At 40.4% G+C, this 70,210-nt stretch overlaps 1 protein-coding gene across 2 annotated transcripts; it reads right to left on the bottom strand.

The window, feature by feature from the left end:
- Positions 1-9,860: 9,860 nt before the first annotated feature.
- Positions 9,861-53,729, bottom strand: PALS2 (protein associated with LIN7 2, MAGUK p55 family member). 2 transcript variants are annotated; one of them, XM_088519697.1, is made up of 12 exons: positions 53,636-53,729; positions 26,463-26,584; positions 22,667-22,819; positions 18,716-18,868; positions 17,979-18,206; positions 16,821-16,952; positions 14,736-14,835; positions 14,141-14,209; positions 13,481-13,642; positions 12,059-12,261; positions 11,517-11,645; positions 9,861-10,042 (listed from the first exon to the last, which is right to left on the bottom strand). In XM_088519697.1, exons 2-12 carry the CDS (start codon positions 26,577-26,579, stop codon positions 9,866-9,868), a joined length of 1,623 nt encoding a protein of 540 aa, XP_088375823.1. In that variant the 5' UTR covers positions 26,580-26,584; positions 53,636-53,729; the 3' UTR covers positions 9,861-9,865. The 2 variants fall into 2 exon arrangements, with proteins under 2 accessions (XP_088375823.1, XP_088375824.1); XM_088519698.1 differs by lacking the exon at positions 53,636-53,729 and having other exon boundaries at positions 26,481-26,609.
- Positions 53,730-70,210: the final 16,481 nt, after the last annotated feature.

Below are 70,210 nucleotides of genomic sequence, written 5' to 3'. Positions count from 1 at the left end.
TCAGAGAGGCGCTTGATTAGGTTTTCTTCTATGAAGTACAGTTTGCGTTTATGGATATGAACTCTGCACTACAGAAAATACTAAGTTCTTTTTCAAAAACTGGAACTACCTTAGAGATTATACCTTTGCACAGCATTTCTCGATTTTCTAATAACTTCGGCACAGCAAGTTTCAGCTATTTAAATTGCATTTTGAACTTCCTCTTCGAGATGTGATGATTGTTTCTGGTGTGTGCATATGAAATGTCCCTGTTGCACTCCACAAAAGCAATCATTTTACCTGCGTGACACTTTCAGTGCAGCTGTTTTGCTTGTCTCATTGACTAATAGCAAAGTGCTAGTAAAGCACTTTGTGCTTTAAACTATGCCTTTTTTTTTTTTTTTTCCTTTTTTAATCATAATTTTCTGTGATCATGCGGATGGGAAGAAAATGCAGTAGATAAGAGCTTGGGAAGATGCTGTCCTGGGTAAGTAGAATATCAGAGCTTTCGAGCAAGACTGTGAGGTGGCTGGCAGGCCAACAGGCAAGGCCTGTGGGGAGGGGATCAGGAAGCCCTGCAGTATAAGTAGGATGCAGGAATCCTGGGTTCAGGTTTCTTCTCCTTTAGCACCTGGTCTGGAGCAGATTGCTTAAAAAGCCTTAAAAACTCATGTCAGGTAGGCTTTCCCTGAGAGAGGGGCGGGCAGTTTGGGAAACAAAAGCACGTGGTATTTTTTCCACACTTTCAGAGAGTCAGGTACTGCTGTGGATCAGGGTGCTGGTGTTTCCAAGGCTCATGTGTAAAGTGAGGATGTCAGCAGTCCCTTAGCCTTGTGTGTGTATGTATATGTGTGTGTGTGTGTGTGTGTATATATATATATATAAAAAAAACACTAGCAGGAGTCATGTGTGTTTGTAAATGGAAAAGTCTTCCTCTGCTAACCGCTACTCATAAATTGTCTCTGTAACTAATTTATCAATTTTTTATATTAAATGTTATGTCAAAACTAGAATAACTGGTAACCTCATTTTTTATTTCTGTGTTGATTTCCATGTTGTTTTTTTTTTTTGGTTCCAGTCATTCCTCTGGCCTTGCCAGATATTGCAAACAGGCAGCGAGAGGCATTGGTGTAGTGCTATTATCCATGTGCTCCAATCTTCTTCTTAGAGTTTTGCTCTAAGCCTCCGGTACTTTCAGGATTGTTGTATTGTGTGATGTATGTATTGGGGGCTGTTTAAAGAGGAAGAGAACCCTAGAAGTTTTTGAGGAACTTCTGGAGAAAACCGTTTTTGGCCTGGCTGTGTTGTATGCAGGTGTCCTTTGCTTCAGCTGCATTCACGGAGTGAGTTCAAGTTGAAGAGGTGTGAGGCTGCCCCAAGCACTCGGGGAGCCCAGCAGCTTTGCTAGCAGCGACTTAAGGAAGGTGAGGAAGGCGTGAGGGGCTGTGTGACCATCCTGCTGTTTTCAACTCTGCACACATGGCACGTCATGGAAATGTTGTGTTGTGTTGGGGAGAGCTGGGCTTGCTGCACACATGCCCTGAGTGTGGGGTGGGCGCTGAGGAGGGCACGGAGATGTCCAGAGAAGAAAGGGCAAAGGGGAGCCATGGGGCTTGAGAGCAGGGCGCTGCCGGGAGCTGGTGCTCGCTGCCTCTGCCTGTGTCCCGGTAAGAGGCCTGGGGTCTCGGTGCCTCCCCGCTGCTGCCTGCACCACTTCCACCATTGGTGCTTTGTGGAAGCCAGGGGTTGTATTTTGGTCTTGGTGCTAAACTTTAATGACCTCATTGGGGCAGAGCTTCCTTTTGACAGGCACTTCAGTCACCACAGAGGCCCCTCTAGCCCAACAGATAGCCTGGGATGGTGTTTTTAGGAGAACAGAGTGAGCAGCATAGCTGAGAAAAACAGGCAGTTTCTGTTCATGTTGCTGGTTTCCCTGTAGTTACTCCTTCGATGCTTTTGAAAGCAGCAGCTTCATTCCCACTAAGTTAGTATTCCACATGGCTCCGAGGAGGGCGATTGAAGGCCGAGGGAGCAGCAGAGCGGAGGGGTTGCTGTGGCGCCGCTCCCCAAGGCGCTTCCTGAGGCCGAGCTCGGGGAGCCGCCTCACAGGGCCGGGCGCGGGGCCGCCTCAGCGCCGCGGGGCCGCCAGGGCCTGGCCGGGCTGCGCTCCTGCCCACAGCGCCTCTTCGTGTGGGGCAGGCCCTGCCCTGGCAGGACGGGGTAGGCCATCACTAGAGCCCATCAGAGCTTTTGCTTGCTTCAAAGGGTTGGTTTTGCTCCCAAACACCCACCGCACGCATGTTGCTTCTCTGTGTAAGGCTTCTGCCTTCCCTGGAAGAGGGGGGAGGAACCTCATCCTCGCACTGTGGAATCAGATCCAGACCGGGGGAAGATGAGGTCAGCGGCCTCTCTTGTGTGCAGTGTCTGCAGAGGAGCGCTGCCAGCAGCCAGCTCCACCTGCCCTCCCTGGGCTGCTGCAGGCTGCAATAGCGGCCGCCTGGAGCAGGGAGAGCAGCTCAGCACTGACATTCACAGGATGGCTGCAGAGAGCCCCAGCGATTCCTTACCTTGAATACAGTGCATTCAAGAGCATTGAGGTCAACAAGGTGAGCAAAACTTTCACCTGCTTGACATTAGTTGGGTGACAGAGTGCTGGAACAGGCTGCCCAGAGAGGTTGTGGAGTCTCCTTCTCTGGAGATCTTCAAAACCCACTTGGACGCAGTCCTTGTGCCACGTGCTCTAGGTGACCCTGCGTGTGCAGGGGGGTTGGACTAGATGATCTCTAGAGGTCCCTTCCAACCCTAAGCATTCTAGTTTCAGTTTTTGAGCTCCATTTCCCATGCACAGCAGCAGGAGCTGAACAGCTGGGAAAGGAAGAGAGGTCTCCAACTTCCATGGGCCAGAAAAAACAGCCTCATTGGTAAGCTGAGGCATTTGGAGTGAAACTTGATTACTGTGTCTGAAATAAGGAGTGCGGAGCCAGGAACACAATCCACAGCAGGGGAAGAGCAGGAAAGGAGTGTTTGACGATGTAGTTCTGTGCTTTCACCTTTCCTGTAGGAATAAAGCAGAAACCAAGCTTGAACCTTGACTCCTAGCTGCACTTGTACCTGAAGGGTTCCCAACCCTCCCTGGAGGCGGTGAATTATGGAGCCTGTTTTTAAATATACTTTTCCTAGCAGGAGGCTTTATGGTTTCATCAGAGAAGAGGCTACAACAGGGAAAAGGGGAAGGAAAAAAAGCCTGCCTGCCATCAAGAATGTTCACTGCTTGTGATTGGGATCATCCCAAGCTTTTTCCTTGAAAAGCACACAGCTGTCCTGAATTTATTCCCCCCATACATGCTATGTAAGCAACACACCTACCTGGGAAGCCTGTTAAACTTCAAACAGACCCAAGTCCCCCAAAAGACCCATCTCTGCAAAGAGCAATCTGTGCAGATCCCTTGGTGGTCACACACACCAGCCCTGAAGCTTCGTTTCTCTGGTGTTTTGTAATAGCACATCTGGAAATATTTAGTGTGCTGTTTGATGTGGAGCCCATTTTCAACAGTAGACAAATACGTTAAGATAAAAGGCAGATCTGCTCAGATTGTTTTTTGATAGCTTCCTTATTTGGCTAAAATACACAGTATGACCAAAAATCGGGGAAAAAAAAGCCAACTACTTTTTTTAAATATTAAATCTTTATTATATACAAAAATATTTTGTTGGGAATTAACAGAATTTCACAATTTGTACATTAACACTTCTATGCTTGGCTGTGTTTAGCATGGAAATATTAGTTGTGAAAAAGACGATGGGGAGCTTGGAAAACAAGTTATGATTTAAAGATGTCCTAGCACTAGCTGACTTTACCAATATAAAGTCACAAGGCTAACAAGCCCCATCTCCTAGGTTTGCTCTACACTATCCTACTTAACACTAATTATTTTCTGTTTTGCATTAGAAATTTTAGGTAATAGTCAAGATCTCTTGAACAAAGTTTGAGCTAAAGAAAAGGGATTTTTGCTTGTTTTGTTCTTTTTTAAAAAAAAACAGGAGAGCAGGTTTTTTTGTTTGTTTGTTTGTTTGTTTTTAAAGTCTTATAGGTGTCAAGTCCAGTTTAATATGTTATAGGAAAAAACCCAAACATGCAGAGCTTGCCACAGGGGAAAAACATTTCTGAGAACAGGCAAGGTAAGTAAAATCTTAAATGCACTATGACAGACTTTTAGTACACATTTAAATCAAAACACTTCCCAGGACTTTTACAATTCTTAGGCCAGAATAGGGATGGGAGGATGACAAACTTCCCTGTATTTTAAAACCTACAAAAGTTGTCCCCCTATTATACCAGGGTACACAAGTGTTACATACAGGCAATATATGGGCAGGGGGAGGGAAGGAACTCTCAACATGCATTTTTAAGGGGGAAAAATAGATTGGAACAGGTATCTGCATATACAAGTGTGTACAAGATGTGAATCCACAAAAATTAGTTAAAGAAAAACTCTTGTTGCAGCCAATGTGCTGCCACTCCCCGAACTGTTCAAAGCAGTCGCGTTGCTTTTGCTTGATGCTATGGTTCATCTAAGAGGTTACGTAACACACAAGTTGCTTGGGTTTGGGGAAGGTTTTACCATGTTTTGCCTAAGCCTTGGCTACCTATGCAATAAATTCTTGGATGAGTCTTGAAGACAGATGAATTTTACACCCTTGACCACAGGCAAGCATTAGCACAGAGTTAATGACTCTAAAACAAAAATGGGAGAAAACATTTCTAGGACAGCAGCTACTGTAAAGCCTTGGAGGTTGGGCAGTGTTCCACATCCAACCATTATATTAACAGCAAAAAGAACTCCATACTCAGCTAGTGCGACAAAGAGTTAAAAATAGTGAGAACAAAGTTCAAGGAAGTTAGCAGATACTGTCTGAATTATTTGCAACATTACCCCTGAATTTATCTAAATAAATACACACCCATTTATCGATGAATATGCTTGCATGTATGGGGGGTGGACACAATGTTTTTGGAAGCTAAAACTGTCTCTGAAAACCTTTTATTTCACAAGCATTTCCACTGTACTTTTTATAGTTATCTATCTACCTTGGTACCACAAACAGTAAGTTACATCACTTGTAAATACTGATGTTTGTTTGTACTCATCACTATTTCATCTACAAGACAAACTGAGCATCACTAACAATTCACATCAATAAGCTCAACAAAAATACATGAAAAACCAAGGCGGCCAGTGGGGAAAGAATTTGGCTGGAACTCTGTTTCATCACCCTCTGTAATGACTGTCACCAGAGAAAGCAAATTAAAGAAGCTTTAACCACAGAAATCCTATTAATGGCCCAGGAGAGGTTTTTCTGGACGTACTGGAGGGCTAGAAGGATATTTAAGGCAAGAGGCCTAGCAGACAAAAAGTGTTTGTATCCACTAACCACTACTCAAACATGGATAAATTGATTTATCAAGACTTCTGCAAAAGTAGTAGCATCATGTTTGGCAATAACAGTATTTTACCATTTACTTTTAATCTCAGAATTTGGGTGAGGCAAAAAATCCTGTAAGAAAGAAAAAAAAAAAAAAAGCAAAACAAAACCAACAAAGAAAACCTCTATATACTCTATATTTTCATTATAGATACAACAGACCTATCTGTAGTTTGTCTTAAAACCGTACCTAGAGGCACAAAGAGTGATGGTGGATCTATTGCAGTAGGCACTAGAGATGTATTGAGAAACAGCATCTGCCTCCAAGTCCAACCTGAGCAGGAAGAGGAACCCAGGAGCAGGTAAAGAAGTTTGGATTTGATAAGATTTGCGTCACAGGTACAAAGAGACACTAACCAAAGTCTCCTGATTTCCAATGCAGGGCTCTATTTACTTGGTCACTCGCCACAAGTTCTTATTTAAGCATAGAAGAAACAAACTTATTTTTGAAATACTGCCTATCCAGGAATTTTCTGTATTTAACAGATTAAAAAAAACAAGTTTTCCTATTTATCACCTGTGCCAACCTCTAAAAACATAAGGACTTCTTGAACCCTGAGCTGCAGGCAGTTTGTACAACAAATCCCTTGGGTGGGATTTTGGAAGATGGAAGGGGTTAGAACTGCACAAAGAGCTCATGAATCAGGAGCCTGTCCTCGAGAGGCAGTTTACATGAGCACAAGTTCAAAGCTGCCTAAAGCTTCTGTCGGCCAAAGCCCGCAGAGCTGCAGGGCTCTGAGCGCGCTGCGGACGTTCAGGATGCTGCACCCGTTCTCAGTTCGAGCTGCCTGTGTCAGTCTGTGGTTCTCCTCTGATTTTACTTCCTTTTTATATTTGCAGAACATTTTTAAAGCCCTTTATAAATGTATGCAAGATGACATGTCCTCCTATACTCATCATACTAAACTTTAATTAACTGCATTTTGTCGCACTATTTACAAACTAAAGTAGACGACCTGCTATTCTAATACTTAGAGAACAGCAAGAACACTTGGGTCTACCTGCACCAAAGTGCTTATATTAAAGAAGCTGAGTTTGATGCAGGCTTGGGAGCATTGGGGGTGCATTTAAGGGAATAACTTACAGGTATTGGCATACTGACTGTACTTTTATGTATAAATTTTCATTCACAGGGAAACTACAGTTTCTTCTATAAGTCTCTCTATATGTACAGAATTTTACAGCACCTCATGCACTGTTTAAAACAAGTTACAGATAAATATATTTTTTTTAGATTGAAATATTTGTATATTTAGAAAAATATGCATTAGTAAACACAATAAACCAGGTAGAGAAGTGTACCAGTTCTAAAATCTCACATGCAAGTCCAGTTCTGGATCAAGTTGCAGTAGATTAGTAATGTGACTACAGACATGAGGGGTTTTTGTTTTTGTTTTTTTTTAAAAACCCATCCACATACATCCACATACACAGACAACTATTTGATAATTTACTTTTCTAAACTACGTAATTATTTATCTTGTGATACATACCACATATCTTTCTTAAACACTTAGCAGCATCTTCACCTTGTTCATACATACCTGCTGTCATTATTAACAGCCAACATAAGTTTACCTGGGGGTATCTGGAAAATAAACGTTTAGTATAGACCAAGCTACAGAAAACTCAGTTATTTGAACCCCTCCAAAAATACTTTTAATAGCTATTATGTGAAATATTGTCACTTGCTCAAAGCCAATCCCCTTGTAGCATCTTTCTGCTAATTGCACAGTATCTGACTTCTGATTTAACAACCTAAAACAGGCTGTCACCACTATGGATGTGATGGAAGTGGCATCTTTAGTGTAAGACCCTCCGAGAATGGCTTTTTAAAGTAAATCAAAGTTTAGTTGTCATTTGAGATTCTAGTCATCCTACCAGTTAAGCTGGATGAAAGCCTGATTTGTCTTTTGAAGTAAAAAAGTTTCTTAAACCTGAAGCGTGTGTCAACCTGGTCTTGCAATCTGCAACATTTAAAGAAAAAATAATCCTTGTATCTATTTATTAGAACTTGCATGGGGACCAGCTAAAACTCAGATAATTTGATGGGATCCTTGCATGCAATCCAAGCAGGCCATCTGCTTCTAAAAAAAGTGAAGGTTTCCTCACTAAACTTTGGTGCCTGTTGCATGTGTTTCGTTAGGTTAAGTGAAACGATGGAAAAGAAACAAAAAGGAAAGCTGGTGCATTTGCAGTGCTGTGCTGTGGAGACTGAGCACCCTTGTCCCTCCGTCCACAGCAGGAGCGCGAGCTCAGCCCGCTTTGGCATCACAAGTAGACGAGGATGAGCCACCTCCTGGAGAAAAGGCAGCCGATCTGCCCCGGTGACACCCCTCGTGTGCAGCACACCCTGCACGAGCACAGTTCGGTCACGCTGAGCACTGCGGTGCCACTAAATTAAATCGTTAACATGAACCAAGCGATGGTCTAAGGGTCACTGCAGCTGCGTGCAGCGTGTGAGCTGCCCCTCACCGCAGCCTCCGGGCAGCAGCGCCTGGGAACACGGCCCCCAGGACAGGCAAAGACAGGGCCCACGCTGGCACCACGGCTAAAAGCGCTGCAAAAAAACACCCAAGGAAAAACCAAAAAAAAAACAACAAGAAAATAAAAAAAAAAAACACAAAAAAAGTCTGGAAAACTGTAAGAATTTGAAAAAACAGCAGTACAGATTTTCCTTAAATAATTTCAGATTCCCTGCAAAGGACTGAAGTCTCAGTATTAAAATCCACAAAGATGACCTAGACTATGTACAATTTTGACACATGTTTTCAACAACAACAACAAACAAAGCAGCACCATAAACTCCCAAACATTGTAAAATCCTCTGTAGTTTTGCAGGGCAAGGGAGATGGTGTTGAGACTTATTTTTTTTCCTATACTATCTCAATCTTGTTCCTTTTCCTTGTGCACACAGAAGCCTTTGCAAGGCCCGGGAACACCACTCCTTTGCAGGAGCCTCTTTCAGAAATAATTCGGAGGAAGTTGCCTGTTTGATAGCATTTTGTGTCACACGTTCTTGTTTCAAAGAAGTCAGAAGCCGGGGGCCTGCCACCAGGTGGAAAAGAAATTAAGCAAACAGACAACTGCTTTAGTCACCTATCCCGATTAAGTGATGGGAAAACATGACTATATACAGCAGCTAGCACAGGAATATAAAATATGGTCATAAAATCAACTAGTCTTCATGACAAGCTATATTTTTGTTTTGTTCTTACTAAGCAGAAATTTACATTAGCATAAGTTTTGAACTAGCAAATTAACTGATGAGCTTGGACATAACATGAACTACATCAGTGGGCCTACAAAAAGAGAGAACTACCAAACATAAAAGGAAAAGCAACACAAAAAGGTATAAACAACACTGCATATTAGCAGTTGACAAGTGTCCAATTCACAAGCCATCCAGCAAAAAAAAAAAAAAAACCCCAATGCAGTTAAAAACACAATGTAACAAAGAGCACAGAAATTCCATTACGCCACGTCCAGAAAAGCACAACAGCTGATCACTCACAAATATTCCAAAACATAATAGAGAAGCCAGCTAAGTATCACAAGAAATTAAGTAAGTTACAGATTAATATACAAATATTGAACAATGTTAAGAAATGAAAATGCTTCTTTCTTTTAGCAGAGTGTTTTTACAGGTGTGAATAAATAGTCCTAGACGTTCGGATTCCCTCTACAAGGCTCCACATTATCCGGTTCTCAGGCTACTTCTCCATGACTCTAACACCACCGACCTACCTTGCACCCAGGCTTCCTAACGTCACTAGTACAGCCAGAACAAGGTAGCAGGTTAGTGCTCAGGAGCAGCCTCCGCAGAAGCTCGCGAGGTACCGCTAAGCATTATTTTGAGAGAGACAGTAAGGGAACCTACACTACAGCTGTCTAAACCAAGAGGCATCAAGAACTCGTGAAACGTCAAGAATGCACCAACGTGAAGCAGAAAGAAGCTGGAGCAAGAGCTGGGTGGTGGTTGCCGATTTCGATATTTAAAAGTCTGCTCCCATGAAATTTATGTCTTTCAAAGGAAATTAAAAAAAAGATTAGTGTATCCTCCCAGTAAGAGCTATAGACTTTTGACCAGTTTTAACTGACATTTACAAGAATTTTACAAAAAATTTCAAGTATCATTTTTTTTGTTAATCACAGTGAAAATGTAAGACCAAGATGTAAATGTTAAAGTGAACGATTGAAAGTTTCTTAGATGAAAAAGGCAAAGGTACTAAATCAAAACATACAAAAATGCTTAAACGCATTTCCTTCATGTGATATGAATAGAAAGGTTATTCGTAAAAAGTTAGAAAAATTAAAATAAATTACATATTTAAGTACACTTTCCCTTCCACATTTCTACAAAAGTTCAGCATAGTGTACTTGGAATATACACGGTGGGTGCTCAGTACACCCAGCTGATGGGCACCCACTGGGGCTCGAGGCGCAGCCGCTCGATGGCCGCCTGCAGCTGCTCGAAGGCCTTGTCCAGGTTGTCGTTGGTGATGGTCAGGTCGAAGTAGTGGTTGTAGGCGCGCTGGATCCGCGCGCTCTCGTCCACCGTCTTTTTCAGGTCAGTGTCCTGTTGGGAAGGTTTTTTAAAAACAATTAAGCAGAGCAGACTCGGCAGACAAGTATCAGTCCAAAAGAAGTATTAGCTCATCACATACTGCGAGGGACTACTTGCACCTGCATAGATTATACACCTAAAATACAACAATGAAATGTTTTCATTATAACTCCTTATGAAACTTACGTTAAAATACTTTGACAGGTCTGAAAAATGTTGTGATAGCAATGCTATCTATCACAACCAAGTGATTACAAATTTTGCTGCCTTAATAAAGCAAATAAAAGCACCTGAACTGGAGCCCGTCTAAACAACAGGCAGTTAATCATTTTGCATGTGCATCTGATCATTCAATCAGAAAAAAAGTTAATATCTTTAGGAATAATTGAGTCTTTCAGTTACATAAATGTCTCATGGGCCCTTATTTATTTACAAAAAAGCACCAGAAATCCAAGAATGAAAGAATCCAAGAATGCAGGTATGTTTGACAATGACGGTTTCTAGAAGAAAGCTCTAGAATATCCTGTTCTTTTAGATGTTACATTCTGTCCTTTCTGTTCATTTGCACGTATTTTCTTGTTCAAAAAGCATCAGTGCTTTATCTTACTTCTGACACGAGCAGCCAAATAGGAATATAAATTTCTTGCCTACATTTTTAAGACTTCATGAGGAGCTGCCACTATGTTCTACATGTTTGTAAAAGTTGGGGAAAGAGCAAAGTACCCAAAGATATACTAAACCCAGTGACAACTGGAATCTACAAACAGGTTTGGATATTTGCTCATGTGATTAAGAAAATGGAATCTCACAGGTTTAAAAGAAAAATATATACATATATATATTCATTTACTGCAAATTAACCCATCTCTCATTTTATGCCTTGAATGCCCTTCGTGCATTAGGCAAGACATTGCTACCATCTAAGCCACAGCAGGTAAGAGCGGCCCGGAAGACCTGGCTTTTCCCAGGTGGAGGGAGAGCCCTGTGGAACACAGGGGCTTCCTTAGCTCCTCAGTCTGGTATTTGGCTTCAGTCCTGCAGCTGAGAAGGTCCCTGCCACAGAAACGCCTGTGTTCACTAGGCTGGAGGAGGCCGGGGCTCTGCCCTCTGCGGCACCTTCTGCCAGACCTACGCAAGGCTGCGCGGGGGCGGAGATGCTGAATGGGAAGTAAAGACACGTCTGCAACAGAAGAATTCCCACCAAACATCTGTATTTTTTTCAAATAATCAACTATGGCACTTCTCAAAGAATACAAGTAATTCTTGTAATCAGTACTTCTCCATAAGAGCTCTATCTTTAAAAAAGTAGCAATCTGCCTGATACATAGTATTTGATTAAGAAAGGTTAAACATGATCTTTGCTGATTACTTGGTACGAGTTAGAGATTTTAACTTCAGAAAAAAAAATAAAATGAGGGTTAAACAACAAACAAACAAAAATTAGGACATCCTCTTCAAGGCAAACCAAATGTGGAAGACTGCTTACAGTGAGAAGTTTGGTTGTAATTCCAGCATCTACCACAGCCTTGTGCATAGCCCGCAGCGTCTCCAGTTCTGGCGCAGCAATGAACACGACGTAGGGCATGAACTCCGACGTCCTCAGCACTTTCAAGGCCTGGAATTAAAGAGAAGAAAATGCACCCAAATTAACTATGTACGAGAACGATTCATCACAAGTCCTCATTACCTAGGTAAATTAGCACTGCAGAACTACTCTGTTACAATTAGCAACACTGCATGCTAAGCTAGTATTTTTATTTCAGGACCTCCTAGGCTGCCTGAAATTACAAGGTTTCTTTTCAAAACGCTCAGCATTGTTCTTGGCCAAACAGATTGCTTACTGTCGGGCAAGGCTCCCCGTCCATGCAGAGCCTGAGCGGATTTTTCCAGTCGCTCTAACTCACTCCAACAAGGTGTCACAGTCACAGAAATCCAGGCTGCACTGCAGTCCTTCACCACACGGGCAGCTAAGAAACCTCCTCCACACTGTGTTCCTGCTTTTCCAATATAGCATGATACAACACACACCTGTGGGTTCACATCCAAAATGCAGGTTCTTCCAGTCTGAACAACCTCAAGGATGGAATCAATTTTGGTGCCATAAAGATTTCCTTCATACTCTCCATGCTCCAAATATCTGCCAGCTTTAATATCTGTCTCCATTTCAGCTCGTGACACAAATCTGTATGCCTGCCCATCCTTCTCATCATCTCTTGGCTTTCGTGAAGTAACTAAACAAAAAACATAAAATATAAATTGAATTTACCTCTTTATCTCTAGAATGAGACTGTTCTCTGCACTATGGCTTCATACCACAGACAACACTCATTTGTACCGTCCTTCCTCATTATTCACCAAATAAAATTATTGTTTAAGGAAAATGATATAACTTCTACTCTCATGTTAGTTTTACTTCTGAAAATGCAATTAAACTCTCCTCATCTGCTTCCCCTGCCCCTCACATTCACTCACATATTTAGGGTGGAGATACCAGAACTGCCTATAGAGTGAGCTTGCTCAAACACCAAAATCAGCCCAGCCACAGCAGCAAGAAGCTTAGTAGGCAGATTCATCTGGCCTCCACTACATAAAACACAATAAATTCAGTGGAGAGAGTTCAGTGACAACAGTTAACTCAAACTAACAGCTGGCTTAGTGGTTGGCCTCAAGTGTGCAGCACAGCTGTTAACGTAAGCAAGAAAGTGAAAATATGTAATTATTATCTACTTTGCTGTGTTGCCATCATTTTACTTGCCCACTGCTTGAGTTCCAAAATACAGTAGACTTAAGAGCAAACGAATCCCTTTGCTAACACTCTGATGCAAGTGGAAAACACTTCCTTCAACCAATAATTCCCATTAACCTCATGATTACAGAAAACTCCCGACCAGGATAAACAATCTTCTGAAGCTGTTAGTAATATCAGTATTCCTGGAACATCTGGTCATAGACAACAGTGTACAGAAGGGTTAAAGCTCCAATGATTAATACAGTATCAAAACAACTCAGATCATCTTGAAATAAACTTTGGGAAATGAGCTATGACAGTTCACAGCCAGAAGATGACTTAACAATTCAGGTATGCACACTGAAGGCAAAACAGAGCACCATTTGCTGTGGGATTTGAACTCAACACCATGGATATGTTTTTCCTCACAGCAATACTGAAAAAACATATACAATGCTTATTCGGAGATACAGCATTTAGAGAAAATTGCACTTGTGAGAGTTTTATTTAAAAATGGAAATAGATCAGTAATTTTCTCAGTATTTCTAGCTGCATTCATATGTTAGCCCAGTTATCCGGGAAGAGGAAAAATTCCCCCCACCCAACAATTTTTGTACTCTGCCAAAATTACTGATACACTGACTCACTGGAATTCACTTCAGGTTGTTTCCTAGCTAACCAGAGACTCCAAGCAGGATGTTTCAGGAGTCCTGAGAACTTACATGGCACTGTAGTTCCAAACCTAGTGGGATTCAGTACAATAAACCTGTTCTTCAAGCTTCTTCGCCCCACTCCTTGCGCCCCAATCAGGACCAGCGTTTTCCTCTGAAAAGGAGGCATTTTGGCTACTTCCTCATATATCTGGATTTCATGACGATCAAATTCTACATTGAAAAGTGTACGAAAAAATAGTTAATGCTCAGTCATCACTGGAAGAATAATTAAGCAGTTTCATTTAACATATTAATAGAACATGTGTGAAATAATACTCCAAAGGCTTTAAGTCTGATTTAAGCGTGCTGGTTAATTTGAACACATTAGCTATCCCTTTGGGGACAGCATAAAGTGAGATTATTACCTTTACTTCCAAGGACAACTCTGCAGGGTGATCAGAACTGGAAAATAGTGATTACCCATTTATGTTTATTTTCTTCCTCTTTCCTTAAAAAGATAAAATAAAAAACAAAAACACCCTCCACACCACTCTGCCTCAGCACCCTATCTCCATTGGTCACTATTTCTTTAAAAAACCTCAAAAACTACCTAACTATTGAATTTATAATCAGATATTTGACTTTGGATACACATTCCGCTTCAGATACATTAGATTATCTGCAAATTTAAAAGCCTACAGAACTTCTGTTCTTAAATATTATTAATACCTGCATTTCTGGTGGTGAGATACATCATCTTTTTCTTTTTTTTACTGCTTATTGTTCCGCAGAAAGGCCCTGGAAAAAGAAAATTGAAAGAAGTTCATCATTTTTCTTAAATGTGTTTTCTTAAAAACATTAAAATTACAGGGTCTGTTTTGAAGAAATGATTATTTTCCTTTCTAAAATTTAATATACCCTAGGGATAAGTATGTCTATCTTCACACATTAAATGGTATAGTAAGAACAAAATACAGAGAATAAATTTAGTTTACAAAGAGAGCTTTCTAAAAAAATCCAGAAAAAACCTTGAAATGTATGTTTACTATATTAACTTTCAGTCCATATTAAAAAATAGAAGAAATCTAACTCTATGGCTTTCCCATCTCATTCAGTTTTTCATCAGCAGATGGCAAAAGTGATTCATTCATAGATATACGATAACCAAGTGTATAGTTTTACTTTTGTCCTTAAGCAAAAGCCAAAGTCATTCAAATATTGAATATTCTCATATAGCAATTTCCAGTATCTACAATGTCAGGAAGAGGGAAAAAAAGTATATAAGCCAGGGCAAAATATGGTGCTAGAATTCATTAAATCTCACCTGAGTTGTCCCAGTCCCTCCTAACAAATGCCTTTCTTTTCTCTTCCAGGAACTGGCTAGGAATAAGTCCTGCACTTCCTCCTTCTTTGACATGACTAGCCTATAAAAAAATAAATAAAAATGTAGATAACTGTGAGAAACACCTTTTTTTAATCAACATTTCGATGACTGACTTTCATACTGCCAGGATGGTGCCAGTACTGTGCCAGTTTTCTAATGGCGACTGCTGATACTTTTATTATCAAGACTTAAATTCAGATTCAGCTGTGAATTTTAAAATTTTGCCTTACCGTAGCAATAGTTTGCCATGGAGTTATTAAAATTCAAAAGAGGTTGGAAAAAACAGACACAAGTTCACTCCTGATTCCTATTCAGTGAGTAACCTACATGGACTTCCCTAGCGCCAAATGTTGAACTCTCAAGGTGGTGAAATCAGGCATGTTTAGTTCACAAGCTTATTTTGTATTCTTGTGCTGCTGCAAACAGGTTCCAGTGCAGCTTTTTAACTGTCATTTTACAAACATGGAATTCCATGAACCCATCTAATCATCCCCTCCAGCTTCTGCACTGCACAGCTACAGTTTTCTATCTTAGTAATGAAGTACTCCTGTAATCACAGTTGGGCTAACATTCTCCATCAACATCATTTATAAACATAATAGTCCATGGCAGGACTAGGCTTGACAAGCTTAACACACGCAAACACACAGTTATGAAATGCTGTATTTTTTTCTTCTCTGTGATGGGCAGACCATGTCTCCTGCTAACAGGAACTTTGGATTCTTTTATCTATTAATGACTACCTGAATTTTATAGTCAGTAAATTCTCAGTAACAGTCCAGTATTTCTTGACTTTCCACTAGCTTTTTCCCTGGGTATAATCTGCATAGAATTACTGGCAATACACTATACTGCCTTAATCCAATTCATTTTTCCACCAATCACAGATGCTCTTTAAGAGATCCTTTGATTTACCTTGCCTGGGTTCTATCAAGTTAAAAGCTGGACAAATTGGAAAAATAACACAGAAGAGAGCACACAAGCTCCTTCAGACTACTCGGGAGTTTCACAGCACCCAGCTCCTAAAACTAACTTAGCAGTAACAAATTTCCTGCATCTTTCCCCACCCACCTTTATTCTTTTTTGCTTAGTCACTTATAAGTAACAATTCAACAGCGCTGAAGTGTTTTCAAATATGTTTGTTGATCTTCAAAGCAATATATACAATTAAATAATGTTTGGCCCATTACTCCTTGTTACCCAGCATGGGGCTAGCAATTTAGGGATGCAAAGGGAAATTAATAATGCTGAATTCCTAGCTTGGACTGCCACTGCCGCTCCCAATGTTGAGCATCTCAGTTGGGAAAAGTGCTCTGAAAGTCCACCCATCTGTATTCAAACCCACTGATGATCTCTAACCGTGCACCTTGTGTTTTTTGAAAAAATATGTATATATACATATATATATAGTGTATAGCATTGGATTACATTTCTACTGAAGGACCGAACGCAGAAATACAATCTTTAAGCAGGATGAACTGTTACTGTTCTCAAGTGCCAAACACTTTGATTATGTTACAGCTCACAGCCACTGGCCACCGCTCTGGAAACAAAAGACGGATCTTCTCCAAAAGAAGCGTTCCCACCCCTCTCCAAATCCACAGCGCTGATTTCCCGCTCCTCCTCCTCCACTCTGAGCACGCAGGAAAGGATCCACCTCTCCCACAGTCACTGTCAGGGAAGGGTCACTGCCATTATTAGAGGCAACCTAAGGATTTTGGCTAGAAATTGTCCATTTAAAACCGATTTTGGAAGGTCTAGGTTTATGATACAGAGTAAAGACAAACAGCAGCAATAGCAAAAGGCCAGTGCTACACAGACTGCTGATAATTTACTAGTATAAATATATTTAAATTTTGACATCTTACTAGACTGAAAATGCATTACAATCCAAGTATTCTTATCACATATCCATACTATTTTAAACTAGTTCATTACTGCAAAGTTCCTTATTAATTGCAACCAGTGAAGCTCTCACGCTTTTTTACTACCTACAGAAAAAAAAGTTTTTATTGTTTTACCAACCTGCCACCAATTTGGATCTTCCCGGTTTACAATCTGAAGAATTTCTCCTTTAGAAAACTTCAAACCAGCTTCTTTGCATGGGATGAGATTGTCATTATATGGATTATAATCAAAATGACACTTCACAAAAACCTGAAATGTGTAAAAAAATCACAAAGTTTTATCTGTCAAGCTGAAGAAACGCCTTAGAGCCTAAAAAGTTTGACATGATGAAATTTGCATTTGGCACGTAAAATACAATTTATGGGAGGAAAAATTCACAAATAGCATACCAGCTGAGAGAGTGAAATTAATCTGCAGTGCAAGCCTTGGCTGAAGGAGCTTTATGACAAAAATAAAAAGCCAACTGTTCGGTTTGGACACGGTATTACACAACATTTGTTTTTGCATTTCAATACACAATGTGTCTCAATTAGTATTCTGACATTAAGTTACTCAAAACTTCTATATTCCTCAGAATGTGAGATTTCCCTTCAAGGTTTGTGGAGTCTTAAGTATTAATTGTGCCATGACCACAAGGTTTAAGTGGTCACATCTCATTTGCTTTAAGCCTCAAATTTGATGCAGGGGCAGAAACAGTGAATTGCTTCAGGAGGCCAGAGACAGCTTTGTTATCCAAGCTGGCAGAAAAAAGAAAGTCCACTATTTCTGCCAAGGAGAAACCAGCAGAATTCAGCAACAATAAAAGGATAAGGAATAGCCACCAACTCCCTACCTACAGTCAGTGATTCATACACCAAGCCACTCTGCTGTGTTTCTGGAGTCCATGAGATGGATTACTTGGATGCTTGATCATGTTAAATGCATGGGGTTTATTTCAGAGCAGTATGGCTAGGCCACGAGAGGTCACCAGGTACCAAAGAAAGAGGCTTGAAATTATGCAAATGCTTATTGGTCTTGGATTCTAATATGATTTAAAACCAACAAAAAAAACCCAACAACTTCTACCAACTTCTATTAGGTGTGACCTGAATTACCAAACAATTCAGTTTCCAACATGTACTTAAGGGGAATAGAGATGCCTGCATTTAGCCTTCCTGCTAATGTTATTTGTACAACACCAAATCGCAGCTAATCCAAAGCTCTCACAGTAATTTCATGCAATGAAGAACCAAACAGAAGCTGCTTTGACAGAATGGTTAGGAGCACCCTACTAACCTGCTGAGGAATAACAGTGTCTCTGTAGCTGGGGAGGATTTTCAGCGTGACGCTCCCACTGATGTTTTTCAGCAGTTCCTGCAGCTCTTTGGGGTTGTTTCCGACCTCGTGGCCATTCACCTCCTTAATGATGTCACCTACGTGCAGGAGGCCTTGCCGATCTATCATGCCGCCGTGCAGGATTCGCGCTATTACCAAATCGTTGTTCTCAACTCGAAATGTAACACCCTGCAAGAAGCACAGCACGCCTGCTTTACACCACTGCTGGAATTCCGCTTGCATTTCACCTTTACCTCAAGCAAAAATACATTGCTACGGGAGTATATGTACTTGCCCTGCAAGAAAACACTGCTAAAAACAGTTATTACACTGTAAGAGCTCCTTACATACAGGCAAGTGTCAAGCAACACAAAAGTGCTTTCACACAAGGTTTTTGTATGACTGAACCACAACTGGACTGCTCTTGGTTGCAAAACTGTCCTTTTGTATTACGAATGAACCGAAATGTTAGTTACGCTAACAAATTGTACTGCCTAGTGAGAGTCTACTCGTTATGGTAAATTCCTAAAAGGAACTGCATAGAGGACAAATTGATATCTTCCTATTTCAACCTCTCATCCCTTAAATTACACAACATGATGTAAGAAAGAATCAAAAACTTACTGTAATGCACTAAGCAGATACAAATACTTTCCATTACACTCTTAATTTAAAGCCACACGTGTGCAATTACTTACCAGTGGCTCTCCCGCTCTTTTGTGAATACCAAGGATACGAATAGCATCTACTGGAACGATCTGGTTGTTCACCGAAGAATTATTGATTTCCGGACTAGAAGGGGGGGAATCATAACATTTTGAAGCCACAATATCGTGCGCTTCCAAGAGTGACTGGAAGGGAACAGAAAAAGCCTTTTTTATATTACGAAATAACCCAAATGATTTAGTGCTTAGTAACTGCTGAAACTGCCTCTCTAGGGCTTACAACTCTTACTTCGCATGGAACACAGCAAAATTAACTTTCATGTTCACATGAAATGTAAGCACTGAGGTGGCCTGATCACACTAGCGTCTTGGCAAACATCCCTTCACAGGCACAAGCAGAGGATGGAGAAGGTGCCCTAGGACGGTCCTTCACCTGGCGAGACCGTATCCAAGCAAAGGGAGCAGCAGAGTAAAACAACTTTCAAAAAATAGAAAACAAAAACAAACAATATAACCAAAAAAACCCACAAAATACACACACAGAAAAACTCCAAAAAAGCTCCAAAAACAACTCTATCCCAAACCCCAACCTCATCATGAGCTGATGAGGATAACTCATCATTAGATACTCATGTTTAATGTAATAAAATTTCCTTTGGAGTAACTGTAAATTAAATCTAATTCTAGGTTTGCAAAGGTTTTTGGCAATCTGCAGAACAAGTTCTTTCATCTCGTGTAAAACCAAGGCACAACTCTAGCCCCAGATAAGCTATAATGAATCCAAGCTGACACACTTCCCTTTTTGGAAGGCCTCAGACATTATAGCTAACCATGTTTTCTCTAGTTCACATACCTAAGTTTAAGACTAAAGAAAAAAAAATCTAAGATAATACAGGCAGATTTACTAGATCATTGACTGGCTTCAAACAGGCAGCTAGGGAGAGCAGCAGAGAGGGGGCACCGCAGGAAGCGGCGGTGGTAGCGACGCGACGCTCACCAGGCCCGCCCGGGGCAGCTCAGCCCCTCTGCCAGCCGGCCGGCCGCCCTCCTGGCGGCTCCGCTCCGCGCTGGCTCGGTGACAAGCCCAGGGCACCGGCCTGGCCAGGCAGCGCAAACCCCACCACTACTTCCCGCTCTCCCTCTAAACGAAGCCACACAGTGACCCAGCTGACACCCCACGCTGAAATCAGAGGAGTTCCTGACTCACTGACTCTGCCCTTTCCATTAAAGCTGTATTGTGCCTGCTCAGATACTAGGGACACAAACCAAGTCAAATGAACAGGAAAAGCAATCATTTATTTAAATCAAGCAGCTGTCAGATGGTAGCAATTTCTAGCTCTTTATTATCCAAGATGCATCCAATCCAGAAAACGGGATAACAGATCTCTGGCTTGCCAATGTTTGCAAGCAACATTTTGGACCTTTCTACATTTTCAAAATGAAATCAGCTGGCACCTACCACACATTTTGACACCTTAGCACAGACAGTGCCAGGCCGATGCAGCAATGAGATATTGACCGTTTTCTTTCTGGTCACATACAGAACAAGTTGGTCCCAGGCGTTTTTGCCATAAACCATTCCGCATTTTCTCATGCAGCCTCACATGTAACCGGGCTTCTGCATCCCCCTCCCTCCCCTAAGGGCAGGGTGCTTTAGGGAATGTGAGCTGATCCACTGCCACAAATGACTCTGAACTCCTGTGCTGTCCTTTCCAAAGAGACACATCTCACGGGATTCTGCCCTTTGCTCTGTTTCATGGATAGGCAGGAAATCTCTGAACTCCTCAGCTCATTAGGTATCTCCCAATCACAAAATCTTTCTCATGCTATTTACACGACTGACTCACAGAAGGACCGTCGCGGACAGCAAACTGCTGCCCACAAATATAAAATGGTTTCTTTGAGAAAAGAAGTCTCAGTTTCTTCAAAACTAACCACTGTCCACTTACTATCTTTCCAAACTGACTCTCTCTTCTGAGACTCAAGGATCTACATCAGTTTTAGCAGGTTATTTCCAATCCAGCCAGGACATGGGACACAGTCCTGAAGAATATTTACGAAAACTAAGTCACCTGGTAACAGACTTCCATGGAAGAGCCACCCAACACGGCATAGAGATGGACACAGTTGAGAATTCGCTTCAAATTGACAGTATGCTTCAAAATGGCATGGGACAGCCTCCCTACCAAGCTGCTATATGATATGAAGGTGAGCTCTCAAGTAGATGAAAATATTGGTTAAAAGACTAAAAAAAAAAAAAAAATGGAGGTCTGGAACACAGGATTAGTGACACCTGTGGATTCCCACAGGCATCTTGGCTCACTTCTACACCTGGCAATGTCCTGGCAGGTCACAAAAGCCATGTGGAAAACAGGTCTGAAGTGAGAGCATTTGTTGATGCCGCTAAGCTCCTCAGGGAGCACAAGAGCTGACCAAGCCTGCAGGAAGATTTCTTGAGCAACAGAGGGAAAAAAAAGCAAACACAATTCCCCAGAGATTGCACAGAGAAACACAAACCTAATTTAAGATTCCTGAGTCTGTCGGTTAATATTATCTCAGGGGTGCAACAGTCCTAAAAAATAAATAGCCTCTATGTTCAGCCTCCAGGAACACTGAACAAGAACCCATGCTGGGTTTGCTTTAGTATTTGCTGTTCATGCCAGAGAAAGTTCTCATTTGGTCTCTGTCTTTCCTAGTCACTTCCAGTCTCTCCCACTTAGGCTACTTGTCCAGCTGGCCTCTGGTCTTTCCCACCTCTCTAGAGACCACTGCAGTGCCTGTCAGCATCAGGCTAGCGCAGCAAGTTCTTCACTTACCAAGTCTTTCTCCTCTTCTGGTTCTGCCTCTGCCACTTGTCAGATTTAGCTTCTCTACCTCACACAAAGTATCTTTGCCAGATCTATCACCAAATCAGCTGTCCCATAGTTCTCATCTTTTTGTATTTCAGCTGCCAATTCCTCCAAATTTATCCTTTCCCTTTCCAGTCCCAATTTCTGCTAAAGTTGATCAAAGCCTGAAAGGTTGATTCACCAGTGAGTTTCTAACTCAGTCTCTGACCCCTTCGATAGGCTGCCCTTCTAGACGAGCAAGGCAGAGCCCTGGAGAGCTCCACACCTGGCTCCTCAGAACAGGCCAAGGAAGGGCCAGAGCCCAGCGAGCTGCTGAAGCATTCCCTACTCCCAGTGGGCCATAACGTGGCTTCACAGCACTACTGCCTTTTACAGACTTTCAACTGCAACGCAACTCTTTGCTGTGGGTGTATAATGTAGAACTGAAATTCAGAAAAGCGTACGTTTAAACTCGCATACCTAAAGACGTCACAGTTTTTCTATGCCCGTCTGCTGAAAGAGGCACATTCATCAGTGGGAAAAAAAAGGATCCTAATGTTCTTCTACAAGACACCTGCAAGCTGAGTACTAAACCCAGGTGAAGTGTGGCAAAAAAGTGCAGAATACACAAGAATTTAGAGAGCTTATTACCCCTAAGCATCAAGGGCCATTATGGAAGCTATTAACTGTATGTGAGTTCTGGAAAAACGTTTGCTTTTGACAGCTGTATGTCAACATTTCATTTGCGCAAAGTAGAGCAGCAGAAAGAGGGGTACACAACTTACAACTTAAGCTGCAGTGCTGACCTCTTGTCATAACACAGTTCACAGGGTGACTGAACCCAATTCTGTCTTGCATACAAGTAAGAATGTAAATAGCTTCAGAGAAGTGAAGAACAGCCAAAATCAGGAACCGAGACCACTTGGAAATGCTTAAAGAGATGGGGTCTCCAGTGGATTTTTAATAGCATCTTAAGAAGTCCCCAGTGAGCATGCAGACACTACATTATCTTTCAGTACGAGTAAAATTCCAGGTAAGAATATGTTGCAACTATTTTTGCTTGTTAGGCTGCAGCTGTTTTGGCATTATTATCACACCTAGATTTGTGTGTCTACACTAATCTAATAAATGGGCAATATACAGGAACAACTGGTACCTGAAAATGAGGTTCCTTCAGTATTCCAACTAACTCTGCAATATTTTCATCTTTATTTACTAAGGGACTGATGTCTTCAAGAATTTCATTCACCAGCTCCAAGTTATTATCACTGACAGCCTCAAGTTTAGAATCTTCCAATCGCTCATGAGCCTGTAAATAAAACAAACATATTACACCATAAGTTTCAAGTAAATAGTAAATATCAATTCAGATAACTTTCATTAATTCTGGGGTCCATCCTTCATCAGGAAAGGCTTAACTAGAACATTTAATCTAGTTCTATATTTTATCTTCAGAACTCTTTAAGGGGTTGGCATGCTTAACTGCAGGACCACAGATAAATTGTGTTTCCTGAAACCTCTGTGTGAGAGGCAAATACACTGAACAGCCCTCGAAGAAGAGCAGAGCACTTCACACCTTCCCTGCTTCAGAACCCACTGAAGTTAATGTTCCACAAGAGCAAAAGAGTTGCTCAGGGATCTGCTCAGAAAAAAAAAAAAAAAGTAAGGTCTTAATGAGAGGCATTTACCTAAGGCTCCCCCGACTCATATTCCTTCCTAATTTGCATTTTGGAAGGAATATTGCATACTTCTTTCTAGAGACATTGCTGCAGACATAAGCCTTCTCTAAACATAGCAGACACTTGAATTCACTGAAGGTAGGAGCTTTGGGAGGCAAGAAGAACACCTCACAAACCCAAATGCTTTGCTTATGTATTGCAGGCAGGGGTATAGCATGAGATGAGAGAATCACACACTGAATTAGGAGTTATTTACAATACTTTAGCAACAAGGAGTTCAAAGAACAATTACTGTGGTAGGTAAAGAAAAAAAAAATCAGAGAAGAACACTTTTCTTGTCCCTGAAGTATTAAATACTATCTGATATCTATAAAATGGTATTTCTTCAGGACTGATGATCAATATTTAGATCAGTTTACAGAGAAAGACACTTAAAGTATTTCCCGCTACCAACACCCATGGAGAGCTTGGCACCTACTCACCTTCTCCAGCTCCGCTGTATATAATACAATACAAATAGTAAACAATATCTATCTCGTAAGGTTTACTTTTATAGAAAATAATATATATGTAAAATAAATCTTTTGGCTTTAAGACATACTCCATCTGCAAAAACACTACAAGATGAAAGAATCCGAGTTATACATTTTGCCTTTCTCACTCCTCTTTAAAATACTACCACTACCACAGAGTTTAATCTAAACATCCCCATCCCAAGCCCCACATCCAAGCTATGTAGGTACAGCGGAACAGAAAGTTCATCAGCTAACGAACTCCCATCCAGCAACAGACTAGAGATTAACAGGATATGGAGCAGTCCTATTTTTTTTAATTAACTTAGAACTTGTGTTTTTTTCATATATCAGATATGGTGAACAGATTGAATCCATTTTTTAATTAATTCAACTTGCCAAATGCTCCAATAATATGATTCGATTCCAACAGTCTGACATCCTAAACACTGGATTCCATGTTTATAGTCCATTCAAAGATTAAGCCTCCTTGATCTGGGTTAGCCACACTAAAAGCACTGAATTTAGTCTCATTACAAAACAGAGATGGAAGTTTTGAAGCTCAAAAGTACAGTTGACAATCTAGGTAAAAGCAAACGTTAATAAGGTAGGTAGGTGGCAAAGTGAAGTAAAGTTACTGCACGTGCCAAAGTTAGCAGCAGCTTCAACAAAACAAGCAAAGAAAAAGCCCCACGCAATTCTGTGGGTTAGTTAGGGTTGAACACAAACTTCACTAACTAACAGGAAAATGCTTTTACAGTAATTTTAGTTACTTTCCTTTCCTGTTAAATATCCCCACCTGGAAACACACAAGAATTGGAAAACAAGTTCACAGATAAAGGGAAAGACGAAGAGAGAGAAATGCGCACAAAGTTTCTCCCTCAAAAAGACCTGAAATTTCTACCTTGATGGCTTCATTCTAGAATAGAAAGAAAAAAAAAAAAAAGCACCTTAAATGTTTCTTGAAAAGATAAGTTAAACTGCATTGCAAAATATTATTTTAAACTAAAAACCATGAAAAACTATGCTTATTGTTTGCCTTTTTAAGGTCTGAAAGAAAAGCGAGCTTATATTACTCATGGCACATTTCCATAAGTTTCTTTTTTTGCCCTTATTGCAATACTTTACATAATGAATAGCATTAATAGCTGACTAATAAAAGAAAGTGAAAAGGCTTTTAGAGTTCTGGCTTGGTCTGAAATGAATCTTCACAAATAATCCAGGCATCTCAGTGAATTGCCTATTCTGTTAAAGCTAGCTCTGCTAACGGAAGAATGTTTATACGCCTTTAGAGAGAAATTGATATTGACAAACTTCACAAAATGTGTGGCCTTTTTGATGCTATCCTTACTTAGTTCTGCTGGCTGGATTGTTCATGGATTTAATTCTGAAATAATTACAAAAGAAAGTATCGACGTGGTCATGTCATGTGAACACAGTTAAAATCACTCAGCATCTCAGATAAAGCAAGTTTATAGCTGAGAGTCTGTGTTGCCATTACCAGGGCTTGGTTGGTTGGTTTTTGTTTTTGTTGTTTTCTTTTGATATCTGCTAGTCATTAAATTTCCCATCATTGTAAAAATAAAAACATCAAGAGATAAGAAAGAAAATATGCTTTGCAATGGACATTTTGCTTGTGGTAAATATTAAAGGATGAAGTATACAGCAGATACTGAAGCTGGAAAAAAACTTTAAGCAAGAAAGCAGTAAGAAAGTACTTAATCCTGTATATCCAGTACAAATCTTACTCTTAACAGTCATCTAACAGTTGAAACACTTCAATTGTTTTTATCACTATGCATTTTTTCCCCTTCTATCCAATGTTTTCTTAATAGCTGTATAGAAGTACATAAATTCTTATGAAAAGTTTTCCTTTTCAGACTTTTACACTCAGCAAAATCCCTGTTCGTCCATCTTTTAGCTTTCACACGTCTGCAGGTTGTGGCTACAGAATATTTCATGGCCACCCAGAGGATCCGCTAGCCTTATTTTCAGATGTCTGTTCATATTAAAGAGATTGCTATATTTAAATGAACAGTTTTCCTCATGTAAGGAGCTGTTTGCTATAGCTATGAATTAAGAGTAAGAAAGAACTGTTGTATGATATGATAAGCTTAGCTAGGTTTAATTACAGGAAGAATTTTCGCATCCATAAACTTTACATATTTATAAATGCATGAATAAAAGATTTAGATAATGAAAAATCACAACTAAGGATAGCCCACGTCTAATTAAAGGTCAAGATGCAGAAAAAGGCATGCACTTAGTGCCGAGAATATTTTATTGGGTTGATCAAAAAGTCATTCTGAGTCAAAGACAAAAAAAAGACAAAAAGATTGTTTGTCATGAGGGAAGAGTATGTTATTGCTCTCACTTTCCAGCTTTGGCACAAATGCTAAAAGTTGGAAGGCATATGGATCTTGCACACAACAGTAGTCACAAAGCTATATTATTAACAACTGCTTCAGATTTTAAATATTTTGACTTTTTCTTAATAAATAATATTATAACAATATTCCTAGAATCTCTGAATTTTTAATTTTTCTTCTAGAATCTTCCATACAACAATAAAACAAAGTGCACAGAAATTACATTATACCAGATTTGTCATATCTGTGCTTAGGAATTCTTTCAGGTCTGCTAACAAGACATACCTAATACAAAAGCCCATTTTTATACCTCAATCCATATTCCTTACTCGCTCAGTAGTTAAGGAGTTATAACTGTCCCAAAGTCTAATCACAGCAGTAAGCCAAAATACCTTAGCAAGGGATCTTACAATAGGGTTTTCCATAATTCCTTTGAGGAAGATCAAGTCGATTTCTTCGGCTCCTGTTGATGTTGGTAGATCAGTGAGGTTATCCAGGACTTGCTGCATGGCTGCTGGCAAACAAACAAAACCAAAAAACAATAAGGTAAGTACTGACCAAAACAGCCTTGCATAAACAGCAAAAGACTCTGCAACGCATCAATGTATTAGAGAGGCAAAGCAGCCAACTGCATCGATGGAGGGCAGGTAAACAGAGTAAAATAAGGGCTTTTTTTGAAAGAAGAAAACAATGAGTCTATCCAAATCTTTATCTTCACAATCAACTAGGCCCAGCACATTCCTTTTAACATTCACAGCTACTTAAGGATTGAGAAAAACAGAAATGAGCATGGAATTATATATATGAAGTGTATGAATACACTTATGAATACAACAAAATCTAATTCATCACCCTCTCTTTCAGGGAAAGTTTTCAGCTGCCATACATACACCAACCAACTACATATTTTACAGTGCTCGTGTAGGCAGATATCAGTCGTCTTTACAAATGAACACGTATCTGCAAGTCTTTTCAACCAAAAAGCATATTGCCAAGGCAATTCCATCCCCACCAGTTCTTTAAAGCCCCCAGGTCTGAGTTACCATCTACAAATTCACAGTGACACCTGCAGCACCCGGGAGCCTAAGAAAAGGTTGGGAGATTCTACTATTCCATTGTCCTATTCCGCGATGTAATTTGCAAGCTTAGAATTTTGTGTAACTGTCTGCTACAACCCCCCTAATTACCACAAATTGCACAAAATGCAGATTAATGTTAGTGAACAGGCTCATTTATAGATTAATGTTAGACAGCAGCTTCAATGTGTTCACAGAGTTCTTGCAAATTTGGTTGCACGAACAGTCGCCCTAGAAGGGATTTTGCTGGTGAGCTTGGAGAGATGGGCATGGGGCAACTTAGCCTGGGCATGAAAAGCAGACACCAGGTCCCTCATGGGACACGGCCTTCCTTTCTCCTGCTTTCCAATACATAACTGATCATTCTCATCTTGTTACAATCATCTGAGCAGTAAACGCTGCTTATAAAAAAAAAAAAAAAAAAAAAGCAGGGGGGCGGGGAGAACAATATAGATTATTGTTCTTTTAAACTCCTTGTGAGCTTTATGCGCACGCACGCGGGTTCTGCATGTTGCTCAGCAGCAGATACCGTGAGAATGAGAAGGCCTATATGTCCCTTCTCCCACACAGGAATTTACCCTGAACTTTCTTTATTGCTTCATAATGAAAGCTATTATGAAAAGCAGCAAAGTAACAGAACAGAGAGCATTTCTCGACACCTACTTTCTAATTTCAAGCCTTCCCAGATAATTCTATTCCAAGAAACTATTTTGTTGACGTTCTTTTTCTCTCTCAAGTGGAGGTGCATTTTTTTTTTAACAATTAAATCATCTAGTTTGCTGCATTTTACCTAGAGTATTTCATGTCAAAAGACTGCCTCTTAAAACATATGTATATATGCATATATATATGTGTGTGTATATATATATATATATAAAATCATGTTCTCACTAAGCATACTCGCTCTTACTTTAAAAAAAGAATCCTGTGTGCAACCATGAGTAGGAGGGAAAATGACACATATCAGGCTTTTAAAGTTTGACAGTAATATTATTTTTATTCTTTGATAGACAAAGTGCTGTTAGCAACCACACAAATTCACGGGGCACAAAGCCACCAAGTCAACGCACACATAGTCCCCGTGCTCCTCAACCTAAGCGCTCACTACAACACTTCATGCTGACAAAGGTGTGCCTAAACAACACCTTCCTTATGGCTCTCCATATCAATAAGCTATTTTCTATATGACCCTTTCAGGACTCTATATAGTTGAGAATGAGCAAATTAAAAGACACAGATCCCTATATAAAAACTTTAGCATCCAAGAGAAGCTAATTGGGATAAGCATTTAAGCTTCACAGAAGTGACTTTCAGGATTTGTGCAGCTAGACAGGACATTTTCAAATGGGTGTTTCATTTAAAGGTTTCACAAGTTTTATATCGAAACTGCTGAAACGCATTTTAGCCTTCTTGGAACACAGTAAACGCCTCTATCAATACACGGAGCTCACAACATTCACAAGAAACTCACACCCTAAGTAATCAAAACCCAAAGAGATGTTTTCAGACACAAGTTCCTATGGGTGCATTGACTCTCAGAGCAAAAGCTACCAGGCTCTGACCAACGACCTTCTCGGGATAACGAGTAGCCCAGTCCTACGCATGCGGCCACATATCCTCTTCAATACCAACTGTAGTTACCAGAGGCAAAGCACAAACACTGAGCTTCAGAGAAAGTTTTTAAAAACAGCCAAAGAGCCCGTGTTTGCTTTTTATAGCATGTGCTAACTAGATAACAGAGCAGTGTTATGGGTAACTCTTCCTTGCTTCCCATCCATGGGGCTGAAGTTTAGAACACAACCAAGTGCTATTTTTTCCCCAAACATCACGAGCATCTTTCAGCAGCTAGTAACACTCGAAACATTATGATCAAGTTTTTACACCATGTAGCTTTTTAGTATATGATCAATCTCCACACACACTTACAGGACAAGAATGCATCTTTGTTCTCAGCACACTAAAAAGGTTTATGTTGAAGATTGCTGGCAACAGAAATTAAACTACTAAATCTCTATTTCAGAGATAGAGTTGGGATCAGTAAATCTGAGAAGGAAAAATAAAGAAAATAAACCCACAAACACGCACACACCTGAATAAGAAACATTTATTAAGAACTTGATATAAAACTGTAAACTTGAACAAGCCAGGATGCTGGATTTAGCGAATACGTTTGGTCTTTTCCTCTTGTCGAGCTTATATTTTATGCCTACAGGTAGTCACCTGCACAAGATCAATCATGGAAGCTCTAGATATCCTTTCAACCTCCATTTCATAGTGCTTAATTCTACACACAGCTTCAATATTGATATTTTAAGTAGCAACCTTAAAAACTGCTTTATATATTTTTCTTCCTAGGAGAAAACAACTTGAGCTCTTTTTGAAAGTACCCTTTCTTTCAGCAGCACAAATGAAGGCTGAAGGCGAAAGTACTCATATGGGGAAGTTTTACGCTAAAATATAAGGTCCTACCAGCAAGAACCAAGGCATTCAGAGGTCAGCAAATCCAAATATCCTATCAAAAATTGCTTTTTCAAACTTCCATCTTTTCCCTATCTTTGCCCCTGTAGTACTCTGCATCTGCAAATCCAAAGTGCTTGCTAAACTGTATTTACATAAGAGGAGAAAAAAAAGATGAGCTGTAGAATTTGTATGCTAAACCTTGCATGCATGCAGGAATCAAGCAGTACAGGGAACACGCATATAGCCTGGTGAGCAGCAGAACCGCATAAGACAAGTTCTCAGAGATGTTCCTGCTGTTGAATCCTTTGTTTTTCCAATAAAAAGGAAGTTCATTTTATTTATATCTACACACACACACATGTATAAAACGCACAGAGGCAGCAGCCTCCAGACCCAGCAGGAGGGAGTGAGCAGCAAGAACAGGCTCCCAGTTGAGTTGAGGTATTGAGAGAAAGGGAGCCTTAGGAGCAAGCGGACACGGAGCCAAGTTCCAGCTGAGCCTCCAGACCCCGAAGGGACGGGAATGGCAAACGGGAAGGCTCCGGCAGGACTCAGCCAGAGTTCAGTACATTTAACAACTTAACCCCACTACGCACATCACCCCATGTCCAGAGCAACAAGTTTCTTACTTGAACCCTGTATCAAAAAGGAGGAGACACATGGGGGGAGCCACCTTAGCTGAGCTCTGTGCCAGTTGCTGTACACCCTGAGGCAGAAGAATATAGAAATCCCGTTTCTGAACGGATGAGTCTATTAGTCAGAATGACTAACACCTTGTAATTCTAGCAGAGCGTTTCAGACAATCAAAAAGTGCTCTTTGAAGGTTTGGTCTACATACCGTAAATTTCCACAGTAAATTGAAGTCAACTAAAAGTAAAAGTTACTAGGATGGACTCCTTGTAAGAGAAAAGACAGGTTTTTACTGAGACCTCAGCTGCGATTCTTTTATCCAATTCAATTTCCTTCTTTCTCTCAATGCCTGGTTCTACTCTACATTAATTCTATGTAGGGGAAAGAGAAGACATACATCTAAACAAATTTTCCTGATTTGTAGACAGAAGACAAATATGTCACAGGGGAAAATGAAAACTTTCCAGACTGAATACCTTGCACAGAGTTTTTTTTCTTTTTTATCTCAACGTCATTGTACTAGTCTCCAAGCTTACATGCTAACAGGGAATTAAACGCAAATTCTGTATATATACTTTAAATGAATGCATATTTATTTACACGTGACATATCCACCTACTCACCCAGCTGGGGGGAATACAATAAATACCTCAAAGACTGCTGGTAAGGATGAAGTACAGACAAAAAGACTAGAAAATTTGAATAAATTCTTGTTATATAAATAAAGTTTGGAGACTAGTAGAGACAAAGGAAAGATTTATAATTCACACAGCCTTAAAATAAGACAACAGTTTATTTTTCTATGCGTATTTATATTTAAAAACTGTGTGTGTGTGTGCGCACACTTTATCACAATGCAGGCCACTTTTCTCCCCAGTTATATAAAACACTAACTGGAGCCTAAATCTGAAAAAAGAAGTACCTATGAATAAGTTAACATTTTGGCTAGTATCAACAAACTCTTACACTGAGAATACATGAAACACTGACAAGGTTTCTGTTAATGCTGTTATAAGAACCTTCAGAAATCAGCATAAACACAAAATACCAGCATAACAGACACAACAAAGTAAATAAGGATTTTTGAAGTTTGCTTTTCTCTTTTCATCTTAATTTTTCAGCTCTGATACTAACCCGAGCAAATGAATCAAATTTTTTGTATCTCTATATTTCTGTCACAGTAGTCAAAGCTATTTATCTGTTGCAGGGGAGAAAAAGCCTGAACACCGTGTAACCAGCAGACAAAATGCTAAAGTACCTCTTTTCTTGGTGGAAAAGCTAAGCTGCAAACATACGAACCCATCCATGCAACTTTATTACCACACAAATGTCCTGGCTTTATGCCAAAGGCAACTAGAAATCAATGAAGAGTTCTTAAATCAAATACAATTCTTGTGTGGGTGGTGCATTTATACTAGAGTGGAAAAGAATAAACACTCTCCCAAATGGAAAGCAGAATTCCACTACTGTCACCTGCTTCCTTGCTATTCCTGGTCTCCAGCCACAGCGATTACTGTCCTAGTAGTTCAATGTAAGGGGTGGAATTCTGAAATGCAAGTTCTGCCCCACTTCTAACCACAGACAGCCCAGCAGCAACAAAACAGGAGGTTCCGAGGTTGTTGGGCTGCATCTTCAAGCAGGTGCATTTTTATTTAGGTGCGTTATAGAGACGTATTTCCAAAAGAGAAAGACAAAATTCACAGAACTGTGACGCACTCTACTGCCAGGGCAAATGCACCTGCTCAGGGCAACGCTAACAGAGCTATTTTGTGATGTGCTTTGAGTACGCCCGCAAGGAAGACAAGGTGTATTTTAATGTGCAAAGCAGCTATTCCACTGCATAGCAAAGTAACAGTGTTGTGTCCACTTCTACAGGTGGCAAAACCCTTCCAGTCTTCTAAAACCTCAGGGGATGGGTGATAAATATGGTCACTACAAATGCTGATTTCACTGTAGTTTGCATCTCGTGCTTGCATCCTTCCCTCTGAAAGCACCTGAGCACTCTTCTCATTCAATGGACTATCACTGAGAAATCAGGAGAAAAATCCACCCTTCAAACACTTGAGACAAGCAGTTCCTTAATCATGGTCAGTGTGACCACAGTTAAAACAATTATTCCTGCTTTTTGGTATTAAACAAATGTATTTAGAGCTAACAAGCACCAATGTCTCAGCTCTCATTCTCCGAGCTAAACAAGGCAAATTCTCCTCTGAAACGGCAAGGAGACGGGAAAGAAGCAAGCCTGGCATAACTCTTCTCCACCCCTTCCAAACTGCACCTTTCTATAATATGGATAATCAGAACTGTGTGTAGCGCAGTGGGTCTCAGAGATGTGGGTCTTATAAGCACCTTGCACAATATCATTAATATTTTTCTTTCTCCAGATAGATCATGAGATCTACTTTGTTTTTCTCATGTTTGCACTACACTGGTGGCCGAGGCAATTGACTGAGAATATAAAACAAACAAACAAAAAAAAACATTCCAAACTACAAGCCAAATTGTCCTTGTCCTGAAGTGCAAAACATTGCACACTTATATTTTATCCCACTGCTAAAACACCACGCTTCAAATCAGCTTTTTGGCACTTTAATTTTCATCCCTTTTTGCTTCAGCACAATCTCTCAGACAAGATATGTCACCAGGACCCATCTTTCATCCCGATACAACTGCTGCTTTTAACACTACCTCTTCTTACAACTTCCTGCACAGATAGCTCTCTACTCACCGTGCTGTTCTTCTGTACTATTTTCCAGTTTCCTTCAAAATCACAAGCAGTATCTTATACGGCAGTATTTTACCAAGGAAACACCTTATTTATAATATTGTTAAATAATCTTTTGCTATTTGCTTTACTGTCAAGTTCAAGGGCTAACTTGTAAGATTTAAAGCTACTCCTATTTTACTTCAATAACTCTTCAGCCTTTAAACATGATTCATATGAACAGTTCCCAACAGTTTTCGCAAAATTATTTTTCTTTAAAAAAACAACTTGCTATAAAAATTTCCACCTTCAAAATATAACTCAGCTCATTCGACTAACATTCAAGTACTGACACAAAAACTGGCATGATCACAACCTGCTACTTCATCCACTAAAAAATTAGGTTCTGATTTACAGCTCTCTGGTCAAGTCTGCCCGTGGTTTTATGGATGGCCCTGTGGGCAGTTGTAACAAACAGAACAAGAACTTCTAGACAACCGGTTTTCCCAAAGGAAACAATTCCCAGCAGCATCTCTCGTGTGCAAGCCTAGCCAAACAAGCCTAGAGCAGACCCCAAGCGTCAGCCCATGGAATCTCTCACCCCCAAGATCATTTGGATGTAGGTTTCTCCTGGGTTATCCCTAGGTTATACCTTTACTTTACTGGCTTGAGAGCCCATCCTCTTACTTCGAACAGAGTATGACACTAATGAACATGAGTTTAACTCCTTTAACCTTCTCCCTTATCCCTCAGGTTCAAGCCTCAGGACTATTAGCCTATTCTAACTCAAGTGAAATCCTTTCTTTTCATACTAGCCTGAGTCGCTGGTCCTCTCATTAATAAGACTTTTTCAAAACGCATAATGAAGCCCAATTAAGGTATCTTTGGCCCTTAAACCAGAAGCAGGATATTGAGTCAAGTAACGCTGCATTAATGCATTTTCAGACTTACTTCATAAAAGCAGCAGAATGTTTCTTTTCTTTTTAAATTAAAACATCCGAATGCAGCACTTCCTGAGCCTGACTGCCTATGAAGCAGGCACTCCAAACACTTCACTTCTGCCCTTTAATGCACACATATATTTACAGCACACACGTACTCCATGTCAGATTTTCATTACTGTGAGGCATTTGATTCTCCATTTCAACTTAAAACACTCAAATCAGATTTGCACTAATGCAGACACTTAAACACCTCTGTTTGAGGTCCTATTACAGATGCTGTACAAAGCACTTGAAAATTGCTCAATAAATTCATGTGCAGAAAACAGGAACACAAGATAGCTTTTTATACCGCAATTTAAATTAATGCACTTCAAAAGAAGTTTAGATTAATTCAACACATTATTCAACAAAAAAAGAAAGTGATAATAATTTAAATTTTTTTTTAAAAAAAGATATTTTATCTTTACAGTGGTTCTTCTTTTGGGAAGAGGGGAGGGAAGGGGACGCAAGGCAAGTACCGAGAAGTTTTCAGCTATCTTGACAGTCTTCAGTGAGTTACCCTTTGCGTAGTAACTTGCAAGTAAAAATTTTAGAGTCAGCAGTGAGACTGTAAAAATCAAAATTTAAATGAAAATCTCTGGCCCATAACCTCAGCTTTCAACTTTACAGCATCACCAAATATATTTTCTAGAAGCTTTATCTGTCTTTCATTCCTAAACTCTAGCACTCCCTTTTCCACCAAAATCACCCCTCTATGCAAGCACAGTCTACCATTCACTTAAAGCGAACCTATAAAAGCAAGTTCTTACCATTAGGTTCATAATTCAGAACAACTTGCATCAGGAAAATAAAAGCTGTAATTATTTCAATTATGCTATGATGTACTTCTTTTTTAGTCTAACAACAAACTATAGCTTTAATGACAAAGAAAATTTACCAAAACATATCTGAAAGATTCTAAAAAATGTTAGTGACGTAGTAGATGGAAAATGGCTTTCCCAAATATATCTGCAAAACGACATTGCTAAGTGTTTAATGCTGGAAAACACTACATAGAACCTCTGTACTTTAATAGAGAGGCAAAAAATGTTACATGCTTAAATGACCTGTACTCCTGCCTAAAAGACTTCTTGCTTAATTGAGGTGGGGGGGGAGCACTTTACCAGTAGGTAAAGATTTCCTTTTAATGCACAATTTACTTATCCATTATACTCAATAGCTACCTTGCTTTACTCCCTTGAAGTGTATGCTCAAGAACCTTGGAAAGGGAATGAAAACGCTACCTTCACTCTCCAGGTTGTAAGGGGAGTTGTAAGACTGCAGGGAGCAAGTTCCACTGCACTTAGACACGTGCTTCATCTCCACACTTCGCAATCAGGAGTTAGTCTGGATCACAAATGCTTAACTGAAAGTAGAAAAATTCAATTTAACTGAAGATAGAAATTTTCAATTTAAGAATATCAATGCACAATAGTTGGGGAAGATGTATTTCTTTTGGTATTGGAGCAGCTTGCATTAAGAACTGCATATTTCCTAAGAAAATTACCACTTTGAGCGTTGCCCAACTACCTTCACTTTTAAGTCATTTTGAAACTTACTGCTGTAAACATTGAATGACAAAGCTTTTGGTTTTAGAAGATGAACACAGATACAAAAGCTGCAAAGTACAAAGGGAACTGAAAACTGTTGCCTTCAAAATTATATTTTGCACTGATACATACTGACAAGTCTGAAATTTTCTACTCTATTTCCTTAGAATAACAATTTTGGTTTAAAGTTTTGCCAAAGAACATCTAAACTTTCAATCATGTATTCCATCACACTAATTAATGGGGAAAACAAACAAAAAAGTTAAAATTTAACAAAGGCTTCCAGTTAATAACTTGTGACCAAAGAAGCTGCAAGTTTTCCAGTCAGACAGTGAGTCTTATTCACCCTCCCAGGCAACTCTTATTTTGAGAAGTGACACAGCTGACAATTGAGAGCAGTGGATGGACTTCTGTAAATGACAGGAAATAAAGTATATGTCGTGCCCATAAATATAACAGACAGCTTCATATAAAAAGGAACACCTTGCTCCAGCAACTCTTAATGGCTTCATTTCCTATGTCCAAAGCGCTTACATGCACAGCTCACTTAAGCGTTACTTAAGTATGCACAGCTTACTACCAAAAGTAAAATACAAGTTAGAATCACATTACATACCCAGATGTAATCTGCTACTGCTGTACCAAGCCTGTATCAGCAGATATTAAAATAGCCTAATATTCCTCTTCAGCAACTTTCTTAATGAAAAGCAGCTATGTCATTTTAGTTTATTCCTTCTCTATAGCAAGAGACAATTAAGCTCATACTTTGGTTATCCAGAACACTACACATTTTGCCAAATGCAAAGACATCTGGACTTTTCTTCCTGAAGAGTTCACACTACTGCAAAACTTGAGCAAAGAATACAATTTCAGATTAAGCTTTTTCCTAGAAAGATAAATCACTATAATATCTGATAGCGGACAGATTTCATACTGCAGCCTTTGCTTACATTTCATGACCTCAATTATAAGATGCTTTCTTATAAGGAGGAAGCCATGACTGGGCTTATCTTTTTTAAGAGCACACAAAACTTGAAGAAGTCTACAGTGGAAAAAGAATCAAAGAACTTTTAAGAATATCCCTTTCTAGACTCCAGATTGTAACTCTTGCTTCTCAAAAGCAGTTTATTCATGTCTTTCTTTACAGGTTAATTCTTTTCAATCCTAAAGTCTTTGTGAGGATGGTGAAACATTAAAAGCCAAAGCCTCCCTTGGTTTGGACAAAAGCCTTTTGTTCTTTTCTTTTCCTATCACTTAGGGTGTTTCAGAGAAGAGAGGGGAGAGAGAGGGGAGGAAGATGCTGGTATTAGGATAACCTCACTGAGAAAAAATCATTAGTTCTCAATGGTGAAATCTCTCAACTTATGCAAGTTTCTAGGTACAGCTGCTTTGGCACCAGGAGCCAGAATCACTTAGAATTTGTTTCTCATCAAAAGAAACAGAAAACTTCAAAATAGCCTATGAGAGTCCTCCTGTGTACAATAGCGGAGTAGGGACCATGACACTTCTCCATACTCACTGGAATTCCACTACAACAGAAGTAATTCCATGTTTTGGTCTTTCTACAAGGCTAGATGAAGTCAGGATCTTGACCTGGAAAAGTAATTGCTTTGCCCACAGTCTTCAGCACAGCAGTTAAAGGGCCTGGCTCATCACACTAAAGGACTTCTCAGAGCAGTCCTTCTCTCCCATGGGAGTTTCTACTTACTGTACTCGCCAACAAATTCCTCTTTACCAGAATAGTATTGGACCTAGGAGATACATAAAAACAAAGCAATTCATGAGTTTTTTTTCTTTGGAAAGAACTAGCTCTCCAGACTGAAGAGTACTTTAACATGAAGCTTCCCTCAAGCTTGCAAGTGAACACGAGACGGAAATGATGCCTTTTTTCTAATGCTGAGATACCCAGTATTTCTGGGTCTTATAAGGTCAAAAGCATTCATAACATTCACAGCTCCTGGCAATAGAGAACACACATACTATCTCAGCAGAGGGGGTCATTCAGCACATGAAATATAATAACAAAGACGGATTAGTCATCAGCTCTGCAGACCCAGTTTTGAACGCAAATGGCCATATTGCTCCTCACCGCTCTGAAGGGTTTAAAACAAAACTTAGTCCAAGTAACAATGCACTTTAAGAAAATGCTTATTCCACTCTACAAAAAGAACACCAACTTGTTTGGTTGTTTTTCAGTTAATCATCTTTGGCCATATTTTTCCTGTTTCCTACTATGCTATTCCTGGAGACAGGTTCAATGGACACCAAAGACACAAAACAGGAGACTGTCCTAACCCTGACGCCTCTTCATAGACAGATTACACAGTAGAATTAGCCTGTACCTACAAATCCCTTAGAAGGATCAGTTTTTGGTGCTGAAACTCTTTTTGCAATACCCACTTTGGGAACCACCTACGATAAGAGTAGCACAGTATGCTGCTTGGGAAGGTTTTTTATTATTTCCATTAATAAAGTATTCTATCTATAAATCAAATTCACTAAGTAGCACAGAGTATTTCTCTACAGAGATTTGCCATGGTAGCAATGACACTTGCTTCTGTAAAAAGGAATTCATGTTCAACGACTGAAGCTGCTGAAATAGGAAATAAACTTTCTCAACTACAATAATGCCAGCAAAGTTTAAGGTTTTCTAAACACAACGTCAGGATTTAAACACCACATTACTTTTCATTATAAGCACTCAGACCCAGACAAGCCAACTTCTACACAGAAAGAATCAACACTTGCTTTTTAATACCAGAGTGATCGGTGTGAAAAGAGCTCCTGCCAGCAGCAGGTCAAAAAAGGAGCCAAGTCTCTGTATTTAAAACTTAATTTCTCAGATTAATTACTACCCCCTTGTCCAGAACAATGGACATCAAGTGCTATGAAAGGAAAAGATGCAATCAAGCATGCATCATCTCAGCTTGACATAGGATTAAGCTATAGCTGAAAGTGAATAAAACAGTTTAGTGGTCTTTTGTTTTATAGCTTATAATTACATTGTGAAGTTAAAGTAATTATGTAAATGTTAGACTTGCTCAAAAATGTGAACTCTGTTTATTAACTGAATTGTTAACATACTGAACAGGATTAAGCAGAGTACACCAAGGCATGCCTACATGGACCCCATAATCCCCTGGCCTTGTGTGCCTGTTACATGCAGTCTGGTTCGATCCAGCAGTACCTGTGTATCCATGCCCTGGCTCCATACAGCTCCTCGACCTACTTGATCCACATACACTGGTTCAGGATGAAAACACATAATCAGAGAAGTTTGGGCACTTCTACAGGAAATAGTTTTCAATGGTGAAGAAACTTAATAGCATACTCAGTTTTTCAGAAGTAGGAGTCCAGCACAGCAGGGAAGATAAAAAAAGAGAAATCTCCTATCGTTTAATTTCTTCAACTATCATCATCATCATCGTAAAAATCTGCAACACAGCCATCAAGTTTCTGAGCATCCAAGACTAGGAAGCACTATGTTATCTCCAGCGGAGCCTCCTCTATGTAGCTACATCCAGGAGATCCTGGACAACAGGCAGCTTAGATGATCCTGCTCTGGGCTGGAAAATGCCAAGTCCCCAGATGCCACTGCGAGCACCACTCTGGCCACCTGATACAGAAATTCCTCCTGTTGTTAATTGGCTCAAAGTATTGGGAGAAGGAGGGATAAGAGTAAGAACAGATTATACGCAGTGTAATGAGAAATATACTCTGAATTACCCTCATACCAGACCCCTCTCCCCAGAAGAAACATTTACTCTTTATCAGCAAGCCAGAGAAGTGCACAGTGCATCGTTCAGTTGCCAGCACAGGATGGCTGAAAAACTGCTGCAGATCTGAAGCACAGAACCATCATTACAACTGCATCTGAGATAGTCCTGCTTCACACAGTTTTTTAATTAAATCTATAGTGCTAACAGCAATGCGAATGCAACTTATAGTGGCCTTGAATCTTTGAGGAAGGGAAGTAAATGCCATAAAAATAAAAACAACTAACATAAAAACTACAATAAAATGCGGGCTGAACTAACTTAGAGGCTCAATATTTCTTTAGAGATGTTCAAAGAGGTCCCTAATAAAAGAGCTAACTGATTTTAATCTCTTGAAGGTTTTTGGTATTTTTTTGGTGAGGGGAGGGTGAGGGGGGAAGAGGAGAGGAAAAGATAGGTAGAAAAGAGATATTTTAATGAGTTTAATCACTAACTAAATGCAAAAATGCAAGATCCTTTTACTATCAGATTAAATTTAGAGGTTTTTGTTGTTGTTGTTGTTGTTTTTTGCAGTCAGACGATGGGAACATTTCTAGGTTTTATCAACCATCATATACACACAGATAAATATTTATAACATTTAGCTAAAATTTGAAGCCTACCATAGAGACCAAAAAGCTGTTCTAACACCTTTAAAGAATGAGTAAAATTGTAGTTTAGCTACAGAAGTCCCAAGCAAATTTAATAGCAAATCATACGAAAAATCTATTGAATAAAAGGTAAAAAATGGTAAGAACACAGGCAGCGTGTCATGTTGAAGTCAGAAAAACTAGATACAGCAAAAGAAGTGTCTTAAAAGGCAGGTGGCCATGCAGGAAGCTTGCTTTTTTACTAGCATGTTACTGAAATGATGCATTGAGAGTAAACGTTCAGGTGCAAACAGGTGGGTAGACAACTGACTTCACAATTAAGGCACCTGCTAAAGTTTTTGGGGGAAATTAGGCCAGGGGAAGAAAAGAGCAAGGAGGAAAGTGAACTCCTTGAATGAAAGACTTACAGTGAGATTTATATTCATATACTCTCAAGAGACTGACAAGAGATATTTGTATATATTTCTTTAAGCACAAAGTGAAATATTGTGCAGTATAATTCTTGATTAATCCACACGGTTGATAAAGTTCATTCTTAGTTATACTTAATCTTTCCAACTATTCTTCTCCCCACTACTTATTTTTGTTCACCCAAAAATACACTCATGCTGTTTCTTAAGGGTCCCAAAATGCTTCCAAAACCACATTAAAGTGGTTTGATTAAAAAAATAAAACAAACCAGTACTTCTTGAAAGTGTTAGGTATCTTCTTAAAAAGTGTAAATTTTATCTCAAAAGATGTCTGATACGTAAAGTCCTGATGACTCTCTGGCCTCTCCATCTGCTTACCTCAGTCAAGAGCTGCCAATGCACTCTAAAAACCACACAACAAAAGTTTGTCATTTTGTTCACAACTAACCAAGTATAATAATTCTAGATAATGTTAGCTGAGCTTATGATGCATTCAGCATCTTCAAAAGCACCGGAGTGTTTTTTGGATATCATTTGAGGAGACAGCATTCAAGGCACTGCTGACAAGAAGTTTCACTCCTCTCAGTTTCCCCACTTCTGTACAAGCAGCATAGGCCTGCTGCGCTTTACCCCAATTTTGCTGAAGAAATAGATCCTTTGGAAGAAGAGAGGAGGCACCTCCAGCCAGTTTCAATGATCAGGGCATCAGAAGATCACATCAGAGCTGGTTTTGAGAATGGAAGTTAGATAAAGCTTTGCTCTCCACTCAGCAAGAAGCTGTCAGGACTTCAGAGAAGACTTGCTTTCCCAGTGCAACTCGGGTAAGAAAAGTTGGTATGTTTCTCCTGAGCTCAGCTGCTGGACTATTTCTAAAGTACAGACATGTTTTGCCCATGACAATTAAGGTATCTTATGCCAGGAAGAAAGAGCATCTCAGAAAGCCAAGTTCTTGATATTGGAACTGCTCTTGTATCTCCCAACTCATAGCAAGGCTGGGAAGTTCTGGGTTCCACTCATCCCAAACTAGCATTTTGCCAGTGACTACACACTCCTTGTTCAAAAGCAGTAAGAAAGTAGCGTTGAAAAAAATATTTTTTTTATTTTCAAACTTTTTTTTTTTTTTTTGCTAAACAAGGCTATGTTTGGACACTGCTTCTTTATCACTCCAGCTAACTGATGAAAGGATCAAGCGCAAGAACCTTGGACTTTTGCCAAGAAATGTAAAAAGATGAAGTACTTCAAAGCAAACATGAAAGAGCTCTAACTCTGGTTTACTAATTTTGTCATCTTATTTCCAACGGGGAGAAGAAAATATTTTACAGCACCAAGCCTCTTCCTGTATGGCAGTCTTGGGTCCCAAGGCTGATTTCGTCAACTGAAATACTTCCTGTTCACCATTAACACAAGATAATTTAGAAATCCCGACTTTGTCCTTCTCACACGCATTGGAGGACTGAACCAAGAAGCCAAGAATATTTTTCCTGGTGTTTTAGAAGTCAACAGGTCTTACTGTAAACTTGGAAGTGCCAAACGATACCATACGCTTAGCTACCAGGTGCCTCTAGGAAGACTGAAGTGAGAGAAACACAAGACAGTTGCTAGTCTGTCCCAACTCCTGAACCAAGTAAAGGAACTTTAGAGGGAGCATTTTTTAATCACAGCAATTTAAAACTGATCACTATTTCTTTATTATCTAAGGATTTCCACAGGCTGAAGATCTCTTTGTAAGCACATAGATAACATATTTTCAGTCTACCTTGAAAGAGTATTTCTATTACTAAATTAGCAATCTTTCATTCAGCTTCAGATAACTACCTGTTAGCAGTGCGGTGGTTTTGTTTACAGGACTCTGTGACTCACGCAGCCAAAATCAGAACTATTAAGATGTTTTTCATCTAACCCCATCACATCACCCCAACTGATGGGGTTAGATGAAAAACACAAAACCCCTTTCTGTGTTTATAAAAATCTCACCTTGAGGCCAGGAGAGCCTCTAAAACCACACCAAGATTTTAGCCAAGGCTCACACAGCAAGAAAGCATCAGAGGAAACAGAGCAGACAGCAGCAGATGGATTTCTGGAGGGCAGCTAAACATGCAAACATATGTACTCTGGAGCTTGGAGGCTAAACATCTATTTCTGCTGTTCCGTCTGGATGCACCATTAGGCAGAACTGAGCAAAGGCCAACTAATGAGCTATCTGTGTGGCATCCTGGGCAGTCTGACATGCTTCCTAACCTGCATACACGGGTAATCATTAATGTGCTGCAAACCCATCCTTAGCTCCATTACCAAAACAAGAGCTAGAACCGGCTCAGTCCTTAGAGTAGGCTACAAAGATACACATATCACATCTCAGTCATCAAGAGTCCCAAAGAAAATCCATGTAAATTATTTAAACAAGCTAAAGAGTAATCCAGTTCAAGCATAACAGTTTCTCATGTTTAATCGAACAGATCTTTAGTGCACCATAGCAACCCACATATCTAACGCACTAGTCTAAGAAGTTGTTGAGATTAATTCTGAAGTAGAAATATCTTGATTAGTAGGAGCACATAGTATGAACTATATCTGCATCTAGTTCAAGAAATGTCCAAGCTAAAAAATAGTCAGAAGCTAGGAGAATACATGGGGAAAATATCATATGTTTGCCTCATTTTCAACCTTTTCCGGATAGCTTATGGATTTTGGACTTTTTTTGGTTTATAGACAAGCTTTTTGTGACATATATGTGCACACGTGTATGTCTATACACAGATAACATTTATATAAAATACTTCATATATACTATATAAATATTGTGTCTTTACAAAATTTGTTTTTATATATAAATATATATATGCAAATATATACTTCTCGGTGTGTGCATGCACATGCATGTGTGTGTACACACTCATACACTATATAACTTTTAAAGAGTATTTAATGGGTTATCTGTTCCAACCCATTACTTTTAGCCAATGTCTGGTTCAAATGAGTAACATCCCAACACTGAACAAAGTCAAGTCAAACAGGAGAAAGGTTGAAATGGCAGCTCTTTCCTCATGAAAGTACCAAGGAGCAGGAATCTTATTCTCACAGACAGCCATGCCCAGTCTGCTTAATTGAGTCTGATATCTTCCTGCATTTATACTGGCTCCCCAATGACTTGTAGAAAAATAAGGGGAGGAGGAAGAATAGACAATATGTTTTCTTTGTTGGCCAGAAAGGGATTCTCTTTCTGGAGGTTTTAGCAATATCAATCATTTTGCTTTCTTCATTTCTATGCGTTCTGCAGAACAGCCAAATTTGTTTGGAATCTGCTAATGTGCAGGGCCAGGGCAATTACATAAGATGTTATTTTAGTTTTGATCAACACATTAAGCTCTGGATTTTGACACTATTGCAGAGTAGTACAGTGAAATTCCTCATAAGATTGCTGCTAATGATGTGTGGGAAACTTACAGATCACAACATGCTTTTTCTTTATCCTTTTATAGGGAATTCAAGCCTATCCAGACACTAGATTTCATAGCCCAAACTCGTCCTTATCAAGAGATGTAGATACCCAGAGTAAATGAGCTGTGGCTTCTCTTGTGTCTTCCTGAGATTGTACTCAGAAATAATGTTAATAGGAGCTGCTGCTAGACTCCGAATGTTTTCACTACTTACACTGAATGCTGGAAATGGGTTCAGGAGCTAGACAGACCTTTGGTCTGAACAATTCTTATCAACCAAATTTGTATTTAATTAAAGAGTATCTAGATAATTTCAACCTTGTGATGGTCTCAAGTGTAATGCAGCCAGACTAGGACTTAACTAACAACTCAAGTATGACAAGTTTTATCCATTATCCTTACTTAACCTTACTTAACATAAATCTTTCATTAGCACATAATGTTACTGTACTTTGATACCTGATGCGAGATACAAAATTAAATAAATTCCTCTACCTATCTTCTGGCTAGTCTTGTATTCAACACATGGAGGTAGTCATGGCCTTAGACATCAACACACCAAAGATTTCCTTCTGCCTAGTTCAGACAATGAGGTTGATGGAAAAAGTCATCTTTGCAGATTTCTCTGAACTGATGCTTCAGTGAACAGCTTCTTCTTTAGCAAGTGAAATCCAACAGAAATGGGCCATTTATATCAAGGCATCTGGACTTTAGCGTCCCACTGTGGTTCACAATCATATATTTAGAAAACATTTTCTTGACTATGGTATTTGCCAAGACAAACTGCTGCTCCATTCACTTAATACTGAGAAACTTTCTGTTCCAAGACTTAGTAGCAGAGGCAGGAAGAAGTAGCTTGCTTTGCTCATGCAGCTTATTGCCAAACTACTTGAAAGGTTTACAAGTCAGAAGAAACACAGACCTTGCAGAAAAATAGATTTAACAAAGCATTGCTCCAACTGAAATATTCAGCGTGCCTATTCTCTGCTTATTAAATAAATATTCCCAGGACCCTAAATTAAGAAACTACAGGGACTAAGAGAATACAACATAAGCTCTATAAGCACAGCAGACATCTACCTGGAGAAAATAAAGTTATAGCTGAAAAGAAAACTTAATGCAGTCTTCAAAATGCAAGTACTCTGAACTATCCCAGGCTAGTAATATGCAAGAGTAGTAAACTTTAAAAGTGATCTGGATTTTCAGGTAATTACAGGAAAATAAAACTCAATGCATTATATCACCCTGGAGGAAAAAGCAGAGTTCAAAATTCAAAATAGTCTAATTCAAAATAGTCTATAGTTGTCCAGAGAGATTACTTTCTAAAAGTGCAGTAATTATATTTGTAAAGTGAAATCACTTGTGCCTGGGGTGGGGAGGTACAAGGGATTTGATGTATTTAGTTATTTAGCACGTTTCACAATGACATGAACACTGAGACAAGTTTTTCACGGGATTAGAGCATGCATTCTGGTTAACCGTCTTTTCCAGCGGTTCACAGATACATGCACCTGCTAAGGCTGGAGAACGCCACATGTCCAGCATGGATGGACATACAGTGCCACTTTTCCATGCACTGCCCATGCCTGTCAAGCTAAGTAGCAGAGTTCTCTGGAACCTCTTTGCAAAGAGCTTCATTCCAGATTTGAAGCTACGCTAATTCCTGTAACTCTAAAGAAAAACTCTTCCTGATTTCACTGAAAGTTCATCTAAACAGATGTTTGGCAGCACCTTACAACTGAGAATACTTAATAAAAAAAAAAAAAGAGAGAGAGAGGGGGCCATAACTTAGTAGCCTGTATGAAGTGTTTTGTCTCATCAACATCTCCAGGTAACCGCAAGGCCAAACACCGCCACTCCAACACTCCGACTGTCATAAAGCTGCAGTGCATTCCCAAAATAGTTTTGGTGGCTTTTTCAAGAAACAAAACATACGATCAAACAAGGCCTAACTTTATGTCAAGTCAACAGAAGTTCATGAGGGAAGTTTCATCCAGAAGCTCAGGTTTTGAATATTAAAAAAAAAAAAAAAAAAAGAAGAAGAAGGGAAATATTGAAAATTTGGAACTAGTTATGAAGCAATTTTGAGTGACTTGTGACAAGCTATCTTGAGATCTCCCATTCTACCAGCATAAAGGACTAAGACTGACATAGCAAATAAAGGATAGAGTCAGCCTGTAAAACCTTTATCAGAGGCAGAAATGAATTATGGGAATGGGACATTTTTAAAACATGTTTTGGAAATTAAGGATCCTTGTTATACTATGCATTTCTTTCCCTAAACTTACCAGGAATACTATTGCTTATATAAAGGTCAGAAATGTGACATTATTCAGAATATTAAAATATTTTAGTGGACTCCCTAAAAGCCTCTAGCCTTTTAAAGTAAGGCATAAAAACTGAAATACTTTAAACACTAAATAACATCATTGTAAATGACTGACTCTTTCAAGAGTATTCAATCTCAGCCTAGCTTTAACCACAAATGCATTCAACTGTACCTAGAAAGCTCACTCATTCAGGTTGATCTTTTAGATATATATTTTTGAAAGTTCTGTACAAAAATCACTGCATGGTTGATTTTGCTAGTAAGTTCACAGATAACTCAGGTAGAAGCTACATTGGTCACATTTCTTTCCCTACACTTTTGTCACATAAAAGCTATCAACATTTAAACATAAATCACTCTGAAAGAGAGAAAAATGTTGCATTTTCTACCCAAACACACTCATTTTTTCAGAAATTTTCTTTCCCAAATGGTCACAAAGTATCAACAACACAGTGTTCTTCATTCCCTTTACTGTAAAGGAGCAGTTTAGTTTTTTCTTGTACCACACAAGATTACTGCTGCAAAGGAGGAAGATGGCCCTGCTGGGCTGCTTTTCCTAATCTAGTTGCTAATTAGTCAGCCTTTCCTTTTCCATTTCACAGGGAAGTACCAGATTGGTACTAATCATTCTCAAAACCCCGGTTCAGCAGTTTTACTGCTGCATGTTTCTATCGCTGAACAGCAGCTTTCCTGAACTGTAATATCTTGGAATCCCACCTAAGACTGAGAACTGTGTGGTAAGCTGGGTAAGAACGTTGTTCTGCAACTGTTTACTTCGGTCATGCTCCTTACAGAGCTAATTGCCAAGATTTGGCAATGAAATGCATAAGCCTCAGTTACCTAATAGCTTCCTAATAAATATACCTAATAAATTCCCTTCAATAGCAAACTTACATACTTCAAGCAGAGAGTAAGAGAAGTTCTAGCAAATAGAGTTAACTGACTTCCCTCAACTACAGGCTACTGAATGGGAGATTCATTTTTTCAATCTAGTTACTAGATTAAGATTTCTGATTGTATAAAGCTTTAGCTACAGTGTTTTTATGTATTTAGTTACTTACTGGTTAAATAGCACTGACTTTGGCTCATCACTGTCCTCGGCTAAGCAGGTGCTTGTACAAAAAATAACTGGATACTAAGTCACTTCATCAACCAGAGCAAGGACTTCAGCCAAGCCCTCTCCATCTCGGATGTCACACTGTAACCACTAGAGGGAGTCGTCTAGCTAAATTTCTACAGTTTCTACAGAGAAACAAGAGGGGTCTGTTTTAAGCTTTCATACTAAGACTCAAACCCTTGAAATTAATATATATATATATATATATATATAGTTGCAGAAAGACATTTTTTCAACACTCAGGGCCTCCCTTCCTTGTTTCCTATGCAAACACCCAGTTTCTCTCCCAGTCTCACAGCTGAATTTTCTGCCTTCATCCTTAAGACCTCCATCTCCCCCCGCCATACACAGACACTCCCAGAGAGTATAGGTGGGTAGACAAAAAACCTAGGTAGGCGGAAAATTAAGAGAAAAATACATCAGCCTTCAGTGTCCTCCTCCTCATTGCCTAAAGTTTGTTGTGGTTCATTTCTTGCCCATCCTTGAGGCTGTGCAGACATTTCTCTCTCCCGCCCATGGGCGCGTGAAATGGACATGATCCCTGCATGCAGCAGGGGAAGGATGAGGGTTCTCAACCACCAGCCAGAGCCCAAGTACGGTCATTGGCTCTACGTGACCACCTAGTGTTACAGAAGTGCTGTTTGAAACCCAGCGACGCTGCTATCAGCTAATCTTGCTTCCCATAGAATAATGTTCTAAATGCAGCATGCACATGAGCCAAGATATCCATGGGATTATGACAGTACTAATATCAGAAAAATAAAATGGATGATTCCTCCCACACAGCAAGTCTATGGCAAAGATAAATTCTACCTATGCAGCAAGTGGGCCACTCTGAAGAAAGCTACAAAACAAAGAAACGAACATCACAGACCCAGCCCAAATATCACCAGCTTTTCACTTCATCAATAAGCTTCGTTATTGCTCTAAGTACCACGCACAGCAACCACACACAGAGAGCTTATCCTCGGGGTAAGACCACATGTGCCAAATACCAATTACATTAACTAACACACTTCTGGATGTTGCTCAGACACTAAATAGGCTCTCTATAAAGGGCTACACAGATCAGAACTGACCAGACGAGGTGCTGCTCGTCCCCTTCTGCCATCGCTTCCCAAACCTAGCATAAGCAGCAGAGCTGCAGGAGAGGTCTGGGAAGAGCAAATGAATACCCACATGGCCTGCATTCAAATGACTGTCTTCCAGTCATACATCCAACAAACATTAAATTTCACTTAATTTCTCCCTGCCCAAATGTTCTTCACCAGTGAACAAATAAATTGAACTTTCACTTTTTAATTACACCTCTTCCTCCTGCAGGTCTACTGACCTGAGAAATAAACTTTAAGACGTCATATGACTATTGTAACCTAACATCATCCAAATAAATTCTGACCAATGATGCAACAGTTGACAAAACCAGAATTGCTGGAAAAGGCAAAAGGAAACTTTTCAACCATTTCATCCACTAGGCTGCAGTTTATCTTCTCAATTTCACAACTTCTGCTATATAAGCAGTTTCATCTTTCTGAAGAGACTTCTGTAAACTTCAGCACTGCATCAGAAAAAAGGTGTAGGGAGGAATTTTAATGGCTTGCCTACCAATTGAGTATGTAAAGGCTTACTTACCAACTGTCACACTGACTTGTTAAGAAAAGGTCACATAGAAAGTTAACATATTTTACACAGGGAACACACAAAACCCTGTCACATGATCATTGCTTGCATATCCTCAAAATTTACATTGTAACATAAATGAACATGGACTCATGAAGCTATATAGATCTATATATAAAGAATGTGATAACACAGAATGGCTAGTGTATGTCTCTTTCACTTCCCAATAGAATTCACTTCAGTGCTCTCCCACGCTGTGTTATCAGCCCTAAGAAAAAGCTTTACCCTTTACTACTCAATTTATTTCCCACCACTCTGTGTCTAGGTATTCCAAGTGGTATCACTAACTTTTCACTAAAGCACATTTGTAACTGGGATGCTAAAACCAAAATATTTGAATAGTCACTCTCACAACAGAATTAATACCTGAATGTCAACAGTATCTCAAGAGGATTAAATGGACAGAACTTAAACTTACTTTCTTAATAGACATTACTGTAACAGTATTTTGACAAAATATTCGGAATCAGAAGGTTTGCTTGAAATCAACAACTGTGTCTCCACCTGCTGGAAAAGAGAATTTAACTGGAAAACTAGTTTGATCCTTTGAGACTCAGATAAGCAAGAGTCATAAGAGCAATCTATTAATGCAAAATGGGGAAAAAAGGCATAGGGAGGTAAGGGAAATCCTTTCATTTTTTTTTCCAAAGAGTGTGTGGAAATTGCTGGCATTTCCCACAATCAGTACAGATTTCATTCTGCGCCTACTCTAAAATGATTGCTTGGTGAAACCAATAAATACTTTTAAACTAACACATCCAATAATTTCTTGAAAAAGAACTTTATTATAAGTGTCATCAAGTTTCAGTATTTTTTTAGTTTCTACCATATTTTCATGAAATCTGAATATTAACACTAGAAAGAGCTTTTTAAATAAATCACTTGCTTAAAACATACAGAATAGTTGCTAATATGAATCATTCTCAAAATATACATTCTCATTCCTGCAGGATATTTGGTAATTTTTAAACACCACCCATAACCAAGTAATTCGATCTTGATTTAACAAAAAAAAAAAAAAAAAAAAAAGGTTGTTTTTCAAAGCATTAGTACTGCAAAGGACAACAGTTTTGCTGTAAGGTAACCTGTGATCCACTGCAAGTTGTTAATAGTAACAACCAAGAAATCAAAGAAATCCTGAACTTAAAAGTGATCTTAACTGCTCCTGAGCAAACTGAACCTGAAGCATTATTCTGGCATTCTGTTAACTTGAACAAGAAAGATTTTGGTTACAACGGTTCTGAACTAGCCCAAAACACCTATTGGTCCAGCTATATGGCACTGTCTTCTCCTAGCTAGCACACACTTAACTAAAATCTTTTATCAGTGCCATCTACTTTTTACGTTTTGATAACAAAAAGTCACATTAACAGGCTCAGGTCAATGAAAACAAAGTGTTATGATTCTGTAAGAGTATTTGTCACTGCACATCTAGTATTTTAGCCTGCCTTTCAGGTGTCAGCCTGAAGTAAACTCAGATACTATAACCACTTTCCCCTAACAGACTCGTTCTCTACCCTGCAATCATTCCCTCCTTCACATTTCCAGACAAACTGTTCCAACTCCCTCTGCCCTGTCTGCCCACTCCGGTTGTCCTCAGCACTGGGTTTATGGAACCACACAGAATATAGTATCTTCTTACAAGGCAAATATCCTTCCTGATCACTGCCTCAACCTCCAAACCAACGAGTCACTTTTTATTTTAAGCGCAGGACCCAAAAGGGTGTATCGCTTAAACTTGCATCAATTTTTATTCTTTGCAGTTTTAGGGTAGGGGAGATGTCTAAACAAGGACCCGAGTGTATTGGTACTACCATAGACATTACCACAAACCCAACTGCACACTTGTCCCTGAAGCAGAAAGCCATCCTGCACCACCTTCCACAGCATAAGAACTGGTTCGCTGCTTTATAGATCAGAGTTCTGCATCGTGGATCAAGGAGCACTCACACGGGAGACACAAGGAGAAAAAAGGGGCCTGGGACAAAACTTAAAACCACTTACAGCTACAGCATTTAAAGCAGGACACCAAACTGTTAAAACTGCATTAAAGGTGCACGCACTTTTATTAAATATGCTTATTTACAAAAAATTATGATGCAGGGATTGAGTAACTGCAGCAAAAGACTCTGTGGTCTGCCATAACGGTACCACGTTTTCTCCAGATCATTAGCCCTTCTTTATACAAGCAGTTTCTAAAATACCCAACACTAGGATCCAAAATCAAGTCAGAGCTCATTCCTGACTGTAGGATTTGCACGTTTGAGGACAATGCTCAGATCACATCCTTAACAGTTCAGAATAAAACCTGCCAAATTATTTGGTCAGATTCCTGACTTTCCTGCTTTTACTAGGATTAAGCATCAGTTAAAAATGCCAAAAGTAGCACATCGTATTGTCTAGATTTCTGCTCCTTTCTGCTGAGATTTGCATGTACAGTAATTTAAGAGGGAAAAAAAAGTCTCATTAAAAATGTCATGCTTTTGGTAAGAAACATCTAAAAAAAACCTCTCAGAAATTCATCCTTTCTATAGCTTCTTTAAGACACTTTCATATTAGCTAGGCTTGTTTTCACTACTTCATTATTTTTGTTTTACTTAAAAAGAAGAAAAAAAACATATGTGACTAAGCTATGACTTAAGTTAATAGTTTCCATTATTTGTCAAACAAAAAGGCAACAAGAGGTAGTTCACGAAAGGTCCAATTCACATATGCAGCAACAGCTTTTCAATCATTTTGTAGACTTTTGGTATGCACAGTTAGCCCACGAATACAGCAGCAGAAAACACACAGCTCAAAAAAAAAACTGCTATAGCACATTTGTCAATACTTTCCATATTAAATAGTTCTTGACAAGATAGGTTGAAACAGCAGTGATCTGCAGGATCTGAAGCAAATGCAAGCGCCCTGAATACACACACATTCATTCACATGCTGAAGGCTCACTAAAAAGAGAGTAGTAGCCTCTCATCCAGAAAAGGAAAACGAACGCAAAGATACCAGCCTTATGGTGACCCCATGCCTCAGTACTGCAGACTTTTTCAGAGATATGGACCCCAGAAAATCTATATAGTGCAACACCTGGATTCAGAGAACAAAATAAGGCGAGATCCTCAACTACAAACATTTCCAGGAAGGAAAGAAAGAGGGGAAAAAAACTCACATAAAATTAGCTCAATGTAGCCTCCAATTATCAGCACGTTGTTTTAATGAGAATTTTCCCTACTGCGTTCTCCAGAAGAATTCTGTGACAGATGTTGCACGGTCCAGTCACATGGCGAAGTGTTAAAAGGCAACCACCACGGCAGAAATAAAAGGAAACATTATGATGCTACCGACAACTCAACCAGTTTAACAGACACTATCTGTTCAGCAGCAGCATGCTAAGATTTGTTCAAAGCCTCCTCTAGCCTGACGTCTATTTATAGCTGCCCAGCCTCTCCACAATTTCTCACAGCCCCTCCTCCTCCCAAAGCCAAGTCAGGAGAAGTTTAATGGATGTAATCCTGGGCCCTGTGCCGCAAGCTGGTCTCTGCAGCTCTCTTCCAGCAACCCCATGTGCAATACGGCTGGGAATAACAGGAAGAGAATGGGCTAACCCACACAGGAGCCAAATACATGGGATAAACCTGATCTATAGTCCTTAGGAGCAAACTCATTTCTCCTCTGCCAGCATGTTGATAGCATTGAGCCTACACATCACAGCCTAAGCAGAAGATACCTACCTTCTTCCTCCTCCTTCTCCTCCTCACTAGGGAAAAAGAGCATAAGACGACTGCCTTGAAAGCCAGGATGGATGCTCTCCAAGGCAGCTCTGACGCCCGGACAGCAGCAATGTCATCCCTGTACCACCTATATTTCAGTGTCATTACTATACACTGCACATTTCTCTGCTAGAAGATAGAAGCTTGTTGGTGGTTGGTTTTTTTTCCCCCCACTGCAGTTTCTGGTTAGGAGCTGACATTCCCCACGCAGCCATGCGCGTGTTCATGTGTGCTGCACGGTGTCACATAGGTTCACCTGCACCTCCGCCGGGATCTCCAGCAGCCTGGAAGGGGGAATTGCCCCCGGAATGGACCCCGGCCGAGCCCACCGCCCACCTCCTCGGCACCCCATCCGCACGGGCACCGGCGCTCGCGCTGCTGGCGCCGAGCCCCACGAGGTGACCGCACTGTTGCAAACTCCTGCCTACCTCATCACAACCACATTTTTTAAAATTATTTTTTCACCCTCTTTCCCCAGATTGGAGGCAGACGGAAGGGGAGGGATGACTTCCTCGGGAGGAAAAAATAAAACAAAAAAAAAATAAAAAAAGCAGGGAAAAGGCCAGGGCAGAGATCAGGAGAGGAGGAATCATCCCCAAAGGGAGGAGATAATCCCGGCGAGGCGAGAGGCATGGCCGGGAGGGGGGCGGGCAAATAATCCTGCAGCCGGGGAGGATAATCCCCCCGGAGGAGGGCAGGGGGGGCGGAGGATCCCGGGAGGGAGGGGCGGGAAATCTGATAATCTCCAGGAGGAGAGAAAATCCCGGGAAGGCGGCGGGGGGAAAGGAGGGTGGGCGGGAGGATAATCCGGGGGGCAGATGAGGAGCGAGGCTCGCGGGGACGCGGCAGGAGGAGGAGGAAGAGGGTTAATCCCCGCTCCGGGGGCAACAAAATCCCCCTTCCCCGCCCCGGCGCCGCCGTGTCCGCTGCCCGCCCGGCGCCGCTACCTGCGCGGGGGCGGCTCGTCCCGCTCGCCCCACACGGACGCGCGCGGGGCGGGGGACGCGGGCGGACCCTCCTCCTCCTCCTCCTCCTCCTCTTCCCGGCGCCGCAACTCACCGGCTGCCGCCGGCTCCCGCGCCGCGTCCCCTGCTCAGCGGGCGCCGCTCAGCGCCATGCGCGGGGCGGGCGCGGCGGCCGTTGGAGGAGGCGGGCAGGGCGCTCCCGCCGCTCTGCGCTCGCCTCGGCGCGCGCCGCCGGCCGCCCGGAGCACGCGCTCGCGCCCCTCCTCCTCCTCCCGCTGCCGCCGCTGCTTCCCGCGCCGCTCCGCCCCCGGTGCGCGCGCGGGGCCTCCGCGGCGATGGCGCGCGAGCGCCGCCCCCTCCCCAGCCAACGGCCCCGCGCGTGAGGGGCGCGCGGCGCGGCCTCGGCGCCCGCCCCCGTCCCCGCCCGCCCGCCCGCCCGCGCTCCGCCCCGGCCCTCCGTGTGAGCGGGGGTGTGTGTGTGTGTGTGTGTATGTACGTGTGTGTGTGTGTGTGTGTGTATGTACGTGTGAGTGTGTCTGCAAGTGCGAGCGGGTGTGTGTGAGCGGGGCTGCGTGAGTGTGTGTCTGAGGGTGTGTTTGTGAGCGAGTGTGTGTGTGTGAGAGCGAGTGTGCGTGCCTCAGAAGGCAGCGCGGGGGGTACGTGACTGTGTGAGCGCAGGTGCGTGAGCAGGTGTGTGGGAGCAAGTGTGTGTGTGGCAGCGTGAGGGGGTGCGTGAGACAGGGTGTGAGGGGGTGCGTGAGGGGATATGTGTGTGAGGGGGGTGTTGCAGTGTATGTGTGTGAGCAGATGTGTGAGAGCAGGGGTGTGAGGGTTGTGTGTGAGAGAGTGTGTGGGTGCAGGTGTGTTGTGGATGTGTCAGAGAGGATGTGTGTGTGTTTTTGTGTAAGGGTGTGTGTGTGTGAGTGGTGTTGTGCAAGTGTGCATGCGTCTCTCCTGTTGTGCAGGGCATGTTCACCCGCTGACTAGATTCGATGCGACTGTTTGCCAGGGCAGGTTTTGAACTCTTTCTCCCCACCGGTCAAAGTCACAAGGGGTCACACCAGCATTTCACTTAGTGCTCTGCATTTGGTCAGAGTGCAAGGAATGCTGGCAAAGGATGAATGCAAGGTTTAAAAGAAAAGAAAATCCCACAATGAATAACATCCAAGAACACCTAAGATGGAATGAATGTTGCAAAAGCGTTTTTGCTGCACTTCTGATCACTGTTTATTTTTTTTGCATTTCATTTGTCTTGGTAAGTGATAGCAGACTTAACGTTTTCACTTTTCCTTGGTTTTGCAGAGGTTTTTGCCTTTGGATGCTCTCAGACTTGGTGAAATCTGATTTGCAAATACTGAGTCTTGCATGCACAACTTTCACTGAAACCAGCATCTCTGAGAGTAAAATTTGCCCCATAAAAGAAAACATTCAAGTCCCAAACAATACTTCATTCCTCAGATTGTTTTCATTCACTTCTTCCTTCTCTTAGCGACTTTACAAAATCTTTAAATCCAAGCATACAGTTTGGCTGTAATCTACTTAATTATGCTGTTTTAAGAATACATGATAGCCTGCTGTAACATATGGGAGCCCTTAATACTACCTTCCTGCAACTCACACTGGCTTTTGCTGTGGGAGCCACTGGGGAGAAGGCAGAGCTATGTGGGGGTAGAGTTCATTTGAACAGAAAATCCACCAAGCATCGATTTTCATTTTAGCAGGTTCAAGTTGTGCTTTCATACTAGACAACAAATAAGCTGGGCTTTATACCTCCAAAGAGGTCAATTGAAACAACGCGTGTATGATGGGCATAATTAAGGAAATTGTGGAGCAGCAGACAGCAAGTGAAAACCCTTTTTCATATTGACCAATAACACCACATTAAGTGAATAAGATCTTTCTGACTTCGTCTTAGGGAGCTAGTGTGTAAATTTTCCTTGTGAATGATTATTATTCATTCTTTGAATTACAGGAGCAACCAAGGACTCTATTCAGAGCATAGTCACTGTGCTGGAGCTTCACAATCACATGGGAATTTGTGTCCCCTGATCCGATCCTTTTTTTTTTTTTTTTCTAAGTGAAAAGGCCCACATATGTTTTTGTTAATTTCCTTCAAAAGCAGCCATCTTTTTCCCTGTTAAACTGAAAGGAAACATGACATGTCATGAAGGATTCTAAACTAAGTAATGAATGATCTTTTTGGTCTTCAAACCAAAGAAAAAACTGTCAGGCATCGAAATCCTTGTGCCACCAAAAAAACTCCAGATCTTTCTCTCTTCTTTACCTCCCATTTATTTTTGTGATGTTTTAATGGAAAACCTTTTGAACCAGAGCCACAAAATGCATAACTGTCATCTTACTCTGCATTATACAACTCAACATCTTGTTGATTTCTTCTATTACAATCCCAGTATTTGAGGAGGCTGCAAATTATTCTATTAAAGAAAAAGGGTTGTAGCAATTTTTGCTGGCATCTTTAATGATGTCCTGACTTCGCTTTCATGGTCAATGAAAGAAAATCGCTTTACTGCAAAACTCAGAGGTGGCTTATTACAATTCACTTCAAAGCTTCAATTCAAACCTGTGAAACATGAGCGCCCATTTTTGGCTGTAACAGAAATATCTAAACACGGAGCACTTTGACTGCTCCACAGGTTTTTGAATGTCTTCCATTCTGGCCTCTGCAGCTGCTATTTGGCTATTAAAGTCCTTTAGGGAATGTGTCCCAAATGCTCACACACCACTTCTTGCCCAGTACTTAATCCATTTGACCCCTTAGGGTCAAGAAAGGGACAGAGATGAATAGCTTTAGAACAGAATTTAGAAACTGATGTTTACCCTCTGGCAGGAATTATCATATCAATTTGGCTTTTATTGCTTACATTCACGTGCCACTCATAACAAAAATCGCCTATGGTCATTAGGACCCTGAGAGAGGAGTCCAATCTGATAGTTTTGTATCATCCCTGCTGTGCAAAACAACTGTAAATCTCTCGTACCCGTTTAGCAGGGAATTACTGTGCTTTGGCCAAGCCTCACCTGTTACCAGTTTAGGGCAGAGAAAGTGGAGACACGACCAGGGCTGAATTATGCCCCAGCAGTTTCTGGCTACTGGTCATGGGCAGCCAGGCATAAAGTAGGATAGTGCCAATGCTGAGATACTTTATGCCAGGGATTGTATCAGTCTCTGTGTAGCTACAGGATTGAGGGAGAATAAAGTTTGGAGGTAGGTCCACCCCAGTCCTCCTGTTTTTGTGCTGACTAGGGCTTACTTGAACTGGAGTTAATGACTCTACTGAGCTTTGAATTCTGCTTTTGAAATTCTGATGATCAGGATCTCGCTCAGGCAAACGATGCCTTTTACCATGAAGCCTAATGCTGCTCTCCATAAAACTGCTTAGACTGGGACTGCTAATATTGGGATCACTCTCTGCTGGTGCTACTAGCAGCATGGTAGACATCTCTCTCTTAATGAAGTCCTTTGTTTTTGATGGGGCTCTTTCCTGATGATGAGTGAGTGAAGGAGTAGACATTCCTGTGCAAATGATATAGATGGTGTAGTTTCCAGTCCCCTCTAGTTCTCTGGGTATTCAAGTTAAAAAAAACCCTACATCCTCCCACTACATCTGCATTATTATGTTGTCTTCACCACATGGTAAGTTGAAGACAGTATAGCCTCAGCTTCTTTGCTGAATTTGTCACCTTATGACCATAGCTTCCCTTCATCATCAGAGTGAGGTTTGTTTTTTTTATGCCAAAGGAACCAGCTAGCGCGGGGTTTTGATTTTTGTTTGTTCTTTTTTTTCCTTTTTAGTGTATCATATGAATTCATGTCTCTACACAAGACGTTGTTCGTGATATGCAAAAAGACAACAAGATTTATAAAGCGCATTTCATAAGAAATTGTACCAGTTTCCAAGCTATCCCAAAGGAGCTCATTAGAAGATCTCATGGATGATTAGAAATACTGAGGGTAGAATAAGAACTGTTCTTCTTTCTTTGGGGTAGAGGGCATTTGATTGTAAATGCAAAAATTAGGAAAATGTTGATTTACATGGAAAGACAGTATGCAAAAACAAAAGGGAGCTATATATTTAGCATTAAAAGGATATACAGCCAAGTCCTGATGCCATGTCCATCACTGAGGCATGTGGAATTCAACTCTACAGGAGGAGATAATAAAGACAAATAGTATGGCTTTATTTTTAAAAGGGGTGGATAATTTCATGGCAGCTTACAGCATTGGTAACTGGGCAAGCTAAGATAATAAGGCTAATCAAATCTCATGCTTCACAGCACTAGTTCCCTGCGGGGTCAGGAAAAATCTTTCCACTATATACAATGGCACACAATTAGCAAGGTTATTATTGGGGAGCAGAGGTACAGCCTTCTAAAGCAACAAGCTTTTACCATTATCAGAGAAGAGGGGTTGTGCTTGATCAGATAGAGAAGAGCACCATTTTCTTATGTCCCTTCTGCCCCTCTTCCCTGTCAGGTCCATTGGTTTAGAATGACAATACCTGAGTTTGTTAAAAAAAAAGTGATTTCCTGAACATAATTCCCTAAGTATATTACTGTCTGAAAAACTCTTCCACCTGCGTCCGGTGGTCGAGCTCAAAAACAGCAGGCACTGACTGGACACAGGGACAGCATTGATTAAGAGCTTGCAGGTTGCAAATGCACATTGCCCTCTGGTTAGGTCGGTAATGTTATGGAATTTGCTTCTTGGTAGTGGCTTAGGCAGAAAGACATGATCCCAAAGCAGCTGCTGGTAGCTAGAAGCTGCAGTGACGTGTGTTTGGAATGATTTGTTTTAGAAGTACTGTTCATTTTCTTTAATTGCTTGAACATATTGTTGTAGGTGTTCTGTCTGTATACTTGAATTTTATTTCCCTTCAGTGTGTGCATCAGAGAAATGATATTAGCTGCAACTGAAAATATTTGCTATTTCTTCTGCAAAATTTATATTCTGTATATGAATGTAATACTCTTTACAACTTTTTTTTTTTTTAAGATGGAAAAATAGCAGAATGGTAGCTTCGGAAAAAACTATATTTCAAAAAGAACTCTCTCTTTAGGAGCAATACCTAAGACATAACAAGTAGAGACTTCCTTAACCACTGCCTCATATGTATTTATATTTGTGATATTTATTTTAAATATTTTAATTATTCTCAGGCCCTTGTACACAACCTCTGTAAAACTCTCAGCCCATATATCAACCCTGCCAATTATTCTTATTTTAAAGAATATTCAACTCATTTTTTTTTTCCCCTGGACCACAAAGTCATGAGCTGTGGAGCACTCAACTAAAGGAAACTGAAGAAAAAAATGGAATTTATATTTACTCCTCAGGTCTCAGGAACTGATTCAGCAAAGTATCTACTGTCTGCAAACTAAAATCTTAAAAATAAATAGGTAGGCCTAAAGATCCATAAGGCAGAACAGTGAAAATACATCTGTTCTTCAATGGGGTTGGTGATTTAGTGATGACAGCTGCAGGTAAGTTGGAGGCACTCAATGTCACCTTTGCCTCCTTCACCAACCCCACTGGAGAGTGGAGAGCTTCACCAACCAGGTCTCCCAGGCCTCTGCACTGGGAGGAGAACCAGCAGTGGATGAGGATCAGGTCAGGGATCATTTGTGAGAACTCAGCCCATGGCTGCAGATGGGCTATATCTGAGGGTACTGAGAGAGCTGGCTGGTGTCCTTGCAAGGCCACTCTCTATCACCTTTGAAAAGTCATGGAGATTGGAAGAAGTCCCCAACAACAGCAAAAAGTCTTCAGAAAAGGCCGAAAGAATGATCCAGGAAATTACAGGTTGGATGGCCTTAATTATGTCCTTGGGAAAATCATGAAGCAAGTTCTCTGGGAACACATTTCTGAGCACATGATGGAGAAGATGAATGCAAAGAGTCAGCATCGATTTACCAAGGGTAAATTAAATTGATTGCCTCTTATGATAAAACGACTGAATTTGTGGATGAGAAGAGAGCAGTGGATGTCAAGACTTCAGCAAGGCTTACAGACGTTTAAAGACTGTAGCAAGGATTTTGACGCTGTCTCCTACTACATTCTTGAACAAGAACTAGGAATGTCAGTATGATTATTATTCTCCTTTACCTGGCACTCCTTAGGCCACATGTAGAATTATGCATCCAGTTTTGGGATCCTGGTACAAGAAAGACATTTATAAACTGGATTCAGCAGAGGGCCACCACGATGAGCGGGAGCTGGAGTACTTGCCCAGTGAAGAGGGGCTGAGGGAATGGGGCTTGTTCAGCCTGTAGAAGAGGCATCTTAGAGGGGACTTAACAGCAGTCTGGCAGTGCCAAACGGGAAGGTTATCAGGGAGCTGGAGCCAGGCTTCATAGCAGGTGATGTCAGGAGGATGGGAAACAGAGGACATAAATTGAAACAAGAAAGATTAAGACTGGATGTAAGCGGAAAAAAAATCAGTCAAGCAACTAAAGTAATCGACAGGAGAGGTTGTGCAGTCCCACTGAACTACCTGGTCTGTTCTTACACCTGACCTGCACTGACCAGGAGGTTGGACTATGAACTTCCTGAGGTCCCTTCCTGCTCTGTGATTCTGACTCAATGAGCTGGTGGTTTATATATAAAACATATGGAAAAGTGGCTGTGTGTACAATGGGTGAAGATAGTTCTGGCATTTATGGTTTATCCAGTGAAAAGATAGATCTCAAACTATGCTGGGAGCTAGGAGCAGAATCCCAGCTACCATTGCTCAGCTGTGACATAATTAACTGTATGTAATTCTATATTTGCCCCTTTGCTCTCCTTTGGTCCCCAAAAACTTTCACTTTTAGCTACATGAAGACCAGATTCAGGAGGAAGGCTTGAATGTTTTGAAGTTTCTGGCCATTAGCATTTTTTTCAGTCTTTTTGCTTTCAACAGCTTCTTTCTAACAGGTTCCCAGAGCGACAGAGAAGTAATGGCAAAATAAAACTTCCCAGGTCCCTTGATAGATAGGTCAGTGGTATTTATACCAGTGGTATTTATAAAATATTTTTTAACAGAATGTGCAGAAATTCCCCTTTTTTTCACCAGGCTGTCTTCACTCCAGAGACACAAAGCTAAAAATCCAGGGAAAATAGAAAAAAAAAAAAAAAGGCATTCTCATTTTCCCTAAGGTTTCCTTTATACCACTGAAATGATGCCATTTACACTCACTTGCAGATCCATTTTCTACATGATGGCTGTAAAGCGGCCTTAGCTTAAACAAGAATCAAGTCCCAAGAAATCTTTGTCACATTCAATGAAATCAGAGTACAAACTCAGAGAATTTTAATTAAAAACCTCAAATAAACTCTGGGGAATCAAATCATTTGTGAATCTAAGCATATCAGAAAAGTCATAGCTTAGTGGCCTAATTCAGTAGGCTGAGTTTATTTCCTAAGAAAGTCTACACATTACAAAAAATATTGCCAGAGTAACTACGAATCCTCATGCTTTGGGGCAAAATTAATAGACAGCTGAGGTCAGGAAGAATTATCCCTTTCAACAGAAAAATGAGCAACATTAGCAACTTTGGACTCCATGGCTCTCTTCCTGAAGCTGCTTTTGTAGCTCTGGCTACAAAATGGAGACTTTCCAGAACATTTTGGCTGCAAATCTTTCCAAGCCAAAACCCACTGCTGCTCATGTCTCCAGTTCAGTAGGAAGCCAGCAAAAGATTGTGCCTCTAATGAAAAGCTAGTAGAAGATAACCATCATCAGTAGCAGGCACTGCTGCCCATTCCCTGCTATCTGCCATGACAAATTCATTTAAAGAAAACCACAAGTCAGTCTGCCAAGGATGACAGCAGCATCAGGAGAGCCTTTTTCTGCCTGAATAGGGAAACAAAGAAGAAGGATAGAAGACAAAATAAGAGGTGATTTTAAAGATTTTACAGATTGGAGAGGGGAGAAAAGCTGAATGACTGTTTTCCTGTTTAGAAAGGGCTTGCTTCACTTACAGACACATTTAGGGATCAAATTCAAGCATATTTAAGGAGTTTTTTCAACCAGTGATGACCTTACATGACTTTTTTTTTCTCTTTTCATTCTCCATTTGTTTTTAAGATTGCAATTCTGTGATTTTTAGATTTGAGCCTGTTGGTCCTAAAAGTATTTAAAATAAATTCAATTATGGCCTCTGCAGCAAACCAAGCTTAAAAAAGGAAATAAAAATTGACTGTAGGCACATGTAATAAAATGCCTCCATTTAAAGTCTAATCACTTCTATTGCATGGTCTAAATAGACCTGAAAACTGTACTTTTTGTTCTTGCAGTTAATTTCTATCACAAAATTGCTTACCAGTCGAGAAAAGTTGGCTCAAAGGACTAACGGTGCCCTTTCGTTCTGAGTTATACTTGAAACATCACTGTCGTGAAGTGCTTTTTGGAAAGTCTGGGAAGAAGTGGATTCCCTGAACCCATTTGCGCAATTTCTTCTGAGGCAAAGGGATGGCTTCATATCAGCAGTGTGGAGCTGTGCAGAGCAAAGCTATCGATGGGAACCGGAGACACAGCTCTGATCTTCTCTGTCAGACAAATTTCTGGCAGAGGAGGCAACTGAGCACACAGCTGACTAAACATGGGGCAGCCCTTGCAAACTAGGAAGCGAAAAATAGTTACTCTGTGCTTCTCACGACACGAAGGCCATCAGAGGGATGAATTTCTGGTTATTGGCTAAATATCTCACTCATGCAAGTTATTATTTTTACAGATTGCCTAGAAAATGTGGTAGAATTTCTATCATCATCAGTCTTTAAGAGAAGATTAAACAAGCATCCGTCAGAAGTATTGTAACTATAGTTCATTCTGCCATGTCCCTGACAGGGATATGGATTATTTGACTTTTAAGGTTCTTTGCATTCCTAGTTTTCTGTCATTTATAGAGATTAATTTATAAATCAAATGGAAATTGTATTTATATGGTGTTTTACTTCGCACTGGATTATTAAAATATCCTCTAGGATCTTTTGCACAGAGTAATTACCTATTTTTATTAGTGGTAAAATTGTAATTAGCATTTTTATATTAATACATAGTAATTATGTATTTTTAAGTAAGTCTGTAACTTTAACTTATAAAGAATACATATGTTTTTATCCTCTAACTTAGAAGGAAAATATTTTTTAACTTATAGAGAGTATCCTACAATATTTATGAACCATATACCCCTTTCCTTACAAATGTCAGTCTTGCTTATTTATATCTGAACTCCACAAGTCAAAGATTATCTCCATTCTGTGACTGAACACAGAATCTACTAAAACTCCACTCCTGGTTGGTCCCTAGGCTCTCCTATAAATAATATTGCTAAAAATAGTAAGTTATGTTTCTTAGTTTTTAACAATGTTACATTCATAATCCCATACTTTGTTTTGGCTCCAGATTTTAGTAGGCTTCTCTTTGGTATTTTTGGTGCATTTTATGCTTTTCAAAACTCATGTGCTTACCACAGTGCTCTTTTTCAACATTTTAAACATTCTAGTAAAAATCAATTGCTGTGAATCTAAGGATTTTTTTAAAGAAAGCATTATAAGCTGCAAAGTTGGAAAGCCAAAGCTGAGTAAATGCTATCAGACAAGAGCAAAAAAAAAAAAAAATTTCAGCAGACTGACAGTACTCTAATAGACCTTCCTTGCTCCTGGTGGTAACTTTGATTTTCATTTCTCATTAAAGGAACCCCCCTCAAATTAAATATTACTTCAACCAAAATTGAAATTGAAAGCATCACCATCATAAGACTCCTCAAGGCAGATACATAGTGTTAGTAGGGACCTTATAATATGTTGAACTTCAGCCTAAGGGAGGCCAAATTACTTTATAAATGCACACACATGTTATATGGAGACACTATTTAGCCTACAAGCAAATACAGGAATTTGGCAGGGGGGAGGGAGAAGGAAAGAGGACATGCCATCGATATTTCACAGTGCACAGCTGTTTCGGGGAAAAAAATACCAAGAAAGCATTCGGCTACAGGTTGGTTTATGGAGGTGGCACATAAACTTTGGCCAGATCACAAGGCTGTGTGAGTCCTCGAACCACAACCAGGGATCAGATTTCTGTGTTTCTGTCTTATCTAGATTCCTATCTGCACCTGAAGAATGCAAAACAGAGCCCAAAGGCAGGGCAAAAGTGACTTACAGCAAGGCCAGGTGCAAGCACTCTATGGGTGCAATGGCATGCATGGTTGTGTGCCGCTTCCGTATCAGATGATTTTAAGAGCATGCTGCAGCCACTGGTCCTATTGCAGAGGCTACAGCTGCTCAGTTTCTGTCTCCATATGCTGATTTTGTGTCTCTTTGAACTAAGCGTGATGGCTTTTTCCCAGATATAAGGGAGAACGTAGTCCGCTAAGCGCCGAGCCTAGCTCCCCGCCCGGGCTTCCAGGTCATTGCTGCTTCTGGGGAGATGCATCCACCCTCAAATCACCAGTATTCACAAGGACTGCTTCTTCCAGCTGTGTCCTGCTCCGCTACCCTTAAGACAAGGTTTTGTGACAGCTCGTGGGCTCATTCCTCAAGGGAAACCTCTGCTGTTCATAACAAGCCTCTTCTTCCTCTATCTGGGATGAAAGGGATGTCAAGTCGCTGCAGAGGAATTGGTATGAGCTAGTCCCTCCGGGGTTAGTAAGGTGCTTCTGGGTTGCACTGAAAGCCAGCACGGAGTTGGCAGCAGCTCCTCTGCATCCGTCCTGTTGCTGGGATATGCAGCTGTCTGCTCTCTTCCACACACAGAAACAGAAGGGAACATATGGTTCAGTATATCCATCTTCTGTGTCCTGACCTTCTTTCCCCAAGTAAGGGAAAGGGAGTCTTAGGAAATCCTACGTTTTTAGGGGTGTATTAATTGCCATTTACAAATTCCTGATGTAAACAAAACACTTCAGTTTTATCTTTACTTAAAAGAAATGTTAACCCAACAAAGACAGATATGATTCATGATCATCGCTTACCCTTCCAGTGCACTAGATTAAAATGATGCCTTTAAAAAATCATTATGGAGTGTACTAAAAGCCCTTTGCCTTTATTGCAATCTATTTTTCCCTAAATATGAATATGAATTCATTGAAATACATTTTGTTAAGAAGGAGGTTTATTGATAAATACTGAAGGACCATATTATTATAGGATAAGCGCATAATAAGCATGTATTAATTGACCATTAGTACACTTCTTGTGTAGCTGATGTTACTCAACCTTGAGCTTTCTGAAGCACGAGACACGTTTTAATAGACCATTAAACCATGGCCTGTTGTGTCTTATTGCTGAAACAATATATTAGGGAGTACAACAAGACGCATTTCACTAAGAACATATTGACTGTTTTTAGCCTGAAAAAGGACCAAGTACACTGTGTTCCATACACATGGGGAGAACCAGAACCAGAAAATTGTGGTGTTTTTCCTCAGTGACGCAGAACTATGTGGAAAGAGGTGAATCATACTGGGTAGGAATCTGTTGCCAAACTCAGGCGTTTTTGACACCACAGGCAGTCTGCGCAGGGTCTAGCTGTCTCTCCAGAAGGTACCAGTCTCTTAGAGATCCCTCTTTGTCCTCTCTGTCATCACTATGTAGATGTTATATACTTTATGGCATCTGAAGGATTTTAAATGTTTAACTGTAGGTACCTGAATGGGAGGTCCCATTGCAACCACTTCCACCCATAAGAAACCTGCTAGATCAGCATTTAAATATTTCAGCCACATGTTATGGACAGATAGATGGACAGAAAGGTGGATAAACAGGATCTCTGCAGCACGCTTTTCCAAACCTTCTGTGGAGCTTTGCTGTAGAAATGTTCTCTTTTTTTCTAAGGCAATAGGAAACAGATAACAGAGCTGTTTCAGCACAAGTGTCTGACTTGACCCTATGGATTTCTGATCAAGAATTTTTGCTGCCTCAAAGCTTCTGCTAGGTCAACTCCATGAGCTCTTCAGTCCTCTCTCAAAAGCGGATGAGCTAAGGAAAATGGCCACAGGCTCCTCATGGAGACCCTCCGATCACCTGTGTCACCTCTGTGGACATCCAGCAAGTAGTGGATTCTCTGACCTATGGTATTTTAATATTGTCATGACTAGCTGCATGTTTTTTTTCCCTGTCACAGCTCAGAAAATGTTACCATGGCTCGAAATTAGTTGACACCTCTACTGCAGGTACCATTACAAAAAAAGACAAAAAAACCCTTAAACTAGAACAGACTGATTTTTAAATGGGTAAAATTTGCTTGCTCCTCTCAGGGTCTTGGTACATTTTTTTCCTCATTGTCTTTCAGTATAGAAGCTTTCAGAGCAGAGAATAGTCTTTATATGTGCGCCTGGTACTTTATCAGGTCTTAATAAACAGGTAATAATAAAAGACCCCAAACTGGTATTCTATAAGAGCTTAAAAACAGGACAGTAGTTCTAGGTTTTCTAGAGCATTAACAAAAATTCCCTTAGTGCTTTGAAAACTGAGTGAGATAAATAAGCTCTGACAGTATAAGGAAATACTGGAGAAAATGGAATCACGCTAGTAAAAGAAGTTCTCTATTTATTCAGAATAGAGTTTGATGTGCTAATTATTAAATATTAACACATTATCTTGTTGGATTTTGTACCTACACACTTTAAAGTCATAGCAAAAATGTTTTAAAAATACTGCTTTGTAATATGTTCTTCATTTATTAAAAAAGTATGGACAAAGTAGATAGATTGTGGTTTAAATTCTCTTCACATTCTTGCCATTATTCTCACAGGGAAAATCACAAATTTTCCTTCTGAGCTGAAAATGAATTACTGTTGTCATTAAATGTGGGTGTTTACAGATGTTGCTAATTGAGCAAATAGTACACTGTGCTCAACAGGAGAACACTTCATTTGTACTCTGCAGAGCTGAGAGCCACCGCGCAAGGAAGAAAGGCACTCAGCCGCATTCGGGACAGACATGAAGAACACAGAGCAGGGCTATGCCTTCCCTCTCAGGCTTTTGTCCCAATATCTTGAACTAAATCTTAGCGAATTTTAGGGACTTTGTACAAATTTCACCAAGGACTTCAGCAGACAAAACATGGGTCTAATCCTTCTGAGTGTTTGGCAACTGCTCCAACGCGTTCAAACAGGCAATGCCCAGGGTAGACCATGCAACAGAGAGCACCCAGAAACTACTAAGGCTTTACTCCCCACTAGTCTTGCTAGTTGCTGAGCTGTGCCAGCTTGTGGCGATTTCAAGAGGAGACTCAGACTCCAACCCTCTCACAGGATCGGGAACTTCATCCTCAATGGAAAAGATTTCTGCAAAACATGTATATGCTCCCATTTTAAATGGTGTCTTACTCTTTTTTTATATTTATTTGGATGTCTTTACAGCCATGGAAATCAGAAGCTAGAGACATGATTAGCCTGTAACTATCTTGTTCTTTCCAAAATAATCTGAATTTTAAAAACATATAATTGACTATTCTCTTTGGAGAATCAAACATAATATAGGCCGTTACAATAGACTTTTCAATAAAATAAGTATGTGTGTAGATTCTGGCATGGATTTTGGCAGAATGGACAAAGTATCAAATGAACAATCTTTATATTCAATTTTGAAATTAACATCTTAAAGGTTTTCAAAATATTTCTATTGTTTTAATAGGAAAATATAACATCCATTTGCTGGTCAAAACACTATCTTTTAATTCCCTAGAGTGGTATCCTAAACTAGCACATCCTAGTCTAGTATTTAAACATTAAAATGTTTCTCTGATTAAAACATGTATCAGCATGTCCCTAATTTTTATCTATTTTTTCTGTAGTTTACTATTTCTTTAAAGATAAATATAAAGGCAAAAAATAGCCTGTGTAAAAATAACCAGATATGTGGGGGAAAAAAAACATTAGCATGCTAAGATGCTTAGCCTGCATCTGCACTGCTTCACTCTGTGCAAAACCATATTCCAAAGTCTTGGTATTTTACTGTTATAAATATGCATGTGAGGAGCAAAGTAGATTCCCAAACTGGCTGGATCACTGCACTTCAGTAGGATATGGGTTTGTTATGAATTTGCTCAGCTGCCCTTAGTATCAGTCACAGAGAGGATCTATAAATGTCCTCGTAGACCGACCACCTCTTCCTTTTGCTTCTTCAGCCCGTGGTGGTTGGTTCAGAATGTGGTTCTGATCCGTGTTCACCAGGATCACTAGGTCAGCCTCGACTGTGATTTGCTTAAGTCGGTCACTTAAACAGTTAATTGGGCTGGCAGTGTGACCCGGCTGCTGTGACCCATGGGTGTCTGAAAGCGCGCTCCTCTGTGGCTCAGCACGGGCCTGCAGATAGGTAGCAACTGCTGCAGGGCTTGGAGATGCTTGAGAAATCACACAACAAAATGCTCAAACTAATGTTCCACTTCAGTGACGTCATATTTCTTAAAGGAGTCTTCCAGAGGGGGTCCTGAACTCAGTCTGACGAGCCTTGCCAGCAAAAGGGTCTAGTGGTGTTGCAAGATGGTGGAAAAAATGTGGTTGCCCCAATCAGACTGTTCTTCTCCAAGGAGATGGCAGCAACTGGCTACCTGTAGGGAGGGGGAGCAGCTGTAATCATGTTTATGCAGCAGTCCTGCCAACTACCTTTATTTGCATTAAGCCGTGTGCAGGTCGCAGGGCTCATACAAATACCTGCAGGCAATATGAACAGCCCCTGTCAGGCTGTGTGTCTCAGAGGGAGCAAGCATCAGAGGACAGCACCAGGACTGCACACCTGACCTGCTTCAAACCCAAGCTGGGCTCTTCCAGCTCCCTCTTTTGTTCCCAACAAGCCGGTTTCCAACTATCGCCTTTCCCTTATTTCCACAGAAAATAATAAGCATTGCTCTTGTCTCTGTAAAACGGTCAGATAAACCTTTCTGTCCCCCGGGGAAAGGACACAAATCCAGCTGCGAATTCTTTGGGAGCCAGCACGCCGCTCGGGACCTGACCCTGGGCCACATTTGGGAAGGACAGGCATTTTGCTGGCTCAATTTAATTATCCACGTTATTTATTGGCTCCCCCCGCTTTTCATTGACTCTGTGTCAGAACCTAATTTAGCAGTAGCAGAGTCACAGGGAGGAGAGGGCACCCAACGGTTTAAGGCTCTTGCATTGCTTTCCTAAAAATCCTGAACCGTTCTGAAATTGTTTTCCTCTCTTAGATATGGGAGAAGGTATATTAAAAACAGAACTAACCCTTCTGAGGTGTGAAGTCAAGGGGAGTTTTGCCATGGGCTTCAGTGGAGCATGATTCAACTGTAAGTGATCAGCTGCTTAGAAAGGAAAAATACGTTTGGGTTTTAATGCATTTGCATGATGTCCAGATGTGCACATTTATGAGCACTTGAAAGGGCAGGCTTGCTAACCTTAATTATAGTGTGTCTTTTCTAAGTTGATAGAAATGCTACTCTGGCGGCTACTCTTTAACTTAGGGCAGATCCTATCTCCTGCCAGGGGGATATTCATTCCTTATACTCAACAGCTTATTTGAAATATTTATATTGCATATTTAGCAGGAAGAATTTTCTCAAAAAAAAAAAGAAAAAAAAAAAGAAAAGGCCATAATGAACAGAAACATATAAGCCTAATGATACATATGCTAGGGAAAATCCTATCTTTCCTACTAAGAGAGATTCGTAGAGCAGCTGGAGTGAAATTACTGTAAACTTGAATGAATGACGAGCTTCTCATTAAACCACAGAATGCTCTGGTCCTCCAAGGTAGCCAGCATAGGAGACGGCAGAAGATACATGACCATCCCACTGGAAAAAAAAAAAATGGATTCTTTCCAGCGCTGAAGTCAAGATTCTTTTACCTGTATATGGGTTGTTGCATCACTCTTTTGGGTGTCTTGCAGGAAGATGACTCATTAGGAGAAATCGGGATTTGGAGAAGGTTTGGCAATCCAAGATGTGGAGAATATGAATAATAAAAATAATGAATATAGGTGAAGAGATGGGAGGAGAAGGCAAAAGAGATGAACAGAGCATTGAGATTGCCTGCGACTGACAGACTCACAAAAACTTAATTAGGGCTGAGAAAGCTGATGAATTCCACATGAGAAAATGGAGTTTGAATATTAATAGGCACTGCCCTATTATTATCCAATTTTAAGTATGTTAAAGTGGCTTAAAGTTTGGGAAAACACATTTTCTCACTCTTGTAACATAATGAATAATGCAAGCACTAGGAGCTACTACTTTTTATAGGGGTCCAAGTTCATCTGAGTGCTAGCACAAAACTAATGCATAGCTCAAGTTCCACTCATGTGTTTTTTTCTTTTTTTCGAGGGTTTCTGTGAATGGCGCACAGGACATAAATTTGGCCTTGTTACTCAGTGTTTGTCTTCAGACAAGGAAAAGGAATTACACAGTGTATTTTTCATTTGTTTTGCTATTATGATATTTTTAAAATAATGATTTGTTATTCCTCTGCTCCATGATTCATTTGATTGTTTTCCCTCATTGCAAGATGAATCTTTGTTTTTGATCTGTTTGCTGTCGTGTCTCATTTCATTGAGATACACACATTGTGTGTATTGCCATGCAAATAGGTACCATATAAACAAAATGTATTATTATGATCATTAAAGCAAAAGAAGCCAGAGTCATGTATTACAGAGCGAGTTCTTTGCCAGACTCGGTACTTGCACTCGCAGAAC

The sequence above is a fragment of the Tinamus guttatus genome, unplaced genomic scaffold (assembly GCF_059628265.1).
Source record: "Tinamus guttatus ecotype Peru unplaced genomic scaffold, ASM5962826v1 Tinamus_guttatus_pri_ptg000067l, whole genome shotgun sequence".
In the NCBI taxonomy this organism is placed as follows: Eukaryota; Metazoa; Chordata; class Aves; order Tinamiformes; family Tinamidae; genus Tinamus; species Tinamus guttatus.
The sequence above is the reverse complement of the archived record's forward strand: the minus strand, read 5'-3'. Positions and strand labels throughout refer to the sequence as shown.

Coding starts and splice junctions, on each gene's coding strand:
- PALS2 (XM_088519697.1), bottom strand. CDS start 26,579: ATGCAGCAAGTCCTGGATAACCTCACTGATCTACCAACATCAACAGGA. Junction 13,643..14,140: donor TCTCACCACCAGAAATGCAG/GTATTAATAATA, acceptor TTTTCAATGTAG/AATTTGATCGTCATGAAATC. Junction 10,043..11,516: donor TTACAACCAAACTTCTCACT/GTAAGCAGTCTT, acceptor CCTTCCCAACAG/GACACTGACCTGAAAAAGAC.